This window comes from Megascapheus bottae, chromosome 6 (assembly GCF_031878675.1).
Source record: "Megascapheus bottae isolate mThoBot1 chromosome 6, mThoBot2.hap1, whole genome shotgun sequence".
NCBI classification, from domain to species: Eukaryota; Metazoa; Chordata; class Mammalia; order Rodentia; family Geomyidae; genus Megascapheus; species Megascapheus bottae.
Window position 1 is genome coordinate 78,646,292 of NC_143514.1, and position 66,917 is coordinate 78,713,208.

Below are 66,917 nucleotides of genomic sequence, written 5' to 3' on the forward strand. Positions count from 1 at the left end.
ATTTGAACTCAAGGCTTCATATTTGCTTTATCAGTGTTCTACCACTTGAGACATATCTCTAGCTTGGCTTTTGGATGGTTATTTTGGAGAAAATCTCAGCCTTTTCTAGGTGGGCTGGTTTTGAACTTTGATCTGGGTAAATATATATATATATATATAATATATATTTTTACTCTTTATTTTGAATACCAAATGTCATGTTCCATTTAAATTGATTGGTTTAACGTTAATATTTACACAAAAACAAATTGAATGTGTTCTTACAGTAGAGTGACCCCTGGGAACTTGAAGGATACATTTGTACACTGTATTGGTAAATATATGCTGAACCCTTTGCTATAAGTAGTATTGTCTTCTGGATGTTGTTGGAAATACAGTCCTGACATTTCTGGCCTTTAAGGATTTATAATTTCATGACGTTTGATTCATCTAAAATAGTCAATTGTCACTAAAATGAAGTTGTCAATCAACAGTGAAGAGTAATATGGACATTTCAGAAAATGAGGTATTTGTCTCTTTTTTTTTTGTCAGCATGGGCCTGAGCACTGTCCTTGTGTTTTCTCAAGGCTAGAGCTCTACCACTTGAGCCACAGCACCACTTCTGGCTTTTTTGCTATGTATGTGGTACCGAGGAATCGAACCCCGGCCTTCGTGCATGCTAGGCAAGCACTCTACCACTAGGCCAAACTCCCGGCCCCTTGTCTATTTTTTAAAGTAGGTTTATCTGGCCCAGTGGCTTCCTCCTGAAATCCTAGCAACTCTGGATTCTCAGATGTGGAGAATCCCAATTTGATGCCAGCCTGGGCAAAAAAACGTTCTCATTGATTTTTTTTAAATTTTTTTTCTTTTTTATTGTAATTAGTAAAAGGGTTACATGATACTTGCCAGATAGAAGGTGCGTTAATTCACATACATTGATACCCTTTCACATGTCTTGGTACCCGTTTCCCTCCCCCCCCACACCCCCCACCCTCTCATTGATTTTTGTCTCCAAAATAACCAGCAAAATATTCAGCTAGAAAAAAAAAAGGTTATTGTATTCTTGCAAATGATAGGAAAAGAGATGCAGGTGTGGGTGAAAGCAGATGGGACAGGTAAAAAAAAGTTTGTTGAAACAGGTCAGGAGAGCCTCCCAACTGGGGGTATCACTTCGGAGCTGGTAAGTTAAAATGTTGACAGTGAGACCACACTTAGAGACAGGCCTAGAGTTCAAGCCCCACGACCACCCCCCTAAAAAAACAACAAAAAACTGGCAAATATTAGAAAGCATTTCTTTGCATTTAGCCTAACAAGAGCCGTTTTCTCCCTGGACTTTGCAGACAGTGCCAGACTTCCCCCAGAAGACTTCCAATCACAGACCCCGACCTCGCCCCTGAACTCAATCTCTCTTACCACGGGATACAATGGTCTAGTGCAGCCGACGGATCGAGGCCCACTCCCGGCCTATCAGGGTTCCATCCTTCCCAGGCTAGGCCCCAAATACGAGAATGGGCCCGTTTCTGGGGCAGCCGCGTTCCCAGCTTAGCGGGAAGGCCACGCCCCTAAGTGCTGCAAAACCTCTTCCATTTCAGATTTTTCCGGGGTCTGGGTAGCCTGGCCTCACCGGATCTCGCCTTGTCTGCAGTATGGAAAGGTGACCATTATTTTGCCGGATTACTGTGCTCGGGTCAGGGACTGACACCGCGGCTTAACCGCAGCGCCCGCTCTCTCCTCGTCCCGCCTCCTCCTCCACGCTCCGGGCAGTTTCCCCAGCCCACCCGGCCCACTCCGCTCCGCTCCTTCCCCTTTACTCGCAACTCGGACTTTGCCTCTAACCCACGGCCTGGTTCTACCCGCCCATCACTTGCACCCGCCCTTGAAACCTTAGTCCCGCCTCTCTGCCCGAGGAGCCCAATAAGCAAACCCGAGCTCCGGTCAGGCCCAGCCCAGAACCATAAGCCCCGCCCTACGTACTGAGTTAACCAATGTAAGGCCCGGGCCTGCCCTCAGGGCACGCCCTCAGCCCCGCCCTCCGTTGCCTGTCTTCCTCAGGGGCGTGGCCACCGCCGAGACTCCGCTGCCCGCGCGGAGTCAGATGCCGCCCCTCCGCGGTCCCTCCCCCGGCGGCCTGGCGCCTCCCCCTCTCCTCCCCGGCGCGGTGACTCACCGAGGGGGAGGCGGAGGCTGAGGCGGCCGCTCCCGCTGCTGCCGCTGCTGCCGCCGCCGCTGCCGCGGCTGCTCCGGCTCGGCGCGTCCCGGAACAGGCCGTCGCGCGCCGCGCTCCGGACCCGCAGCCCCCGCCCGCGCGGCCGGGTCGGGCGGCCCAGGTAAGCGCGAGGCGGGTCGGCGCCCGCAGCTCGGGGCTAGCGCCGCGCCGGAACCCGGGGAAGCCGCCGGCCCTTTGTCTCCCGGGGAGGGGCCGCGGAGGGCACCCCGACCCCCCCCGGACCCCCGGCCCGGCCCCGGTGGCCTGGCGCCCTGGGCCTGCGCCAGGCCTCCGCGCCCCTCCCGCGCCTCCGCGTCGCGCCGCAGACCCCCCTCGTGCCTCCCTCGCCATCGCCCAGGGGTCCTCTCCACAGGTGTCCCGGCCACCCACCCTGCTGCCGAGCCCTCCGCGCCCGCGAGGTTGTCAGCGCCGGTCCAGCCTCGCGGGCCGTGGCTCCCTGTCTTCCCTCACCTGCGTCCCGCTCCCAGCATCCCGACTCTCCATGTTTTCCCAGAGAAATGCTTCCAAGGTCTCTGCCACCCCCTGCCCTTCCGATGTCTCTGGTTTGATTGCTTCCACTTCTCCGTGGTGAGTGTGCCTGGTTGGTGGTACACATGGGAGGCGCGTGGCTCTCCTTCCTCGAGGACTTGTCAGATTAACCACTGGGAACCCCAAACTGCACTTTTCCCCACCTTTTCATCACACTCACCCAAACCGTCGTCCTTAACCCAAGACCTGAGATCTACACATCCAACACGGTGTTTTGGTGCCAGTATTGAGACTCCGTCTCAGAGCCTGGGCACTTTCCCGTAGCTTTCTCACTCAAGGCTGGCACTTGCCCACTTTAGTCACAGTTCGTTGGTGGTTACTTGGAAGTAAGAGCCTCATGGATTTTCCTGCCTGGGCTAGTATCTTACCTCAATCCTCAGATCTCAGTAGCTAGGATTACACACGTGAGCCATAGATGCCCAGCTGACACCCAACTTCTTTAGGTCCTATAGCCTCCCTCTCCCCTGTGCCAAACTCGTCTGTGCAGTACCTCTGTGAGGCCAGGGGGATGGTGTTGGCCACAACACAAGAGTTTTATGAAAAATGAGACATGTGGTTTACAGTACCTCCTATCTGAGACTCTTAACTATGGCCTAGCTGTTCATTATTTTGTCTTCTGTCACTCACAGATCTTAGGGAAGTGTGCCCGACCTGCCACTGGGTAAATTGAGGCACTGGGCTGTGTGGGTAAGGAACCTGGAGGCGAGTCAGAGTTTTTCTGGGGATTCTGTTCCAAGGCTCTTAACTCCCTGCTACAACCTCTGGCTCTTGTTCCTGGCTCCGGAGGCTAAGTGATAACTGATCTCTTCTGCCATCGAAGTGCCAGTGCTTCCTCAGATTTAAAACAGGACTTTGAATCATAAATAAAAGTGCTGGCTGTTAAGGGCCAGTGTGTCATTCGTGGCTTCCTGGTGGAGTTAGAGGTCCTTATAGGCACAGTCACTTCTGCTGGATGAAGATTTCATTCATTCAGTAGTGCCCAGACATTCCATTCTCCAGGGCACTCCTGGAGATGAGGGATGAAAAAAATGAATGAATGAGCTGGTAAGCAGACAAAATCTTCTCATTAGTGCTGCTGGATATTAAGGTGGTTAAGGGCCAGAATGTTAAGCATCTGTGTGTTAAAACAAAAGAAAACAAAAAAGATTTTGTAGGCTATTTAGATTTCCTTCTAAGTACCATTAAGAGTGCAGTGGAGTATTTTAACTAGAGAGATTTAAGAGCTGATCCGTTTTCTTTTATGAATTTATTTGTGTTGGTACTGAGGTTTGAACAACTCAGGATTTAACACTTTATAGTTAAGTGCTTTACCACTTGAGCCAGTCCCCTAGTCCTTTTTTCTTTTCCTTTCCTTTCCTTTTTCTTTTCTCTTCTCCCCTCCTCTTCCTTTTTTTTTAATTTTTATTTTTTCCTGAGGTAGCCTTTCTTTGAACCCCAGGTTGGCTTTGAACTTGTGATCCTCCTCAGAGCCTCTCTGGGTGTCAGGATTATACATGTGCCACCACCACATTCAGCCTAACCCCATTTTTACAAAATTGTTTTGATTGCTTTGTGGAGGTAGGATTGTGGGAAGCAAAGGTGGAGTCAGAGATGCCAATTTATGCCCATTGACTGGCAATTGTAGCTGCCCAGCAAGAGCTGATGGCAACCTGAGATACCTAGCTGGTGGCTATATAAGAGAGGAAATAGAACCAATCTGCCCTCCCTGAGAGACCTTGGAAGTTGGAAAACAACTGAATGCTATCTAGTAGAAAATCTATAGATTTGGCGATGTTTTGGTTTTGTCTAGCAAACATTGTTCTGAATCTGTTATGAATTAGGTACTATGTTAGATACTAGAAATAGGACACCAGTAGGTGGACCTCATGATTTAACTTGGAGTAGTCTCTATCTTAAAACAATATGCTCATAGAAACCGTCGTTTTCCCCTTGTTAGAAGAGAGTGCGTGAGCCAGATGCTGGTGGCTCGCTCCTGTAATTCTAGCTACTCAGGAGGCTGAGATCTGGGGATCACGGTTCAAATCCAGCCCAGGTAGGAAAGCCTGTGAGACTGTTCTCTTCAATTATCCATCAGAAGTAGAGCTGTGGCTCAAAGTGGTAGAGTGCTAGCCTTGAGCAAAAGAGCTAAAGGACAGTTTCCAGGCCCTGAGTTTAGGCCCCATAACCACCACCACCACCACCACCACCAACAACAACAACAAAAAGAAGAGGGCATGTAGGTTTAAAACCTAATTATAATGGAGAACACACTGGACTTTTCCCCTGCATCTAGCTGTATTATTTAAGTGGGAGCCCGTCCTCTAAGATATTTCACAAAGAATGATAGAACTTAGCAAGTAAGAGGCCCAGGATTCAATCCTCAGCCCACCAAAAATAATTGAGACTTTTTATTTTAAGGGGAGATTTGAATGGCTGTGAGCTTGAGCTGGTAATTTGAATTAAACTTGATCTCTGTGTACTTCAAATCTGGGCTGTCAGAATGAGAGGACCTTGCAGGCTACATAGTGCAGACTTCTTTTGTGGTTGGACAGTGGTAGCCCCTAGAGGCCCCTTTGACGTGGTAGTGTCACTTTCTGCCTCTTCCAGCTCCATTTGTATATCCTTGACTAATACCTGAAGCTAGATCTTCCTTGGATTCATGTTGCACACCTCAGAGTCTAGACGGGTGCTTTGTACAAAGTGTAAACCAATCAAATAATAGTTGACTGTCCTGGGTTTCTTGTAGTACCTAAAACTAGAACTCAGGTCTCCTGACCCTAACCTTGTCTTTACATTAGACTGTCCTAACTTGCTGACATCTCTCCAGGTGTACTTGGGAGTACAGCCATGTGTGGTTTGCATGCTCACGGGCGAGGGAAGCCCTTCCTTGACGGGGCAGCCCTGCCCCCAGGGAACAGCTGTTGAGGGTGCTGAGTAAGTCGTTATTTGACACTTAGCAAATATGAAGTGTAGCTCTTAATTAGAGCATGGACTTTGTGCCAAGACTATCTGGGTTTGGATCTCGGTTCTGCCATCATGGGCAGTGTAATCTTTAGTAATTTAGCCTTTCCATGTCAGAGTTTCCCATGTGTAAGATGATAATACTTCCCTCAGAGAGTTGTTGGGAGGATTAAATTAAGTATTACCTATTAGATGCTCAGAAGAGCACGTAGCACTTAGTATGTAATTGGACTATTTTTTATTAATGATATTTTAATTACATTATTATTGATCTGTTTTTACCTCCCATCAAAACTGAAGTTCTTTGAGAACAGTTTTGTCTTTTTTTTTTTGTATTTTTATAGTTAAGCTTAATAGGCACTGAGTAAATAGTTAAATTGACTAATCTATTGAGTACCAGTCAGGTACTAGCCACTTTTGTAGGTCTTGAGAATACAGACAAGAACAAGATGGCCAAGATTCATGGTCTAAAGTTGATCTTTTGTGGGGGGAGGGGGATGGGAGGTACAGAGCTATACACCCCCAGCTTAAATCTTCTAATAGGGGCTTGGTGACTCTTTAGCAACCTTGGAGTTTTGGCACTGTTCATATGTGCATCAGGGATAGGCTTGCACATAAATATGGATGTTTCTAACATATTAAGTAGCTTTCCTGTCTCCCCTCTTCTTCCAGTCTTCTGTCAAGTATCACCAGCCCCCTTGTGAAGTGTCAGTCCACTCTATCACTGCTGAGTTCTTCCCCTGGTCCCTTGCTAGGAACACTGTGGTACCTAGAAAGCATAGACCCTCAGGGGTCTGAGATGAATGGAATTTGCAGCTCAGAGCAAAGGTGTTTCAGATCCAGGGAACAACTTGCAGGAACCTAGAGCTGGCCTCTCAGGCCTGGTACAGTGGCTAACTTTGGATCCTCCCTCAGAGATGCCATTGTCCATTATTGTCCAAGATGCCATGTGCCCCACCAGCTTCCAGAGGCCAATAGAAGCTAGTAGGACTCTAATAGAACTTCTGTTTTACAAGACATGTTCAGGGGCCCGGGCATTTCATTGGCAGGTTCAAAATGCCTCTTAGTCATAATGACGTTTGTGGTCTTATAAAATCTATACACAGAGTGGCTAGCTAGCCTTTTTCTCATACAACTGGTTTTCTTATGAGAATGATATGTGCTCATTTAGACAATAAGAAAATGAATGGCAGTGGTACTTACAAAAATTGTCTCATTTGATTCTGAAATATACAGTTGTTACCATTTTACATATCCAGAAGCTGGGACCTGGAAACTGTTATCAGGGTCAGCCAGGTTCACCAGGAGCTGGTGGCTCACACTTGTAATGAGGCTGAGATCTGAGGATTATAGTTTAAAGCCAGCACAGGTAGGAAAGTCTGAGCGACTCTTGTCTCCAATGTACTTCCAAGAAGTCAGAAATGGAGCTGTGGTTCAAGTGGTAGAGCACCAGCCTTCAGCAAAAAAGCTAAGGTGCAGCACCCAGACCCTGAGTTCAAGTCTCAGTGTACTTGGATGCATGCACACATGTGCCTGTGCACACATACACACACACACACATATATATATACACGGACTCAAACCTAGGAAGTATTCCCAGCAAAGTTCTGAGCACCACATTATATATTGTTTCTTAGCAGAAACTTCAGAGAAAAGAAAAAAAAATTCCCCTCTTAAGCCCAGCATAGGTGACATTCTTATGTTGCCAGGGTTGGTTGTTAGCAGCCATAAAAGATTTGAATCCTTTTTTTTCCCCCTTTGTCTTTTCTGGCCTTGGGCAAACCAATAAACCTCGCTTTGCCTCACTTTCCCTGGGTGTAAATGGGGATGATGATACTTGTGTCTTCATAGTTCCCAAGGGCATTATGATGTTGGAGCCAAAGTGCTTTTGAACTTCTTTTATGAAAGAGAACTGGGCACCAACTGCTATTATACTTAGTTATTAAAGACATGTTTATGCCCTGGTCCACAAAGCTTTGCTGAAAAGGTGAAGTCAGTGGTCCCCCAAAGGGAAAGGTATCCTTTCGTGGCAGGCCAGAACACATTGTTTTCCACCTTTTGAAGTTTCTGCAGGATTGAGGGTCACGAGCACATCTGTGTTTTTCATGGATGTGTTGTGTTGTGTGTAAGCTGCTGTAAGTGCATGTGTGGTGTGTATCATAACATGATGAGCGCCACTGATGGCTGGGTCATGAAGCAAAGGGACTGAGTTAGGGCCAAGCACAGAGATACCAAAAAATGGTAGTTGTCCTCCATTCATCCTTCCTTCTTTCTCTCCTCTCTTCTAATGAGTCGTTGCTTTAGTTAATAAATATTCAGGGGCTGATTGGTAGAGCACTAAGCTACTATGTGGTAGGTACTGAGTTTTTACCCAGTCACCTCAGCCCTGACAAAATGTAGTGAGATCTTATTATAACAAGGTCATCATTGTAGGTACTAGACTTAGGTAAGTGGGTAAAAGTAATTCTCTTTATACCTAACCAGGTGCTTCTGGCTCACACCTATAATTCTAGTTACTCAGGAGGCTGAGATTTAAGGATCAACAGTTTAAAGCCAGCTTGGGCAGAAAAGTCTGTGAGACTCTTCTCTCCAATAAGCCACCCCCAAAAAGCTGGAAGTGGAGTTCTGGCTCAAGTGGTAGAGTGCTAGCCTTGAGCAAAGAAGCTCAGAGATAGTGGCTAGGCTTAGAGTTCAAGGCCTAGGGCCAGCACACATACACAAAAGTCTCCAAACTACAGTTTAGTGCCACAAGGCTTTTCTTCTAGCAGGGCATATGGATGAAAAATGTGTTGTCTAGGATTTTGTTTTGTGATGGTACTAGGGCTTGAATGCAGGGCCTAGGTACTGTCCCTTAGCTTTCTCACTCAAGGCAAGCACTCTACCAATTTGAGCCACAGCTTCCACTTCTGGCTCTTTTGGTGGATAACTGAAGAGTCTCATAGACTTCCTGGGCAAGGTATTTGATGGTTTCCAGATGTATGCATTGGCCCCAGGGGTTACCTGCCGTAGGTGGAGGAGGACTGTGTTGGCTTCCCAAAAGAGTAGGGAAAGAAGTAACAGATTAGGGCCCTTCTGTCACAGGCGACGGAGTCCACCCTTGTAATGATCATCTTCAGTGCCATGAGCTCAAGCCATTAGTAAGAATTTCACTCTCACTCAAGCCTTAGCCCTTCAAGTGTTACTTTAAGAATGACCACATGAGTCTTTTTCCAAAGGTTTTGATTGGGGGACTAGATGTTGAAGTTGTTATCAACCTGGTGCCTTTCTTATGTAATAGTCTGACCTTGTCTCTTCCTGTCTGTCAGATTGCCCTCTGTCTACATGGGAAACAAGAATATGTTGGCAGGCAACAGTCTGGTGCGCCCCGAGTTCATGAATGAACCCAGTGTAGACACCGAGTTCTCACATCCCTATTCTGGGTCTGTATATGCAGAGCAGGGTAGGAGCCAGTTATTCTTCCCAGGGTTTGCTGGAAGCAGATCACCAGTTTTCTTCAAGACCAAGGTCAGGGTCACCCATCATTTCATATGGAAGTGTATGGTGTTTTTCTCCTTCAGCCAGGGCTGGGGTGGAGAGAGCAAAGGATTAACAGAGAGACTGCTCACATTTGGAGGGAGAAGATGCTACCAAGAGAGTGTGGCAAGGCTCTGGATGATTTTATTTTCACTCAGCTCCTGACCTGTGCAGTGTTGCTGGTGCTTCAGTCTGGGGCAGAATCCTGGCTGTCCTGTTGAGGAGACCAGGTCACTCAGTGCACCCCAGCTCCTTCAAGTGTGCTTAGAGCTGAAGTGATGCCATTGCAGCCAGGGAATGTGACCCATTTCCATCTCCTCCCCCACGAGGAGGGAGGCTTTCAGACCAGTTCCAATTAAGCTTTTTTCAGGCCTACATATCACCCAAGTGTCCAACCCACATGTTTCCTGCTGCTGGAATCCTGTGGTTCACATCCTTGAACTGAATAACAAACTCTGGGCCAACGAAGTTACTGCCTGTCATTTGGCCACCTTGGATCTGCCACTCTGGCTTCCTGCACAGTTCATGGTTCCTGTGGATTAAACACCTCTTGTTATGTGGGCCCCCATGCCAGTTCTTCCTGCTAAATCTCCAGGCAAATTATGGACCAGTTTCCAGGGAGATGGAAAACTAAGGTCCCACAGCCTCCTGCCCCAAACAACCCTGTTTCCCAGAAACTCATCTTGCTCTACCCCTGGCTGAAGATTTTGCTGCTGTAGGACTGTGCAGTAAAATTTGTTTGGACTTCCTAGGTTTTTTCTAGGCAGAGAATATTTTAATAATTTTACACTTGTAGTGTCACGTTTTTCTTTTGCATGGGATTGTGGGGTACTGATGTATAAACAGGACCGTAAGAGTACTGTAAGGACAGTTTAGGGATTTTAAACTGGTAAGGTGGTAGGCAGTTCTGAGCCCTGAATGATGCCATTTTGTTTGTAAAACAAGGGGGCAAAAAGCCAGGCACCAATGGCTTACACCTATAATTCTAGCTACTCACGAGGCTGAGAACTGAAAATCACGATTCAAAGCTAAACTGGGCAGCAAAGTCCGTGAGTCTATTATTTCCAATAAACTACTCAGAAAAAGCCAGAAGTAGCAATGTGGCTCAAGTGGTTGAGAACATTAATCTTGAGCACAGAGAGGTTCAGGGACAGTTCCCAGGCCTGGCAGAAAAAAAAAAGGGAGGCAGGGGAGGAACAAAAGATGGCTACTGCTGCTGGGGGCTGATGGCTCACACCTGTAATCCTAGCTATTCAGGAGGCTGAGATCTGAGGATCTGAGTTCAAAGCCAGCTCAGGCAGAAAAGTCTGTAAGACTAATCTCCACTCAACCATCAGAGAACTGGAAGTGGGGCTCAATGAGGTAGAATGCTAGGCTTGAGCAAAAAAAAAAAAAAAAAAAAGGGACAGCACCCAGGCCCCAGCTACTGCCAAGGTCACCTTTGGCTTGTCCATATAAGCCTATTTCTGACAGTTTGTTCTGCACTGGAATTTCAACCTGAAGAGGGGCCCTATCTGACAGTATTGTTAACATTACCTGCAGCCTCAGGAATATGTCCTTCCTCTGGGGCTGCAGGAAGATGAGGGTCTGGTGATTTTTAGGAGAGCCTGATGCAGGGCTTTCAGGTATGGCAGTAGGGTATTCCTCCAGTTCCCTCTTTCCATTCTGCTTCTTTCCAAAAGAAGCCTTTGGATATTGTGGCAGAATTCAGTGAGGGACAGATACAGCTGGAACCAGCACAAAGCTCAGATTCTTCCTCCTTTCCAGGGAGGGGCTGCTACTGCCTCCTGAAAGGTCTCAGGCACCTGTCTTCCTTTCCTCTATTATGGGTGGTGATTGCCTGCTCAAACCTCTTCAGAGAAGACGCTTCTTAAAGCCCTTAAGCTAAGAGGGTGAATACTGAAGTGTTCACATCAGACAGTGCCCTGGGCCCTCAGGACCACCCAGATGAAGAGTTCTTTTATTCTGATCTTCTGACCCCATGCCATTCCTTTAAAGAAATCCCTCCCCTCTTTTTTTGAGTAGTTAATAGTACAGAATTCAAAAGACGATATATGGTGAAAACAAAATCTGTCTCTCTCCTTGCATTCACAGGCACTCAGTAAGTCTTTCCCCAAAATGACAAATGTTAACCAAGGGCATATATGTTTTGGAGTTTTTTTCTGGGCTAGGAATCAACTCTAAGAACACATCCCCTAGTCTTATGTAATCTCAAGGACTGCATGATATTCTACTGATTGCTTATGTTTCATTTATTCATTCATTTATTTTGTTATTCTCCTAATTAATATTTATATTTTCTATATTTTATTACTATTATAGGACCAAATGTACAAATATGTACAATTATCTTCCATAAAATGGTGACATTTCATGTGCCTAATAACATAGTGTGAGAATACCTATTTCCTATGTCTTGGCCAAAAGTTGTCAAATATTTTTGGTTGTTGCTAATCTGGTAATTTTACTTATTTATTTGTCATAGGGCTTAAACTCAGGGCCTGGGTGCTTCCCTGAGCCTTTTCTTGCTCAAGGCTAGCACTCTACCCCTTGAGCCATAGCTCCACTTTAGGTTTTCTAGTGATTGGATATAAGAATCTCATGGACTTTGTTGCCCAGGGTGGCTTCCAACCATGATCCTGAGATCTCAGCCTGCTGAGTAGCTGGCATTACTGGTGTGAGCCACCAGAGCCTTGCTTTAGGCTCTCACTTTTTCCCAGGCCATCCTGGACTGCTTTGTTTCTACTCACTCCTGTCCAATAGCTGGGGTGTCAGGTGGGAGCTACTGAATTTGGCTTGGTTTTCTGTAGACAAGATCTCATTACATAGCCCATGCTGGCCTCAAACTCATTATTCTGTGACTCAACCTTCTTTTTTTGCGGGGGGTGGGGGTGGTAATGGGGCTTAAACTCTGGGCCAGGACGCTGTCCCTGAGCTCTTCAGCTCAAGGCTACTGCCCTAGCCCTGAGCCACAGCCCTACTTTCCCTTTTCTAGTGATGAATTGGAGATAAGAGTCTCACAGTCTTTAGTGCCTGAGCTGGCTTTGAACCCAAAGATTCTTAGATTCTCAGCCTCCTGAGTAGATAGGATTGCAAGTGTGAGCCAGAGAGCCTGGCTGACTCAACCCTTCAAATGCTAGGATTGCAGGTGTATCATCACCATATTGGGCTCATGCCTTTTTTTGGGGGGAGGTGGTAGTACTTGGGGATTTGAACTCAAGGCATGTTAGGCTGGCATGAAACTGCTAAGCCACGCCTCCAGTTTTTTGTTGTTGTTGTTGTTGTTAGTAGTCATGGGGCTTGAACTCTGGGCTTGGGCCCTGTTCCTGAGCTTTCCTGCTCAAGGCTAGTGCTATACCACTTTGAGCCATAGCGTTACTTCTGGTTTTCTGGTGGTTAATTGGAGATAAGAGTCTCATAAACTTTCCTGCCTGGTCTGGCTTCAAATTACAGCCCTCAGATCTCAGCCTCTGGAGTAGATAGAATTACAGGTGTGAATCACCAGCACCTGGAATTCAGCACAACTTTTTACTAGTTGTTCTTAGGATAATAAGATCCTGCTTCATACTCAGGTACGTAAGTAAGCTGCAATCCACCTAGGTTTAGGTTTCTCATCCTTGCTGAGATCATAGGAGTGGACCACTGTGCCCAGCCTTTGTGGAGATAGAGTCTCACAGACTTTTCTGCCTGGTGTGGCTTGGCATCCTGACCTTCCCAGTTTCAGCCCCCCACATAGATTGGGATGACAGGTACTTACCACTGCCCCCAGCTATGGATTGAGAAGAGCTTTCACAAACTTCAGACCTCCCATTCTCAGCTTCCTAAGTAGCTAGGATTAAATGTATGAGCCACTGGCACCTGGTTTCATTTTTAGTTTCTTTAAGAACTATTTATGAACAATTTGTTACATTCTTTTCCCATTTCTTCCTTGGATTGACTCCTTTCTTTCTCTCTTTCTTTCTTTCTTTCTTTCTTTCTTTCTTTCTTTCTTTCTTTCTTTCTTTCCTTCCTTCCTTCCTTCCTTCCTTCCTTCCTTCCTTCCTTCCTTCCTTCTTTCTTTCTTTCTTTCTTTCTTTCTTTCTTTCTTTCTTTCTTTCTTTCTTTCTTTCTTTCCTGGTCCTGGGGCTTGAACTCAGGGCCTGAGCGCTATCCTTGGGATTTCTCAAGGCTACCACTTGAGCACCATTTCTGGCTTTTTCTCTGTATGTGGTACTGAGAAATTGAACCTGGGTCTTCTTGCATGCTAAGCAAGCACGCTACCATTAGGCCAAACTCTCAGCCCGACAGTCTTTTTCTTATTGATCTACAATGGTCTTTCATATATTAAGGAAGTTTGTTCATTGGCTATGGTATATTTATTATATGTTTTTCCCAATTTGTGATTAGGGCTCTTTTGATTATATTATTTTTCCATTGTAGACTTTTGAATTTTATATGCTTTTTATATTTTTTATTTTTTTCATTGTTTTTCTTTCCTGTATTCTAATGCATTTAAAACTTTTTGTGGCAGGTGCAGTAGCTCACACCTGTAATCCTTCCTAGCTACTCTGGAGGCTAAGACCTAAGGATCGAGGTTCAGAGCCAGCACAGGCACTAAAGTCCATGAGACTCTTATCTCCAATTAACCTGTGGCTCAAAAGATAGGGTGGTAACTTCTAGCTGGAGAGCTCAGGGTCAGCACCCAAGCCCAGGGATAGGGCAGTAGCCTTGAGATGCAGAGCTTAGGGACAGCACCCAGGCCCAGAGTTCAAACACCATGACTGACAAAAAAAAAAAAAAAAATGGCCGGAGTTTGGCCTCGTGGTAGAGTGCTTGCCTAGCATGCACGAAGACCCGGTTTCCATTCCTCGGTACCACATAAATAGAAAAGCCGGAAGTGGTGTTGTGGCTCAAGTGGTAGAGTGCTAGCCTTGAGGAAAAAGCCCAAGGACAGTGCTCAGACCCTGAGTTCAAGCCCCAGGACTGGCAAAAAAAAAACAAAAAAACCCCAAAAAACAACAACAACAAAAACCCTTTCTGTGTATATGCTAATACAAAGCATTTAAAACATTGATTCACAATTAAAATATTAAACCCAGTATGTTAGCTTTCTGTCACTAAGACATAACATCTGAGATAATCAACTTAAAGGATAGGACGGTTCACTGGGTGCCAGAGGCTCATGCCTGCAATGAGGCTGAGATCTGAGGATTGTGATTTGAAGTCAGCTTGGGCAGGAAAGACTGTGTGACTTCTTATCTCCAGTTAACCAGCAAAAAGCTGAAATTGGAGCTGTGGCTCAAGTGTAGACCGCTAGTTTTTAGCAAAAAAGTTCAAGGACTGTGCCCATGACCAGCACCCAAAACAAACAAAAAACCGAAGGATTGGGGAGGTACTGCTTGGATAACAGTGCTGGAGGTTTCTGTCCATTGCTGCTTTGGGTTTGTGGTGAGGCACACTTTATAATGGAGGGTGCTGTGGTGAAGCTGCTCACACCATGGAAGCACCGGTACTGGTGCTTGAATCCAGGGCCTGGGTTCTGTCTCTGAGCTTTTTTTTTTTTTTTTTTTTTTTTTTGCCAGTCCTGGGCTTGAGCTCAGGGCCTGAGCACTGTCCTTGGACTTTCTCAAGGCTAGAGCTCTACCACTTGAGCCTCAGCACCACTTCCGGCTTTTTGCTATGTATGTGGTACTGAGGAATCGAACCCGGGTCTTCATGCATGCAAGGCAAGCACTTTAACCACTAGGCCAAACTCCCGGCCCTGTCTCTGAGCTTTTTATGCTCATGGCCAACATTGTGCCACTTGAAACAACAAGCTCCTCTTCTGGCTTTTGGGTAGTTATTTGGAGGTAAAAATCCTACAGACTTTCCTGCCTGGGCTGGCTTGGAACCCCTGATCCTTAGATCTCAGCTTCCTAAATAGTCAAGGATCCCAGGCTTGAGCTGCCAGTGCCTGGCCCCAGTATTCCTTTCGAGAACGTGCCCAACCTCTTGAAGTTTCTGCTGCTTCCCCAGAGCACCCCAAGCCTTTAGTGCATGAGTCTTTGGGGTTGTTTAAGATCTAAGTCATAGCACAAAAAATGGAATGTTAGGGGCCAAGAGTTTGGCCTAGTGGTGGAGTGCTTGCCTAGCATGCACAAAGACGTAGGTTCAATTCCTCAGTACCATGTACATAGAAAAAAGCTGGAAGTGGTGCTATGGCTCAAGTGGTAGAGTGCTTGCCTTGAGGAAAGCCCAAGGACAGTGCTCAGGCCCTGAGTTCAAGACCCACGACTGGCAAAAAAAAAAAAACTGGAATGTTAGCTCTGATAGTTTTTTAAAAAAGAATTCCAATCTTGTTTTAAATTAATCTGATTATAAGTAGCAGTTGGACAAGTCTAGATTGTGAAAAATTCTAAAGACAATGATTCTTTACTCTTAAAAAATGTTATGTTGTGATAAGTAAAGAAAAAACTGGGAAACCATTCCAGGCTGAGGAGGTTAAAGAGCATGGGAACCCAGTGCAAATTTTGAAATCCTTGATTGGATCTTGTGTTAACAAGTAGTGCAGGCCAAACTGAGGGGGAGGGGAATTAGGGAGAATTGGGTATGAGCTGTATAGCAACAATACTTCTGGGTCAGTCTGAAATTCCTTGTGTTGATAATGGGATTGTGGTTTTATGGGAGAAGGACCTTAGATGTGATGAGACATTTAGCAAATGTCTGCAACATACTTTCAGATGGATGAGGAAAAGAAGAAGGGTATGTGTGAGGGGTAACTCTAAGGAGGAGTGTGTGCTTTAGATGTGCAAAGCTCTGGATTTGTTCTGGGTTCACTCTCCAGCACCACAAACAAAGAAGCAACACCCCCACCCCCCACCCCTGCCCAACACAGTTCAGGCATAAGGCAAATGCAACATGTTAAATGTAGCAACTCTAGGTGCTGGGTATTGGATGCTCATTATATTTATTCTTGTACCTTTTCTATAATTTGAGGATATTTTAAGATACAAAGGTGGGCTGGACCATTGGCTCTGTAATAGAGCCAGGCCCAGTGATAGTGGTGGTGCTTCTGTCTGTCAGACAGGAAACACTGAAGTTCAAACCTCAATATTACTAAAAAGAAAATAAATGGGAAGATAGGTGTCAGTGGCTTGCTCTTCTAATCCTAGCTACTCAGGAGGCTGAAACCTGGAGGATCAGGGTTTGAGATTAGCCCCCAGCAGAAAAGTTGTTGAGACTCCATCTTCAAAATAACCAGCAATGGACCAAGAGTGTGGCCTAGTGGTACATACAGTGCTTGCTTAGTATGCATGAAGCCCAGGATTTAATTACTCTATCACATCTACAGAAAAGGATGAAGTAGTGTTATGGCTCAAGTGGCAGAGTGCAAGCCTTGAGCAAAAGTGCTCAAGGACAGTGCCCAGGCCATGAGTTAAAGTTCTAGGACTGGCAATAAGTAAGTAAGTAACCCGCAAAAAGTTGTGCTGAAGGTGAGACTCAAGTAGTAAGATACCAGCTGAGAAAGCAAGCTAAGTAAGTGTGATGCCCAGAGTTCAAATTTCAATACCAGTAAAACAAACAAAACACAACAACAAAAGATTTGTTCTATGTGGAACAAGGCTAGGCCTTGATGACTGTGTGGATTTCTGTTTATTGCAGCATGTACACTCATCTGTTTTCCTTTTTCTAGAACTTCTGTTATTTTTTTTTGTGGGTTTTTTTTTTTGGACTATGGAAGTTTTTGTGATAAGTAACTTCATAACTTCATAGACTTTAATGATTTGAATGCTTTGAGAACAATGCTTTATTTTTTTTTAAATCATTATTGGGCTAGGAGCATGGCCTAGTGATAGAGTGCTTGCCTAGCATGCATGAAGCCTTGGGTTCCATTCCCTGGAAAAAGTCTTTTTTCTTTTCTTTTTTTTTTTTTTTTTTTGCCAGTCCTCAGCTTGAGCTAGGGCCTGAGCACTGTTCTTGGACTTTCTCAAGGCTAGAGCTCTTCTACCACTTGAGCCTCAGCACCATTTCCGGCTTTTTTCTATATATGTGGTAGAAAGGAATCAACCCCGGTCTTCATGCATACTAGGCAGGCACTCTACCACTAGGCCAAACTCCCGGCCCCAGGAGAAAGTCTTTTTTGAAGATTGTCTACAAAAACCATTTTGCCAACGGTTTAAAAAAAAAATTACAACCAGGCACTGGTGGCATATGCCTATAATCCATCCTACCTACTCAGGAGGCTGAGATCTAATGATCACAGTTTGAAGCCAGCTCAGGCAGGAAAGCCTATGAGACTCTTCAATTAATCACCAAAAAAGGCCAGAAGTAGAGATGTGGCTCAGGTGGTCTATAGTGCTAGGCTTGAGCAAAAAAAAACAACTGAGAGTCAGAGCTCAGGTCCTGAGTTCAAGCCCTAGGACTGACACAACGAAACAATAATAAAGCATTACATTCTGTGTTGTATGTTTAGAAGTTTAGTTCCCTTGGAATTTAGAAATGCTATCAAAGTAATGTATAACCTCTCCCTGAACCTTGGGGTAAGCCTCTTCCTCTCAGCTGAAACTGTTTTGCAGTAGGGCAGGTCCTGCCGGCATTCTGTGGATGCAGGCTCCTAAGGACTTCTGGCGTTCATTTGTGAATTGTGACTATCTTGGCAAGTTATTGGTTTAAAACCAGGAGTCTTTGCCAGGGGCGTATTTCACAGGCCAGCCTTGCAGAGAGTTCTGATCCCTTTTGTGGTTTGGTGGCTTTGCGAATGAAGGATGTCATTATACATGGGTGGTAGGGATTTGGCTCATGGGTTGGATTTGGCTTCTGGGCTGGATGACTGGTGTGTGTCCAGTTCTGGGTGTTTATGTCTGCACTGACTGGCAAAGAAGATAATGCTTTAAAGCCCTCACATTGGCTCTAAGATCTATCTAGCTAGATTGCTTGCTTGCTTGCTTGCTTGCTTGCTTGCTTGCTTCCTCCCTCCCTTCCTCCCTCCCTCCCTCCCTCCCTCCCTTCCTCCTTCCCTCCCTCCCTTCCTCCCTCCCTCCCTCCCTTCCTCCCTTCCTTCTTTTCTGCAGTGGTACTAGGACTTGAATTTATACTTGCTATCCTTTTCCTTCAGACTTCTTTGCTTTTTGTTTACAGTTTCAGATAGAATTTTGTACTTTTGTCTAGGACTGGCCTTGGACTAAGATTTTCCCATTTCTGCTCTCAAAGTGTCTGGCATTATTGGTTTATACTACCATACTGATTACAAGCTCATCTCTCATCTCCTGAGCTTTTCCTTGGTGGGCCTGACTTGGAGATTTTTTCCCTGGGGGCTATGTGTGGCTCTTACTTATCATATGCTGTTTTCAAATCTCCATAGAATTTGTGCTTTCTGCTTGTCCATCATCTCAGCCATAGCTTGATTTCTGTGCCTTCGGGCTAGAGTAGGCCATCTGGGGTGTTTTCTTGATACCATTTCCCTAGCAAGTTAATGGGATAAACAAATGGGAGATCCTGAAGGTGGCTTTGTTTAGAACATTTTGTATTTCTATTATTAGCTTGTTAAACATTGAGGGAGGAAGGAAACTGAGTCCCCAGCAGCTTGCTAGGGGGAGGTTTCCTCATTCTTTGGATTCTGTGAAGTGATGCAGGAGCATGTACCCAGACACTAAGTGCTGTCATAAATCTTGTAGTCTGTAGCACACATAGGGGTGGCTGTGGCATAAATATGTGTTTGTTTGTTTGTTTGTTTTTCCAATCCATGTTTGCCAAGAGCCTGTTGAAAAAAGGCAGTGATTCTCCACCTTTCTTCAGGTTCATTACAAGAAGGCTGCCCCTGGAGCTAAGGGAGATGGCTCTCAGGCCATGCCTGCCACCTCTGAAGGCACAACCCAAAGGACTAGCCTACCCATTTGATTTAATTGCCTAATGCTTTAGGATTCTGTAGGGTTCTCAGGACCATGGGACTCAGAGGGGTGTGTCAGCTAGTTTCAGTCAGCTAGTGTATTTCAACTAGTTGTAGGATTGAAGTTAATGAGGGGTAGTGATGCTACAGAGAGGGTGGAGGCCAAGGGAGGAGAGCTAAGAAGGGTAGTAGTTCTTAAGTAGGCCAGCCTGTCCTGGGATGGTCTGGGGCAACCCTGAGGCCCTGGGAGGGCAGGATTGGTTGTGTCCAGGCCTGCCTCTGAAATGAGACAAGACTTGCTGAGCACTGCTGCACTCAGCTATGGCTGAGGGAAGGGGCTGTATACAAGTCATGGAGAAATGGCTTTCTGATAAATATATAGCACTGTGGCTTTTCCTCTTCCCCTTTACAAAACTCATCAACTCCCCAAATTAATTAGAATTTTAAATTGAGGCCCTGCAAGAGTTGACATAGTTGTGGCCAGTGAGTTTGATGGAACTCCCATGGGCTGAAATTTCCATTTTGTTTTCCTTTTCTGGAAGCATCCCAAACTGTAGAATTTCCTGGCCAGGCTTTTTCCCTGTGATTACTGGGCCTGGAATGGATCCTTCCAGCCTAAAGTTGATGACCAAATGCAATCAAATTTCCCTGTGAGAAAGATAAAGGAGGTAAGGATGATACTAAGACAAAAATGGAGAGAGAGAGAGAGAGAGAGAGAGAGAGAGAGAGAGAGAGAGAGAGAGAGAGAGAGAGAGAGAGAGAGAGAGAGAGAGAGAAACAGAAACAGAAACAGATTTCCCTTGAGGGCTTAGTGCTGATACAGACCATAGGAGAGAAAAGGTGTCCTTTTGCCTACAGCTCTCATGGAAACTTCCTGCCAAGACAGCCCCTTCCTTGCCAAGACAAGAATGGTGAACATTCATCTGATTTGTGGGGCCTTTTCCCAGGAGTGAGGGGTGTTAGTAGCCCCCTCAGAACTTGAGGTTTCACTTATAAATAGATCTGGCTGTGGACTCTATTCCTGACCCTTCTGGAACCTTCTACAGGCTGATAGTCCTGAGTCAGACTGAATTAGAGGAAGATCCTAGCCGGATTCTGTAGGCGTGCTGGTTCCTGACTTCAGGTCTCAGACCCTGACTTGGCTAGGATTCAGGGCTCCAGCTGTTCTGAGAAGAAAGCAGAATCTCTTTAAAATTAAGCCCTGATGCTTTCCCTTCTTTCCTTCCATCCCTTTCCCCTCCTGTGCAGAGATGAATCCGCCATAGCTCTCTGTCTGGACTGTGGAGGCTGAGGGTGCTACTCAGGATCCACAGTGACTGTACAGCCAAGGAGACTTCCCTTCCGGCCTGCATTGTTCTCCCATCCACAGAGAGCAGCCTGCTGGGTGCTCCTGCTTAGCTAGGAAAAGGGGGTTTTCACTCAAGGCAGGACTAGAAGAGACAGTGAAGTCTGCAAAACTTTTTTTTTTTGTGCCAGTTCTTGGGCTGGAATTCAGGGCCTGTGCACTGTCCTTGGACTTTCTCAAAGCTAGAGCTCCGCCACTTGAGCCACAGTACCACTTCCAGCTTTTTCTTTGTATGTGGTACTGAGGAATTGAGCCCGGGTCTTTGTGCATGCTAGGCAAGCTCTTCAGCTCAAGGCTACAGCCCTACCCTTGGGCCTAGGCATTGTCTAGGCATTGTCCCTGAGCTCATCAGCTCAAGGCTACTGCCCTACTCATGAACCACAGCCCCACTTCCACTTTTTTCTAGTGATTCATTGGAGATAAGAGTCTTCTAGACTTTAGTGCTTGGGCTGGCTTTGAACCGTGATCCTCAGATCTCAGCTAGGAATACAGGTAGCTAGGAGTAGAATACAGGTGTGAGCCATCGACTGCACTTGGCTCGCACAACTTTTTTTATTATTTATTTATTTATTGCCAGTCCTGGGCTTGAGCTCAGGGCCTGAACACTGTCCTTGGACTTTCTCAAGGCTAGAGCTCTACCACTTGAGCCTCAGCACCACTTCTGGCTTTTGTCTATGTGGTACCGAGGAATCGAACCCGGGTCTTCATGCATGCTAGGCAAGCACTTTAACCACTAGGCCAAACTCCTGGCCCCACTTCTGGCCTTTTCTAAGTATGTGGTACCAAGAAATCAAACCCAGGTCTGAATGCCTGCTAGGCAAGTACTCTACCACTAGGCCAAACTTCCGGCCCCTATTCTTTATTTTTTTTTTTATTTTTATTTTTTTGCTAGTCCTGGGCTTGAGCCTCAGGGCCTGAGCACTGTCCTTGGACTTTCTCAAGGCTAGAGCTCTACCACTTGAGCCTCAGCACCACTTCCGGCTTTTTTCTATGTATGTGGGACAGAGGAATCGAACCCCGGTCTTTGTGCATGCTAGGCAAGCACTCTACCACTAGGCCAAACTCCCAGCCCCCCTATTCTTTATTTTTAAATTTAATTAATTAATTTATTTTTTGCCAGTCTGGGGCTGGAACTCAGGACCTGAGCACTATCTTTAGGCTTTCTTAAGGCTAGAGCTCTACCACTTGAGACATAGCCCCACTTCCAGCTTTTTTTTTTCTATGTATGTGGTACGGAGGAATTGAACCCAGGTCTTCATGCATGCTAGGCAAGCACTCTACCACTAGGCCAAACTCCAGGCCCTTGCAGAACTTTTTTTTTAAAGATAGATTTAAGCTTGGCATGGTAGCTCACACCTGTAATCCTAGCTACTCTGGAGGATTGAGGTTCAAAGGCAGCCCAAAGCCAGCCTGGGCACAAAAGACTGTGAGACTCTTATCTCCAATTAATCACTAGAAAATAGGAAGTGGGGCTGTGACTCCAGGGGTAGGTTGGTAGCGTTGAGCTGAAGAGTTCAGGGACAGTGCCCAGGCCCAGAATTCAAGCTCCATGACCCACAAAAATAAATAAATAAATAAACAAAGATTTAATTTATACTTAACTAATAGATAAGAACAAAGTTATGCATATTAATAGATCACCATATGCTGTCCTGATATGTGCACATAATCAGAACATGAGATTTTTGTGGTTTTTCTTGTCAGTGTTTCGTTTTTATTTGCTTGAATATCTCTTCTTTAAAGAACTCAATTTAAGAAAACAAAAGTATGAGCTAAGTGCCAGTGGCTCATGCCTGTAATCCTAGCTACTCAGGAGGCTGAGATCTGAGGATCACAGTTCAAAGCCTGAGACTCTTATCTGCAATTAACCTCTAGAAAACAGGAAGTGGGGCTTGGCTCAAGGGTAGGGCAGTAGCCTTGAGCTGAAGAGCTCAGGGACAGCACCCAGGCCAAGTTCAAGCTCCATGACCCACCAAAAAAAAAGAAAAGAAAGAAAAGAAAACCTTGAGAATTCACTTCCAAAATAACCAGTAAGGCTGGGAGTTTGGCCTAGTGGTAGAGTGCTTGCCTAGTATGCACAAAAACCCAGGTTTGACTCCTTGGTATCACATACATAGAAAAAAAGCCAGAACTCGTTCTGTGGCTCAAGTGGTAGAGCTCTAGACTTGAGAAAGCCCAAGGACAATGCTCAAGCCCTGAGTTCAAGCCAGGACTGGCAAAATAAATAAATAAATAAAAATAAAAAACAGTTATATCAGGCATTGGTGGCTTATACCTATAATCGTAGCTACTCAGGAGGCTGAGAGCTGAGGATAGTAGTTGGAAGTCAGCCCAGGCAGAAAAATCCATAGGATTCTTCTCTTCAGTTAACTAGTAAAAATCCAGACCTGGAGGTGTGGGTCAAGGGGGAGATAGAGCATCAGCCTTGAGCACAAAAGCCATGTGAGAGCACAAGTCCCCAAGTTCAAGCCCCAGTAGTAACAACAAAGCAGAAAAATACAGTGTGGGAAGCATGGCTTAAGTAATAGCTTTAGCCTAAGTTCAAATCCTATTACTGGGGATAAAAAGCAGATTTTGAGCCAGGAGCAGAAAGTCACATCTGTCACAGGAAGCTGACCTTGCTGAGCTTTTGTGCCCAAAGCTAGTGCTCTACCACTAGAATCACAGTGTCACTTCTGGTCTTTTGGTAGTTAATTGGAATCTAATGGAGTATCCTGCCTGGGCTGTCTTTGAACTGTGATCCTCAGCTCTCAACCTCCTGAGTAACTAGGTTTACAGATATGAGCTCTCAGTACCTAGCTAAAAATAAACACTGTAATTAAAATTAAATAAACATTTACAGCAGGCCCATTGTTTTCAGCTTGGCTTTTGTACTAGACCTTAATGGGCCAAACTAGGAATCAAAATGGTACTATTCATGTTGAAGTTCCACTGCACCAAAGTAAAACTAAGCTGTTGATCTAAACTTCCAAAAAATCAGAATGACAGTAAAAAACAGCCACATTGCTGAAACAAGCCACTTTGAATTGCATGATCATGTGCCTCAACCCAAAGTAACCTTATATTAGCAATCAATTATTTTTCTATTGTTCTGTCTCCCTGCCTTACAAGGAAAGGCACTTTGAGATGACTTTGTCATTCTTTGTTTGTATCTTATGTAATGAATTGTTGCCCAATTATAGATTTGAAAATAAACCCTATTATGATCTCCACTACAGTGTCATTTCATCCTTTCACAGATGAGGGTGTCCTTAGTTAGGGAGAAGGATTGTGAATTTGAGGCCAGCTGGGGCTACATAATGAAACCTGTCTCAAAGAAAACAAACAGCGGGGTGCCATGTCCCAAGCCTGTAATCCTAGCTACTCAGGAGACTGAGGATCCTGGTTCAAAGCCAGCCCAGGCACAAAAGACTATGAAACTCTTATCTCCAGTTAATCACTAGAAAACAGGAAGTGGGGCTGTGGCTCTAGGGGTAGGGTGGTAGCCTGGAGCTGAAGAACTTAGAGACAGTGCCCAGGCCCAGAGTTCAAGCCCCATGATTCACACAAAAAAAAAAAAAAGAGAGAGAGAAAGAAAAAGAAGAGAAAGAAGAAACAAACACAAAACTGGTGACCTGAAAAAATCCAGCTCCCTCCCTTCTTTTGAGTTATACAGGAATTATATTTAATGAGGCCTGTGAAGGCTTCTGTCTGCCTGCAGCAGTGTCCAGTCCAGTCTGATGATGGAAAGAAATTCTCAGTCCAGGTATACTATAGTGACCTGAGCCAAAACAGTTCAAACAGGTGTGGAGACCCAGGCTGTGGCATGGATCTGAGAACTGTTGGTAGTAAAGTATTTCATGACTCAGGCAGAGAAGAATGTTCCAAACCACAGGGCATAGTAGCTCATGCTTGTAATCCTAGCTATGCAGGGGGCTGAGATCTGAAGATTGATGTATAAAGCCAGCCTGTGCATTAAAGACCAGAAGACTTTTTTTTTTTTTTTTGCCAGTCCTGGTCTTGAGCTCAGGGCCTGAGCAATGTCCTTGGACTTTCTCAAGGCTAGAGCTCTACCACTTGAGTCTCAGCACCACTTCTGGCTTTTTTCTATGTATGTGGTACCAAGGAATCGAACCCGAGTCTTCATGTATGCTAGGCAAGCACTTTAACCACTAGGCCAAACTCCCGGCCCCGACCAGAAGACTTTTATCTCCAGTTAATCAAGGGGTAGGGTGGTAGCCTTGAGCTGAAGAGAACTCAGGGACAGCACCCAAGCTCAGAGTTCAAGTCCTATGACTGACCAAAAAAAAAGAATGTTCCAAACAAAGGGAATAGTAGATACAAAGGACCAGAGGTGTAGAGAGACTCTGATGTGACCACCAAACACATTTTCTCACCCTTGTCACTCTGGACATGAGTGATGGATGATTCTTTTCTGTGGGTGCTGACTCCTGGCTTCTGTCATCTTCCGATATTCCCTGGCTCTGGGATCATTTGTGGATGCTGAAATCTGCTGCTACTCATATTCCTCATTTAAAAAAAAAAATGGTATATTGCCAGGCGTGGTAATCACTCCTGTAATCCTCACTACTCAGGAGACTGAGATCTGAGGATCAAGGTTCAAAGCCAGCCAGGGCACAAAAGGACCTGAGATTCTTATCTCCCATTAACCTCTAGAAAATGTGAAGTGGGACTTGGCTTGAGGGTAGGTCAATAGCCTAGAGCTGAAGAGCTCAGGGACATTGTCTGAGCCCAGAGGTAGGACAGTAGCCTTGAACTAAAGAGCTCAGGGACAATACCCAGGCCTTGTTGAAGCCCCTCAACCCACAAAAACAAAAAGCAAAAAAACCCACAAAAAACAAAAAACTGAGACCTAGCTGGAGCTGGTTGCTGACTTCTGTAATCCTTGCCAGTAAGGGAACTGAGATCTGGGGTTCATGATTCAAAGTCAGCCTGGGCACAAAAGGACCTGAGACTCTTATCTCCAATTAACCTCTAGAAAATGGGAAGTGGGGCTGGGCTCAAGGGTAGGGTGATAGCCTTGAGCTGAAGAGCTCAGGAACAGTAGCCAGACCTAGTTCAAGCCCCATTACCCACCTAAAAAAAAGTGGTATTGGATTTGTATGCAGTTTAGGTACATCCTCTAGTATGCTTTACATTGCCGCCACACACATAATACAGTATAAATTTTGGATAAGCTGGGCAAGGTGGCTCAGGATTGTAATCCTAGATACTCAATTGGCTGAGATCTGAAGATTGAGGTTCAAAGCCAGCCTGGGCACAAGTCTGTGAGACTTATCTCCAGTTAGCCATCAGAAAACTGAAAGTGGCGCTGTGACCCAAGTAGTAGAGTGGTAGCGTTGAGCTGAAGAGTTCAGGGACAATGCCCAGGCCCAGAGTCCAAACTCCATGATTGACGAGGAAAAAAAAAAAAAAAAAAAGAATCTCATGGACTTTCTTGCCCTGGGCTTTCTTAATATGGCAATCCTCAAATCTTAGCTTCCTGAGTAGCTAGGATTACAGATGTAAGTCACTGATTCATGGCCCTTCCTAGATCTTAATTTTGTTTGAAACCAGTGGAAAAGCTATAATGATATGTAGGACACTCATAGATCTTTTTACTAGATTTACTAGATAATTCTTTGCCATACTGCCTGCTGTCTCTGTCTCTGTCTCTGTCTCTGTCTCTGTCTCTCTCTCTCTCTCTCTCTCTCTGTCTCTCTTTCTCTCTGTCTCTCTCTCATACACATACACACATGCACACACACATGTGAGCACACAAAGAAAAATATGTGCACTTTTTCCTCAATCTTTTAAGTTGTAAGTATGGAGATAATTCACTCCTAAATAACTGAGCTTGTGTCTCCTAAGAACCAGTACATTTCCCAGCATAACCATATAATCATACATTTAGCATATACAGCATTGATAGAATATGCTCATCCCAGGTTTTTCCCTATAACATTTTCCCCAACCACCCAGTAATGCCTTTTGGCTCCCCTCCACCACCCTGGACCCCATCCAGGACCTTTTATTGTATCTACTTACTTTACTGTGTACCTAATTTTCTGATATCTGATTAGAAGTCATTGGACTCTGACTTCCTCTCCTCTTTTCTTATAAGGTGGATTTTCAGACTAATTTTGGTTCATATGGATGTCATTTCTATCAATTTCTAAGCCAGAAGAGACTGATAGGATGCAGGCAAAGTACAGACTCATATCCAGTTTCTGTGCCTATAGTTCCACAGCCTTGGGCTTCTCTGAGCCTCAGTTGTCTCATCAATAATATGGGAATCATTCCTACTAGTCAGGCTTGTGAGGACTAACATTAAACAAGACAATCTCCTGAACTCCACTGACTCTATAGCATTTAGCCACAGCCACAATAATAATTATCAATGTTCTGCAACATCACCAAGGCTTCACATAGCAGGAAGGAGCTGGTATAGGGTTTGAATCTGGGATGACATCCTCAGGACAAGTTCTAATCCCAGGCTTATGCTCTAAGAATGGCACTGCGCCCTGCAAACTGCCTGAGTTGCTGGTACTGTCGTCAGGAGGTCTGTATGGCACATACTACCATCCAGAATGCCAAGTGCCACTCTGGATTGAGAAAGCTACGGTGTTAGTTAAGGCAGCTGCTCTGCGGCTGAGAATCCAGGGCATTGTTGCAGCTTAATTACTCAGAATGGAGTGGGTGGAAATTCTCTCTGGTACCCTCATTTTGTATGTCACTAGAAGATTTGAGGTGTCACCTGATGTGGGACTCTGACAGGAGCTGCATTTCAGGCGGCAGCCCTTCCTCCTCCTCCTTGGCTCTGACTATAATTTTATTGATTAATTTATGTCCTGGAAAGCGAGATGCAGAATTGTTATGAGGTCTCAGTAATCTGAGTTCAAATTCATGTTAGCATAGCGGGGTGAGCCCATGAAAGTCACAGAGCCTCTTTGCACCTTGTGTCCCCATTATGAAGACTGAAGAGTTTATTGCAGGATTAGGCAAGCCAGAGTACATATCAGTTCTGTAAAATAGTATTTTCAACCAGAATTGATTTGTCTTCAAGGGGACATGTGGCAGTGTGAGAAGAGTTGTTTTTTTTTTTTTTTTTCCCAATCCTGGGGCTTGAACTCAGTGCCTGGACATTGTCTTTGGGTGTTCTAAAGGCTAGAACTCTATCACTTGAGCCACAGCACCATTTCTGGCTTTTTTCTATGTATGTGGTACTGAAGAACCAAATCTAGGTCTTTCTGCATGCTAGGCAAGCACTCTACTACTAGGCCAAACTCTTGGCCCCAGGATTTCTTTTTTTTGGGGGGGGGGGGCTCAGTTATGGGCTTGAACTCTGGGCTGAGCACTGTCCCTGAGCTCTTCAGCTCAAGGCTAGCACTCTACCACTTGAACCACAGCACCACCAGTTTTCTGGTGATTAATTGGGAGTCCCACAGACTTTTTTTTTTTTTTTTTTTTGCCAGTCCTGGGCTTGAGCTCAGGGCCTGAGCACTGTCCTTGGACTTTCTCAAGGCTAGAGCTCTACCACTTGAGCCTCAGCACCACTTCCGGCTTTTTTCTATATGTGGTACCGAGGAATCGAACCCGGGTCTTCATGCATGCTAGGCAAGCACTTTCACCACTAGGCCAAACTCCCGGCCCCTCCCACAGACTTTTATGTCCAGGCTGGCTTTGGCTTTGAACTGTGATCCTCATATCTCAGTTCCTGAGAGCTAGGATTACAGGCATGAGCCGCTGCACCTGAGTATTGTTTTTATGTTATCTCATCTATTTTTCACAGCTTCCCTTTTGAAGCAAGTACTAAGCTTATAGATGGAAAAGGCTCTCATCAGTTTTAAACCAATTTCTGGGGCTAGAAGTAAAGCTCAGTAGTAGAGTACTTGCCTAGCATGCTCCAGGCCCTGGATTCCTAGATCCCAAGCATCAGGAAAGGGGAAAAACAAACAAACAAACAAACCCATTATTTCCCTAAATTGCCCCATTTGCATCTTCCCCATGTTAGCTGATCAAAACATAGATTTTCAGTTGTTTAGCCAGACAATCTGGGGGGCACGACCATATACCTCCTCCCTCAGCAAGGCAGCAAGCCTGCATGTACCCTGTGTCTCAGCTGACTGTCACACACCCTGACCAGCCGTTTTACCTGGATTCCCAACCATTACTTGTGCTTTCTCCCTGTGAGCAGTCAGGGTGGTCCTGCTGGTCCAAGTAACACCAAGCATGCCAGAGGGCCTAGCTCCTCAGTGGCTGCCTTGTGCATGAAGGTCACAAAGAGGTCACAGAGGCCTCCATGGCCTTAATGATCTCCCCCTGTTCCTCTCTTCCTCCATGTTCTCCTACCATGTTCTAGAACCTCTGCCCAGCTTTGCTTCCCAGCTTATCTCCTCACTGTCTTCGCTCTCCAACCCTCCTGGTCCCCACACCTTGCTGGTTTTATCATAGTTCCTGCCCTTTCCCTCACTATCTGTTATTTACCCATTGCTTGTTTTTCCTTTTTTGTCTTCTTTTTTGTTGTTGTTGGTCGTGGTGGTTGGTCATAGGGCTTGAACTCTAGGCTATCCCTGAGTTCACACTAGCACTCTACCACTTGAGCCACAGCACTATTTCTTGCTTCTTTTTTCTTTATATAGAATGAATTTTAACTGTTTATTCACTGATAAGCAGCTCATAGTAAGTATTCTGCAAGTTTGTTGATGGGATAAAGGGACACATATCCCCAAAGCCACATCTGGTGTCCAGTAGAATGGTGTCTGTCTTAAGACAGCACACTCTAGTTTCCCCTCCCCTGGTGTCCATTATTCAGTTACAGGGCCCTGCACCACCTAGTATGAAGTATTCTAATTTTGTAGAATTCCAGCCTCTGTTCATGTGACTGATATGTGTTGGTTTCAGTATTATTTTGTGGGTGTTTTTTGTTTTTGTTTTTGTTTTTTTTTTGTCGGTCATGGGTCTTTGAACTCTGGGTCCGGGCACTGTGTCTGAGCTCTTCTGGGCCTGGGCATTGTCCCTGAGCTTTTCAGCTCAAGGCTACTGCCCTATCCCTTGAGCTACAGCACTACTGCTGGTTTTCTAGTGGGATAATTGGAGATAAGAGTCTCATGGACTTTAGTGCCCAGGCTGGCTTTGAACCGCAATTCTCAGATCTCAGCCTCCTGAGTAGCTGGGATTACAGGCGTGAGCCACCATGCCCAGTTTCTTTTTTTGACTTACCATTGATCTGTACCATATTTCTATCGCATAGTGAAATGTGAAATAGAAGAAAATTATGGGCTCACTTTGGTACCACTTGGCTGTGGCCAGTCATGGGGACAGGCACAGAAACATGCAAGATGAGAGCAGTGGTTGGCTCTCTCTGTGTCTCTCACTCTTGCTCTCTGCTCCCTCCCCATCTTCCTCAGGGTTCTCTGGATCCTGGTTTATATACCCTTGGAGGTTATAGGCTAGAGGCAGTTCCTGTCTTGTGGTTGTAGGAGAGGACTGCTCATGTTACCCGTAGCTGGGGTATCATTCACTGAGCAGGCTCTGCAAGAGTGCTTTCTTCCTTCCCCCAAGGCTGCCCACTGCCCCCGAGAAAGGCCTGAGCAGGACTCAGTGACGCCTTTCTTAGATCCTCAAAGGCTGAGGAAATTGTCTGATAGAATTCTCCAGGTGATCCTGTCTTGAAATCTAGTTACCATGGTCACTGCTCCAGCAGTGAGAGGGAGCGACAGACAGAAAGAGTGAATGATCAGAACTGAACCTGTGGAGGCCTAGCCTAAGTCAGCGATGCCTTTCCTAGCCCTCCCTGCGCCGTGGGGGCCTTGTCTATTCCTACCCTTCTCTTCTGTGATGTGATCCCCCAACATCTTCATCCCTCTTTTTTCCTTAGTGTCTTTGTGAGACCACCCACAATGTCTATCTCACAGAGACCCTCCATCAATGTCAGCTGATCCCATGGGGAAAAGGCAAAATAATAGGGGTCAGGGAGATTAGGCACAAGGTGCAAGCCAGTCATAGGAGACCACCAGGCAGTACAGGAGCCAGTCAGGCTCAGGGACCAATAAGACTGTGCCTCAGTCCCACCCTTTGAGGTGATAGACAGTTTACTGAGTTCCTGGAAAGCACTGACAATGGAGGGAGAAGAGAAGATGAGGAGGAGGAGACTGGGATGCCAGACCTATTTGTTGAAGCCAAGGGTTATGCTACTTAAGCATCCCTGACTGTTAGGGCTGGACGTGGGGAGGTGGTGCCTTAGAAATCGCTAGGTTAATGATGAGAACAGGGCCTGAGAACACTGGGGCCTGGTGGAATTTGGGGGGATGCACAGCCAAACATGGCAGGCCTCCCTTGTCTTTCATGTTCCCTTCTTGGAAACCAGTCCTCTCACTTATCTAGGAGTGGCTCTCAACTGGAGTCCTTTTGCCTCATTTTCTCTTTCACTTGCACACAAATGTCATACAGAGCCAACTAGATCCCCCTTCACTCTGCTCATTCACCCCCTGATCAGGGCTTAATGCCTTATGGCAGGCTGGACCTTCCACAGTTGAAGTTGGGCTGACCCCAGACCAACCCTTGCCCATTTGCATACTTACTGCAGCCAAGTCCTTTGTATGTGCTCACTCCTTGTGTATGTCTTTTTTTTTTTTTTTTGTGGGTCCTAGGACTTGGACTCTGGGCCTGGGTGTGGTCCCTGAGCTCTTCAGCTCAAGGCTACCACCCTACCCCTTGAGTCACAGTAATACTTCCAGTTTTTTACTAGATAATTGGAGATAAGAGTCTCATGCTTTTGGTGTTTTGTTTCTGTTTGTGTTTGTGTGTGTGTGTGTGTGTGTGTGTGTGTGTGTGTGTGTGTGTGTGTGTGTCTGGGCTGGCTTTGAACTACAATTCTCAGATCTCAGCCTCCTGAGTAGCTAGGATTATATGTGTGAACCACCACGCTTGTCTTGTAAGAGATGCCTACTACTCCCCAGCCCCTCACCCCTTCTACCAACAGCTCTGTTCCATCCCACACCACTCAGGAGACCTGATATGTTTCCTAATTGGATTGTGGCTTCAGAATGCTTTGCGATGCTCACTGTAGCATGTGCTTGCTCCCATCACCCTTCTGCTTCTGAGCTTATGCGGGCTTCTCAGTCCTGGCTGCCTGCTTGTTTCTCACCATCACTGTGGGCCTGGCAGCCTCTCCCACAGCCATGGCTGTAGTCCTAACTCTCAGCAGCGCACCCCCTAAGGCTCCCTGCACATCCATCCAGTTTACTAACGTATCGGAGATGCATTGAGCTGGGGATGATTGGTATGGAACACCCTCATCACAAGAGGATCCAGTGTATTCTCACTGCCTATTATACAACAAGTGCTTGGTAATTGTGAATGTCTGTGCCCTGTCCCTTGCTCTTCCTCTCTTCAAGCCAACTCCTATTCGTCCTTTAAGGCCCAGCTCAAGGATTGCACCCCTCTCCCCCCGCCCTCATCATAAGTAACGTAGTGCTTTACCCTATATTCTTTTTTTTTTTTTTGTCAGTCCTGGGCTTGAGCTCAGGGCCTGAGCACTGTCCTTGGACTTTCTCAAGGTTAGAGCTCTACCACTTGAGCCTAGCACCACTTCTGGCTTTTTTCTATGTATGTGGTACCGAGGAATCGAACCCGGGTCTTCGTGCATGCTAGGCAAGCACTTTAACCACTAGGCCAAACTCCCGGCTTACCCTATATTCTTTTTGTTTTGTTTTGTTTTGTTTTTTTGCCGGTCCTGGGCTTGAGCTCAGGGCCTGAGCACTATCCTTGGACTTCTCAAGGCTAGAGCTCTACCACTTGAGCCTCAGCACCACTTCCGGCTTTTTTCTATGTATGTGGTACCAAGGAATCGACCCGGGTCTTTGTGCATGCTAGGCAAGCACTTTAATCACTAGGCCAAACTCCCAGCCCTTACCCTATATTCTTAAAGAGTTTTGTCACCCTCTTGCTCCTTCTCCTGCCTCTGAACTCAGGGATAGCACATGACATGGTGTGTGGGCATATGGTTGACACTCAGAATGTTTATGTCTTAACTTGACATACCTTATTTGTGCTGCCTTCTCTGGTTTTGTAATGTGGCTTCCTTAGTCATTTGGTCATCTCTGGAGGCAAGCTCTGAGTCATAGCCCCCTTCTGTATTCTACTCCCCAATCCTGGTGCAAGGCTATGTATACCCAGAATCATTTGACGAATCTTGAGTTCAGATAGTGTGCACCTCAGCCATGGGGCCCGTGGCAGTCACTTTGACCTCTGTTTTGTCTTCTAGATCAGCTATATATTTGTAGGATCCAGTGTAGGGCTTCTTGCTCAAAAATCATTAAGAATTTCAGGGGCCGGGAGTTTGGCCTAGTGGTAGAGTGCTTGCCTAGCATGCACGAGGATCCAGGTTCAACTCCTTGGTACCACATACATGGAAAAAGGCCAGAAATGGTGTTGAGGCTCAAGTGGTAGAGCTCTAGCCTTGAGAAAGTCCAAGGACAGTGCTCAGGCCCTGAGTTCAAGTCCAGGACTGGCAAAAAAAGAAAAAAAAATCATTAAGAATTTCAGAGTTGGGGATATAACCAGGTGGTAGCACTTGCCAAGCATACGTGAGGCCCCTGGGTTTGATCCCCAATATTAAAAAATTTTTAAAAAGGGAGGAAGGAAGGTAGAAAGGGAGGGAGGAAGAAGAGAACAGAAAGAAGGAAGCTCACAGTCAAGAAATCCACAAATATCTTGTAAGTGGTAACAGCAAAGCAGAAAAACAATTATGGGGTCCTGTGCCATTGCCCAGCCTTCAGACCATGAGACCTCATCTCACGTCCCCCAGGAAGACTGGCCAAGAACAGGAGTTTCTTATCCAAATGGTGAAAGGAAGTGCAGAGAAGGGTGATTGGACTCTGACTGGCCTTGGGCTGCACAGTGGGTCAGTGATAGCTGACTGGAGACATTGCCAGCTCCTGGAGCACATGCACTGTCTGACCTGTGGCAGGCCCAGGCACCTTGAGCCTCAATTTGCTTTCTGACCTAATTATAAAATGACAGCTGGGACAGTTAGCCCCTGGTTAGTCTGTTCTGACCCTTTCCCTTAATGTCCTGCATGCACAGCTCTTCTCCTTGGAAGAGCCTGACCCTATAGACTGGAAAGATAATTAGCTGTCCTGGTAGCTGAAGAAATTAAAGACCTTCAGAAGTATGCAGAGTGTCTTTTCATCTCTTTTTGAAGGAATGTGGAGATTTGGGTTGAAGTTCCTGGGGTTCCTTGGTATTTTGATGCTTTGATACCTGCAGGAATAACAGAGCAATTAATTGCTATAAATAGTTGGTTCCTGTGGGGTTTGTCTGATGGGGAGGGGGGTGGCCATGTAAATGGTGGCTCTTCCTTCCCAGAGCCATGCTCTGGATAGAGGGACACGCACAGCAGAGGATCAGAGGCTTGGAGCGATGCTGGATTTTAGAAGAGGCCTTTGAAGTCTCATTTCCTCTGGAAAACACATCTTTCTCAGTCCTTGGATACACACAGCTTTCTGCGCAAGAGTCATTTGTGTCAGTGGCTTTCCTAACCACTCATTCCTAACCACTCAGGAGGCTCAAATCTGAGCATCTCAGTTCAGTTAGCTTGGACAGGAAATTCTGTGAGACTTTTTTTTTTTGGGGGGGGGGCAGTCCTGGGGCTTGAACTCAGGGCCTGAGCACTGTCCGTGGTCTTTTTCCTCAAGTCTAGTGCTCTGCCACTTGAGACACAGCACAACTACCGGCTTTTCTATGTATGTAGTATTGAGGAATCAAACCGGGGTCTTCGTGAATGCTAGGCAAGCACTCTACCACTAAGCCAAACTCCCAGCCTTCTGTGAGACTCTTTATCTCCAATTAACTACCAAAAAGGCTGGAAGTAGAGCTGTGGCTCAAGTGGTAAAATGCTAACCTTGAACACAAAAGCTCAGACAGCATCCAGGCCCATGTTCAAGCCCCAGGATCAGCATCAAAAAACACTAAGTTATTGAGGACAATGGAGGAGAGTTTCACAAGCTGTCCTTGCTCTTGTGGTGTCCTCAGAAGCTGCTTCATGGTATTGTCCTCAAGCCTCTTATGGTAAGCCTACATGCTGAGAGACTGCCCTTAAGTCAGGTGCTCTGAGAGGCAGGTTCAGAGGTGGTCTCAGGAGGTCTGTGTACCTTGGAGCAGCCAGCAGGCCTCCCACCCTCAGAGGTTTGTACTTCACTATATTAGTCTGAAGGGTGAGGGAATTGTGGGGAGGGCATTAATAGAGAAAGCAGTGTTCTTCCATTCCTGGAAGAAGGGTTCTGAGGTGTAGACCTTCAGCTACTTGTGAGTAAGGGCCACTGTACTTCTGGGTATGTGGAATGTGTGTATGCTAGTTGATGCACCGTTGGCACACGTGCGTGGTTGGTAGGTGGGGTGTTATCTCATGCAGATGTAGGACTCATCCCTCAGCTGTTACACTGACTCATTCTGGTCCATGATGTCTCTAGACTGGTGACTAACCCAGGCCAGAGATGTGTGGTATCGAGCAGGCTGACCTGCTTCAACCAGAAACGACAGGTCTGTATGCTGCAGTCAGCACTCTGTCCTAGGTGTTGTAGCAGGTCCCCTGGGCTTGCCTGACACACAGGTATTTCTGGACTCTGGCAGAGTCCAGAGCCATGAGCTTCCCGCCAGGAGTCCACTTCCTTCAGCATGAGGCGTGTACACGGGTCCCAGGACAGTGGCCTCAGGCCCTCTCTGCTCCTCCCATAACCCATGTTCTGTTTCCACAGGGCGCCACCTTCCTATTTCTTCCTGACTGCAGCCCTGCTCTCACCGTTCAGCACTTGTTTGTCTGAAGTTAATTTCCAGAAGCAGGTAAGGACTCCAGGGAAGGTGCCTGCTCTGTAGCCGTGGGTCAGTGTTGGGTAGAGGCTGGGCTGCCCATCAGCTTAACTCCCCACGTTCCCTTCCCTGTTTCCCTTACCATGCTCCCTTCCTCAAATGTGGTACTGGGGACTGAACCCAGGGCCCTATGAATAGTCAGCACAGGCTGCTTCACTGAGCTGCTCCTCCCTAATGTATGAGTTCTTAAGGTAAATGTGGAGCTGCCAGTTTCTTCAGGCTAAGATTTGTACAGATTTCTGGGTTATATTTTATATAAACTCTAATAGTCACACAATTAGATGATGTATTTTTTATCTGATATAAACTTGGTGAAAATGTGTATATATTTTTAAGTATAAGTATTTAAAGTCTAGTAAGATGTATTTTATTATTGTTGTTGTTTATAGTACTAAGGATGGAACTCAGGATCTATGCTAGATAAATGCTCCAGTGCTAACATAGATGTACTCCCAGTCCTCATGATGTACAGTGTGTGTGTGGGGGGGGTATGCCAGTTCTGGAGCTTGAACTCAGACCTGGCACTGTCCCTGAGCTTTTGTGCTCAAGGTTAGCACTCTGTCACTTGAATCATAGCTCCACTTCCAGCTTTTTTTGATACTTAATTGGAGAAAAGACTCTCATAGACTTTCCTGCTCAGGCTTGTTTCAAACTGCAATCCTCAGATCTCAGCCTCATGAGTAGCCAGGATTTTAAAGGTGTATTTTTCAAGTCGTGGGGCTTGAATTCAGGGCCTGGGCACTGTCCCTGAGCTTCTTTTGCTCAAAGCTAGTGCTCTACTACTAGAGCCACAGCACTGCTTCTGTTTTTTTCTGTTTATGAGGTACTGAGGAATCGAACCCAAGGCTTCATGATGCTAGGCAAACATTCTGCCACTAAGCCATATTCCCAGCCCTTCTTGTGGTGTACTTTTAAATAGACAAAAGACAAATGTTATGACCCAGAATTCAGTCCTGTGCACCTGAAGGATTCATCCTGTGGTCTGTCCTGGCCTGAGGTTATATGATATTTTCCTAGCAGGTGCAAGACCCCTATGTGTATAAATAGATATTCTACTTTATATAATTGCATGTGTCCAAACAGCATCAGCTCCTTGTTTATAAGTAAAAAATAAATGCAGGTGGCTGTGATTATATTCAGAGCCACTCGAGCCCATCAAAGGGGAAGCTAGCTTCTCAAGCTTTGACCAGAATCAGTTGTACTTCCAAGATGGGAGATCCAAAGGGCAGTCAAGCTACCCAGCCTCCAATGGCTGCATGTCACGTTCTTGTCTTGTTCTCTCCATGCCTTCTGTCCAACTTCTTCATTCTTCTATAGTGAGATCAGTGTCTCAAACGCTGAAGGTCATATGGTAGTCAACATTAGGTTCATGTAGAGGGAGGGTGGCATCCATGCAGACATCTAGCATGTCTCCCAGGGTGTGCAGGGGCCTCTCAGATTATGAATCCCACAGCTGTTCCCTCTGTGGATCTTTCACAGTCTAGAGGATGGGGGTGGAGGGAGGGAAGAAACTATGAATTCATGTCTGTGTTTGGGGGATCTCTGAATCTGAAGGAAATATGTAGCACCTTGGTACTACTACTGCCCTAGCAGTTGTAATTTTCTGGCATGGCACCCAAGTTTTGAAGATTTTGTCGTTTGCCGTCATACTAGGCAATTGCACACATTCATGCCTGTTTCTTAGGATTTGGAAGGAAGGTGCTGCCCTATTTTAGGTAATGAGCATAGCCAAGGCCATAATTGGGAGGCATCATTATTTTCTGTGCTTACACTTGGCTAAATAAATAGCATCTAAAGTAGTTGCAGAGCTTATATAATTTATGCCTGTTTTAATGGAGACCAGCTCTCATTTGCTACAGGGAGAAATAAGAATTCTCAATTTGAAGTTAATGTGATGCTTGTCACAATTGTGATGAAAATTTAATAGCACATTTGCTTGGCTCGGCACCAAACCTAAACATACCGTGTTGTTCTTGTCGTCTACCCCCGTCTGCGACACCTGTGTTGTTGGAGTTGATTGTGATTTATTCTCTTCAATTATTAATTCCCGTCACATTGACATCCTTATTGCAGATAAGGAAAGAATCATGTCAGCGCATCATGGCATTTCTAGAGCATTTAAGTTGGTGTATGAGTGGTGAAAATGTGCTCGTGGCCATGCTTTGCCCCAGATCCAGCTCTAGGCAGGAAGAATCAGCTCAAAGCAAGGGCATGAAAATGCTAGGTGACCAGAATGTCTAGAGATGTCAAATCAAGAATTTCCTGAAGGAAAAACTAACAGCTCTGCCAGGGAAGTATATTGAAGTGGAAAGGAATAGCTCCAGAGACCCAGTCAAGTCTGGCTGACAAGGCAAGCTTACAGCTGGACAGCCATCAACCCACCTTCAAAATCAGAGTGAGATGTCCCGGGAATAAGGCTGCCACAGCTAATGGGCTGGGATGTCAGTCCATTCCCAGTGGGAAGGGTATGACTGTTTTATGATGTGGGCCCCATGTGAAGTGATTCTATACTGTTGATATTCCATGATAGAGAAGAGATGATCCTCTAGTCAGTCCCTCCTGTGCTTCCAGCAACAGGGACAGGCAGCACAAACCAGACCACTCCTTGCCTGGGCAGGGCTGGCTTCTGGAATGAATGGGGCCAGGCTGACTGGAGTGTAGTTTGTTAAGAGTGATTTAGAATAAAGGCACTCCTTTCCCTTACTTGATAGGGGGTCATAAGGATGCCCTGCAACTCAAGTGGTCTTGTGTGGGGTGACCCCTAGTGGCCAATCTCTTGTCTCCTTTCATGTCTTTCACAGGTGTAAACTAGCCCTTGGGCACAGGACTGAATTGGGAGTTTACTTTTTGGCCAATCCTCCTGCTTGAACTCAGGGCCTAGGCACTGTCCTTGGGCTTTCTCAAGGCTGGAGCTCTACCACTTGAGCCACAGTACTACATCTGGCTTTTCCTATGTACTTGGTACCAAGGAATCGAACCTGGGTCTTCAGCCAAAAGCTCAAGCACTCTGCCACCAGGCCAAACCCTTGGCCTCTAGAATTGGAAGCTGTTTGTTCCTGGGATCTTAGATTCCCATTTTGAAGGCTTGGAGGAACATGTCTGATGTCCTTAACTCAGGGCAACCAAGTATGTTGGAAGGAAGAGTTCTGTGGAAAGCTAGATTTGTTCATGAGAGAATACCTACTCTTCTAACTCTCCTGTATAAGGTTCTGGTCACCTCTGGATCCTAACTGCAGGTCAGCCCTGTGGCATCAGGACACAGCTGCTCTCCTTCAAAGCTGTCTGCAGAAGCTCCCCTCCAACAATGCATTTCCTTCAAAGTTGTAGATATCATAGAGAAGAGGAAGCTTAGCTAGTGTAAGCTGTTGCCCTGTGCCATTCAGCTAACATGTCAGTGTCCATTACATTTCCTGCCAGGTGCCAGGTTCCAGAATGACAGGGGTGAGGAAAGTGGATACAACCCTGGTCTTCTAGCATTGTACAGGAGAGATGATAAGAAGGTACTCAGAAAACTAGGACACTGAGACAGGCCTAGAGATCAGGAAAGACTGGGGTGGGGCACAGAACCAGCTTCTGTTTTGCTGTCCGAAGCTTCTCTAGAGAGGAAAGCTCAAGTAGAATTTGATCAGGAGCCAATTCCAGGCTCAGGGGATTCCCTGTGCAGCGACACCCAAGAGGAGTGGGGAGAGGTGGACTAGAGCAGCAGCATGCTGTGATGGGCCTCGCTGGGTCCTGGGCCACACTGTGAAATGTATCTTTTGGTAGGATTAGGCAGGGAGTGATGTCATCTCTTCAGATATTTATTCAGTAGCTTAAACTCTAGGCTGTTCTTGCTGTACTCTTGCTGGCCTTTTTCCACCCACTCCTTGAACCACACTTCTGGCCTAGTATTTAAGGACTTTTCTGCATGTGTTGGCTTTGATTTGAGATCTTCAGATCTTAACCTCCAGAATAGCTAACGCATGCAGCACCAGTGTCCAGCCCGCCCTCTTAGATGTTTCTGGTTACTAATTAGGGGAAAGGAGAGAGGGAAAGTGGAGGTGATGAGGAGTTGGCCATGGGCATCAGGGAACATGGCCCATGTTCAAGCTTTGTCTCTCTGTGTGTTTGTGTGGGATTTACCTCAGATCAGCAGCGTTATCTGGGCATGGAAGAGAATGGGGTGACAGGAAAAGTATCACCATAGAATCACATTTTACTGCTCAGCCTTTTAGGAAATGAGGGCTGTCTGAAGGCCGCCCTGTTTCCCCAAGACCATGTTTGAGGCAGCTGCCCCTTTTTCCCAGTTTTTCAGCTTGTTACTTACAGATTATAGATGAAGAGTTTCTGGAATCTGGGCACTTTAAGATGTAAAGGAAGAGGCTAGGTGCCCGGGCTCATGCCTATAATCCTAGCTACTAAGGAGGCTGAGATCAGAGGATTGCAGTTCAAAGCCACCCAGGCACAAAAGTCTGTGAGACTCTTATCTCCAATTAATCACCAGAAAACCAGGAGTAGGGCAGTACCCTTGAGCTAAAAAGCTCAAGGACAATGCCCTGGCCCAGAGTTCAAGTCCAGGACTGATTAAAAAAAAAAAAAGGGCGGGGGGTGTAAAGGACGTATCTGGAATGAGCTACAGGAGCCTCATGTGCACAGCCATGATATATGATAAAGCCCTACCTGGCCCATTTTTTTAGGGCAAGTAAGGAATTAGCTTTTGGGGGATGAGCACTAACAACTCCCCGCAGGGAGACTCCTGCCCAGGCCCAGGCTCCAGTACATGCCCATCTGTGCCTTTGGCAGAGTGCCATCCTGCCTGGGTGAAACCTTGGCCTAGGACTTGCAGGCCCTTGAGGGTGGCCCACATCAGGAGTGAAGAGTGTTGGCCTGTCAGCCCTGCTCCCTCCCAGCTCCCTGTGCAGCTCCTTGGCTCCAGGGCTGATGAGGTTCCACCCCCACCCTCCACCAGCTGCTGCGTTATTTCTGACTCATCCAGGAGTTACAAGTGTGTAACCCAAGCCCCTCCACACTCGCCTCTCTCCTTTACCTCCTCCTGGAGGAGACTCTGGGCTTCTCTCCCAGTGCCTAGCTGCAGGTCAGGCTTGAGACACCTGGACACAACTGCTGGCCTTCACAGCTGCATGCAGGAGCTGCCCTCTGACAGGTGGGTTTGTGAGCATGGGCAGCCAGCTCTGTCAGTGCCTCTGCCTCTCTACCCTGAGGCCACCTCTCCCCCTTCAAGGACTTCTTGGAGTCCAGCCCAGGAGCTGGACTCTTGAACTCAGCAGGGGCTTCTGCACAGGGAGCTGTCTTTCTGGGCTTGGGGGCTGGGCACTGATCTCAGCCAAATGCCCAAGCCAGTCACCTCAGGATCATACCATTTCTGCAGATGTTCCAGTTGCTTGCTTGAAAACTGCAGACCCTTTTGTTCTCATGCACTCTGCATTTCTTGCAGCTCTGATATGAGTCTTGCTGGAGGGTAGAGCTTGCCTGAAATCTAGTCTGATCTCTCCCCAACTGAACAGCCTTATGCACAGAAGTGGCAGTCTTGCCCACCAACCCCTTCCAGCCCCTGCTCTGGAATAAGCTGCTTAATGAAGCTGGCCCACTGGAGTGGGCCAGGGTGGGATTGGACAGCTTACCATCTCCTCCTCGCTTTCAGAAAAGAGATGTCAGGTGGAAAGGGGCTCCTCAGGAAAGATGAGCGTAGCCTGCAGGTGTACGTGTGTAAGCATCTCACTCTGACCACCTTTCTCCTGTTGGTGCTCCACCCTCTGCAGGAGTTCCTAGAGCTGGGCTAGGGGGATGAACCGCGAGGGAGCACCCGGGAAGAGTCCGGAGGAGATGTACATTCAGCAGAAGGTCCGCGTGCTGCTCATGCTGAGGAAGATGGGGTCAAACGTGAGTGTGTGTGATGGTGAACAGGCTTCCGGGAGGGTACTTGCTGCCCTCAATTGGAAGGGAGCTGCAGCCACCTATGAGGTGGCTACACTGTAATCTGGGCAAGAGTTGTGGGCTTGTGGCTTAGCTTTGAGTCCAGTTCAGCTCCCCCAGGAACAGAGCACAGCCCGTCCAATTCTGGGACACCACTGAGGGTAGTCTTCCCACCCCCATGTCCCTGCTTCCTTCCCCTCTACCAGCCCCTGATAGAGTTTTTCTCCCAGGGGGCATATGCGAGGCAGATGGGCAAGGCAGGCACTGAGGAGAACAGCAGAGAGGCAGGTGTGACCATCTTTAGAAAAGAGAAGGGATTGGGAATTTCCCATTGGCCCTCAGCTCTCTGAGCAGGGCCCATATCTTCCCACGGGCCCAGTGCCAAGACTAGACGCTGATCTCAGATGCTATCCAAGTGGCAAGGCCTGTGGGCCCCAGGGATCAGGTTTTTAGGGAGGAGAGAGTACTCGCTCTGGAACTGAAGGGCCCAGGTCTCAGGCATAGAGGCCCACAGAGCAAAAGGAAAATCACTTAGTGGGGTTAGGCAGGCCTGGGTCAGGACCTTTCAGGGAAGAGGTGCATGCTGCCCTTACCATAGTGCTCTCGTCCTGCAGCTAACGGCCAGTGAGGAGGAGTTCCTGCGTACCTATGCGGGGGTGGTCAGCAGCCAGCTCAGCCAGCTGCCTCAGCACTCCATCGACCAGGGTGAGTTCAGGGCCATGGTCCAGAGAACCCAGTGGTTCTATGGAACACGAGATGGTGATCCAGGGAGTTGGGGCACACAAGGAAGGGCTCACCCCCAAACAGAGGCTCCTACCTGGTGCCATCTCCTTCCGCAGGCATTGGGAACCAACAAGTCAGAAGATGGATCAAGACATAGAGCTGTCTTAGGAGCCTTGTAGCTTCAGAAGGTCTAGTTGGTACATTTCCTTAACCTCTCGCCTAACTCCTGCCTCCTAGCACCTTGTTCAGGGAAACTACCCTGTGTACCAGCATAGCACTGTCATTGCCATCTGGGCGCAGGCCATGCTGTGACTGGTATAGCCCTGGCTGTGGCCAGAAGGGTTGCCCTAGAGATCCTAGATGTCTCTATGCCCAAGGGGGTTCTGTCATGGTCGTAGATATCATTTGAGTGTGTGTGCGATGACAGGCACTGTGTCAAGTGACTGATGCCTATTACTTCATTTAACTGTAGCTAGAGACACTGGATTACTTCCAGTTAGCAGCAAGGAAACAGTGTGGAAGCAATCTGTCTTTGCCCATGGTCATGCAGCCAGTCGCTGGGGACCTGGGTTGCAAGTGTACAGTGCTGTTCCAGAGCAGCTCTTCATGGCCTGTCCTTGTCATCCCAGAAGAGGCTCGTGAGCAGCTCTGCACCCCACAGTCACTTAACGAGGCTTTCTGTCTAGAAGGCTTAGTCTACACTGTGCTTGACATTCTGACCTGCATCTCCACCTAGTTCTTTCCTGCTTTGTGTTTTGCTGAGATGATTGATCACAATAATGGATGTCCACGACCTGTCTAGACAGATTCTGGTCCCACAGCAGAGTGCTGACACATGTGTCGTGCCGCACTGCTGCTAGGAAGGACAGAAGATCTGGCACCCCAGGATGCTGCCCTGGTTGTCCTGGATGTTTTATATTCTACCTGGCTGGCACAGAGGCTGGTTCCCAAGCATGGATGTTGGGTGTGACCCATCCTGCACACCCAGTTCAGCAGAAACCCTCTAGGCCGTTCCAGTGGCTCACGTGGCAGCCTGGGACAATGCTCACTGTGCATAGCCTGCCCAGACATGCCTACTCAGGCATGTTATATGCCAGCCAATAGTACAGCCAAGTTGGGTGAAGTCAGCTCCATCCTATCAGGTCTCTTGGGCCAGGCACTTTCTTCTCCAGGGCTGCTCTGGGTTTTCTAACATAGGGCTCTCTTCAGGTCTACCCGAAAACCTAAGTCTTTCAAGGCCCTAGAGACTCATCTTTCTTCCCTGCTGCTCATGATACCCTGAAGTTACTGTTTGAGCTGGTGTGGTAAGAATGCCTGTAGCAGCCAGGAGTTTGGCCTAGTGGTAGAGTGCTTGCCTAGCATGCATGAAGACCCAGGTTTAATTCCTTAGCACCACATACACAGAAAAAAGCTGGAAGTGGTGCTATGGCTTCAAGTGGTAGAGCTCTGCCTTGAGAAAGCACAAGGATAGTGCTCAAGCCCCAAGTTCAAGCCCCAGGACTGGCAAAAAAAAAAAAAGGAATGTCCCTAGCAGGATGCTCTTAATGGAAAATAAAAAAAATCAAACTAAGTGGTAGGACTAGATGTCATTGTGGAGAATCCACTAGATATGCTTGCTACATATACTCACTCGTATGCTTGTATAGAAACAAAAAGCTGCAATGGCATCCTAGATACTTGGGAGGCTGAGATCAGGAGTATCACAATTCAAGGCTAGATTGGGGGGGGGGGGGAATCTCCATCTCAAAATAATAAAAATCCAGGAATGGAATGCATGTCTTGTCATCCAGTTTAAGAAAGCATAAAGAGAGGATCAGTCAAAAATAAATGAAACATTTCAGTAGCTGGGCACCAGTGGCCCATGCCTGTCATCCTAGCTACTCACCCTAGCAGAGGATGAGGTTCAAGGCCAATCTAGGCAAAAATGTGAGACCACCCACCTCACCTAACTGATGGGTGGTGTGGTGGTCTTTGTCTGTCATCCTAACTAAGTAAGAAGTTTAACCAGGCCAAGGCATACATATGAGATGCTCCCTGAAAAATAATGAAAGCCGCAAAGGGCTAGGGGGTGTGGCTCAAGTGGTAGAGTTCCTGCCTAGCAAGTGAAAGCCCTGAGTGCAAGCTCCAGTACTGCCAAAAAGAACAGCCAACAGAGAGCCAGCATGATGCTTCACTCCTGTGACCCTAGCCATGTGAGAGGTAAAGATGGGAGGATCATAGTTTGAGGCCAGCTTGGGTAAAAAAAAAAAATCAAGACCCTTTCTCAAAAAATAAGCTGGGTATGGTGGTTCACATCTGTAACCCCAGCTAAACAGGAGGTGGAGTGGGGTCAAGCAAGAAAGCCTATTTGAAAAATACCTAAACCAAAAAAAAAGTTAAGGTATGACTTCAGTGGTAGAGCACCTAGTTACCTAGTTAGTAAGTGTAGGGCCCTGAGTTCAAACACCACATATGAGAGGGAGGAGGGAGCGTAAGAGGGAGGAGAGAGTGGGAAAAAGAGAAAGGGAGGGAAGGAGAGAGAATAAAGAAAGAAAAGCTGATGGAGTACCTACCAGATGGTTAATAAAGAAAAGGGTTTGAACTCAAAGCCTTATATTTGTTAGGCAGGTGCTTTACCACCTGAGCCACATCCCCAGCTTTTTGTTTTAGTTAAAAGTCTGGGTGGGACTGTTTACAAAAAAGAAGAAGCTGGGTAAGGTGGCTCTTGCCTGTAATGCTAACTACTCAGGAGGCTGAGATCTGAGGATCAAGGTTCAAAGCCAGCCCAGGCACAAAAAGACCTGAGACTGTTATCTTTAATTAACATCTAGAAAATGGGAAATGGGGCTTGGCTCAAGGGTAGCCTTGAGCTGTAGAGCTCAGGGATAGCACCCAGGCCCCTTGACCCACAGAAAAGGAAAAAGAAAAAGGAGGAGGAGGAGGAAAGAAAAGAAGCAGCAGCAGCCAGGCACTGTTGGCTCATGCCTATAATCATAGCTACTCAGGAGGCTGAGAGATCTAAGGATGGCAGTTTAAAGCCAGCTCAGACAGGAAAGTCTATGAGAATCTTAACTTCCAATAAACTACCAAAAAGCCAGAAATGTAACTATTGCTCAGTTGGTAAACTGCTAGCCATAAACACAGAAGCTTAGGTATAGTGCCCAGGCCCTAAGTTCAAGCCCCAGGACTGGCACCAAAACAACCCTAACATTACATTGTTGGTTTTTTGTTGCTGTTGTTGTTGTTTTTCCCAGTCATAGGGCTTGAGCTCAGGGGCTGGGTAATATCCCTGAGCTAGACTTCTACTACTTTGAGCCATAGCACCACTTCCATTTTTTTTCTAGCTGTTAATTGGAGATTAGAATCTCACAGACTTTCTTGTCTGCAACCTCAGAGCTCAACCTCCTGAGTAGCTAGGATTACAGGCATGAGCAACTGGTGCCCAGCTTGTACATTACTTTGATAGTAATTTTTCTAGCATTGGAGGATCAGACTCAGAGCCTTGTATATACAAAACAAGCATTATACTCTTGAGCTGCACCCCACTATTTTAGGAGAACACTTGAAAGTAAAAATGATCTCTGCTGAGTTATTTAAGATCATAGTGATTTTTTTGGGGGGGGTGGGGGTCATGGGGCTTGAACTCTGGGCCTGGGTGCCATCCCTGAGCTCTTCAGCTCAAGGCCAGTGCCCTACCCCTTGAGCCAGATGCCACTTCCGGTTTTCTAGAGGTTAGTTGGAGATGAGAGTCTCTCGAGCTTTAGTGCCCCGGCTGGCTTTGATCCATGATCCTCAGATCTCAGCCTCTTGAGTAACTAGGATTATAGGTGTGAGCCACTGTGCCCAGCTCATAGTGATCTTTAACTCACTTTTCACCTGGCCCTAAAACTGCTGGGCAGCTGGGGGCAGCTGGGAACAGCCGTGGTGAGTGGGTATGGCCACCCTTGGGAGCAGGAGAATCTGGGTCCTCATGGGACACTTCTGTCTCCGGGACATGGGGTTCCTGCATCACAGAATCTAGGGAGGGGACTGGAGAGATTCTCTATACCCTGTGAGTTGCTTCCTCCTTCAAAAAGGTTAACTATGATTTGCAGGAGCCTCTAAGAATCCTCGGGTCTGTGAGTTGGAGGAGAGGGAAGAGTCCTATGCCTAGAAAAGCTTACCTGTCTTCTGTTACTTTGTGTGATGAAGATTCCACAAACAAACACAACTACAAATTCAGTTAGTAAATCTAAGGTAGGAGCTTCTCTTTAGGCCTATGCCTTGAAACTCAATGGCTCTACTAGAATTCTAACCTGCCACCTCTCCATTGACAGAGCAATTCCTGCTGGCAGAGGCACAGGCTATGCCCAGGCAGTTCAAGCTTGAGTTGGTACCTTCAATACAGAGACAGGGGAAAGGGACCAAACAAGCTCTGATCAGTCTTGCCAATGATGACCTGGAGCAGAGTGGTGCGGTAAGGAGGCCCGGCAGAAGCGCCTCTTGTCCACTAGGTGGTGCTATCCCTCAACAGATGACAGTTGTGCTCTAGGCTTCCAGGAGCTGAAGTAGGTTTTGAAATTCCCCTTGGGCTCCTCTAGGGTGAGGGCAGTCCCACCCTTGGGCAGCACTCAGCATTGTTCTTTGGCTTCTAGCCATATTTAAGTGTGTGTACACACAAACATGTACCAAGGCTAGAAGAATGTATATTTGAGCAGCAGCCAGGCCACGTCTGCTAGGTACAAGTTAGGTGTTGGATATACCTAGGGCATCAGCTGTACCTTAGGGGTGATTCTAGCAGGTGAGCCCCCAATCCTGAATGGTAGGCCCTCCTACTTCTTGGTCTGGCCTGGCTTCAGCTTTGGACTGAGACCAGTATGACACCCATTTCTTCCCCTCCCTGTCCTCCTTTTTTTAAAAAAAAATTTTTGATTGGTCGTGAGGCTTGAACTCTGGGCCTACACGTTGTCCCTGAACTCTTCAGCTCAAGGTCAGTGCTCTACCACTTTGAGCACCACTTCCGGTTTTCTGGTAGTTAGTTGGTGATAAGAGTCTCACAGACTTTTGTGCGCAGGTTGGCTTTGAACTGCAATCCTCTTATCTCAGCCTCCTGAGTAGCTAGGATTACAGGTCACCAGACCCCCACGTCTTACAACTTCCATCAGGCCTTCCTGTCACACACGTATGCCTTGGCTGGTAACTCCTGTGCTCCTTGGTTTCTCCATTGAGCTTGGGATGTGGCTTCTTTCTACCCTTATATTGGTGGGGCTAGGTAGACTCTGCTAGGCACCATGCATGGGTGGATGAAAGCTAGTGGTATAGAAAAGCAGTGAGTTCTGTCCCCAGAGTGGCCAAGCATATTTGACAGCCAGGCAGGACTTAGCTTTGAACCAAAGGAAATCAATAGTTGTGTGCGAAGGCTGCCTTTCTGAGAAGGGCAGGCTGCAGGGGGTGGGGGTGGGGGACTGCAGCTTTGAGAGGCAGAGTGTTGAGCCTGTTGCTTTCTCACTGGTGCTGTTCCTCCTGAGTATGTATCGATTGTCCCTCCTGGCTATTGAAGTGATGCATGGTCATTGCAGAAAAAAGGGGGAGAGGGAGAAACCATAGGATTAAATCCTATTGTCTAGCTATAGCTGTTATTTATTACTTTTTCTTTCATTTCCAAATATATACCTGTGGCCCAGACCGCTTATAAAATTATGCTTACATTTGTGTCACAAAATTGGGACTGTACAGGATTCATTTTAGCATCTATTTCTTATTTAGGACAATTTTAATGTGTTCTTAAACAATTAAAAATCTTTTAGTGATTGCATAATATGTAGTCAACTGATCATGCCATATCGTATTCTGGTCAGCCCTCTCCTGGAAGACCTTTGTTTCTCATCTCTGCTAGTAATCTCAAAAATGAAAGCGTTCATCAAGTTGCTCTTTTGTGCCAGGTTTCTTTTCTTCTTTTTCTTCCTCCCTTCCTCCCCCTCTCCCCCTCTTTCTCTTGTCCACGCTGACGTCTAGTCCTACCACTTAGTTTGATTTTTTTTTTTTTCCATTAAGAGCATCCTGCTAGGGACATTCCTTTTTTTTTTTTTTTTTTTTGCCAGTTCTGGGGCTTGAACTCAGGGCCTGAGCACTGTCCTTGCGCTTTCTCAAGGCTAGAGCTCTACCACTTGAGCCACAGCACCACTTCTAGCTTTTTCTGTGTTTGTGGTACCAAGGACTCGAACCCAGGGCTTCATGCATGCTAGGCAAGCACTCAATCACTAGGCCACACTCCCGGCCTGTGCCAGGTTTCTTGCCTAGTAACACAGGAAGGTTATCCTGATAAGTCTTCACAATAGCTCTATGAAGTGCTGTCTTGGGCCCCACTGTCAGAAAAATGGGTCCAAAGAACCTGTAACATAGCTATGAAGCTGGTCGGCTTCAAGACGTCCCACTGTTGTGTATGAATCCTCGTTGTTTAAGTTTAAGATAGATTTAGGAATGACTTATGGGAATCTTTTTAGGGGGAGGGGGGATGCCATATGGGGCTTAAACTCAGGACCTGGGCACTGTACCTGAGCTTTTTCTGTTCAAGGCTAGTACTTTACCACTTGTGCTAAAACACCACTTCTAGCTATTTCATAGTTTTTTGGCGATAAGAGTTTCATGGAATTTAGACTGGCTTTTAGCCACAGTCTTCAGATCTCAGCCTCATGAGTATCTAGGATTACAGATGTGAGCTGCCAGTACCCAGCTCCACTGTCCCTTTTTTATTCTTTTCTGTTTCTTATCCAGTCGTGGCCGTGGCTTGAACCTAGGGCCTAGGTACTGTCCTGAGCTTTTGTGCTCAAAGCTAGCACTCTACTACTTGAGCCACAGCTCGACTTGCCAGCTTTTTGGTGATGAATTGGAAATAAGTGTTGCACAGTCTTTCCTGCCTGGGCTGGCTCTAAGTTTTGATCTTAGCCTGAGAAGTTAGGATTCCAGGTGTGAGCCACCAACACTCCACTAGACATTTAAATGTTTTTATTAATTTGCTTTATTAATATTATAGAAGTGATGTACAGAGGAATTATAGTTACATGGGTATTTTTTTTTTTTTTTGCCAATCCTAGCTTGAGATTAGGGCCTGAGCACTGTCCTTGGGCTTTCTCAAGGCTAGAGCTCTACCACTTGAACCGCAGCACCACTTCTGGCTTTTTCTATTTATGTCGTACCGAAGAATCGAACCCGGGTCTTTGTGTGTCTCAGGCAAGCACTCTTCTACTAGGCCACACTCCTGGACCGTACATTTCCTTTTGTAGTGTCTTCTGTTTCCTAACTCTCTCGCAGCCCCTCCCTCCTGTATGGTTCATGTTCATTAATGTCTTCCACTATGCTTTTTTTTTTTTCTTTTGTGGGTCATGAGGCTTGAACTCTGGGCCTCGGTTCTGTCCTTGAGCTCTTCAGCTCAAAGCTCCTGCCGTACCTCTGGAGCCACAGCCCCACTTCCCGTTTTCTAGTGATTAATTGGAGATGAGAGTCTCTTGGTCTTTTGTGCCTGGGCTGACTTTGAACCATGATCCTCAGAGCTCAGCCTCCTGAGTAGCTAGGATACAGGCATGAGCCACTTCGCCCGGATCCACTATGCATTTTTTTTTTTTTTTGCCAGTCCTGAGCCTTGAGCTCAGGGTCTGAGCACTGTCCTTGGGTTTTCTCAAGGCTAGAGCTCTACCACTTGAGCCACAGCACCACTTCTGGCTTTTTTCTATGTATGTGGTACTGAGGAATCAAACCTGGGTCTTTGTACGTGCTAGGCAAGCACTCTACCACTAGGACAAACTCTGGCCCCCTCCACTATGCACTTTTAAGCAGCATAGTATGCCATGTGAGAAATAGGTACATAGGTGTGACTTAATTATGTGGTATCATAGAAAGGCAAAACAAATTGGGGAACACTTCCCCTCCCCTAATTCTAGGCCTTGTTTTATTGGTTCTAGGGCTTGAACTCAAGGCCTTATACTTGTTTGACTGGGTTGATTGCTCACAGCTCTTGTTCTGCCATTTGAGCCATAATTCCAGCCCTGTGTTTTACTGGCTAATTGGAAATTGAGTCTCTCACTTCTCAGCCCAAACTCACCTTAAACCACAGTCTACCAGGTCTTAGTCTCCAGAGTAGCTAGGATTATAAGCCATTGGAGCTCACCACTCTGCTGTCCTTTTGTTCTGGGGTTGCAAAGGCCACCCAGTAGCCAGCTAGTTGCCTACAGAATCACTTTCCAATTTGTTTCTGAGACTGTCCTGCTGTTTCCCAGGCTGGCTTCCAGCTTTGTGTAGCCAGCTTGCCATTGGACTCCTAATTTTCTTGCGTCCCAAGTGCTGGGATTTCTAGGTGTATGTTATCATGCCCAGGGCCTGCAGAATTATCCAAGTGCATGGTGCTTCAAATGAGCCCTTGTCCCATGTCCCAGAGCTATAAGGCACTCTCCTAGACATGGGTTGCTTTTTCAAGGATGCTTCTTGTTGTTTTCCTGCCTGGGAACCTTTGTCCTGGCCTGCCTCTGCCCATCTTTGCCCCTGAATGCTGCATACTGGAAAACTGCTCCCCAGGTCTGTCAAAGCCTTCATCTGATCACATGCTCTTGAAGGGACTTCCAGGGAAAATTTCCCCACCGAGGACACTGGACTGTCTTGGTCTCCCTGGCTTTGCTCTGTGGAAGCCAACACTGCTGGGTATGCCCAAAGAGAGTCCAAAATAGGGCCCTGGGTCTCAGGAACCTTGTAGCTGTGGTATGAGCAAGCCAGTAGGAACCAACTGTTCTGGGAAGTACCCCCTCACCCCGCCTTGCTCTACACTTTCTGGTAGACCCAGCTCTGTTCATTACCCTGCTTGAACTTTGTAATGCCCTGTGGGTGGAGGTGGTGAACTTTCTCTGGAATTCTCCTATGCTGCTTTCCAGACTATTCTTTTACTATGTGCGACCTCTGTCACCCTCTTCAGGTCATCCACTCTCCTAGAGCTCCTTCCTGGAAAAAAAACCTATCCCAACAGAGTGTCGGGAGTTCTGCTGTCTGTTCTGTGCTCAGCTTTGCACAGTTCAGTCAGCTTCTAGCCCAGAGTGGTACTTGTTCGTTTAAGTGCAGAGGGAGCCTCATGGAGGCCAAGTTGCTTAGAGCAGCTCCTCTGTGGTCAGTGGGCTGGCTGCGCTCCCCCCTCCCTGGCCTTGGTTCCAGCCCCTGCACTACACAGAGCGTTCACCACCACTTCTGGATCTGCTCTCCCCAGTGTGGCTTGGAGGCTTCTCCCACAGGCTCTAAGCAGCAACAGACTATGAGCTGAAATTACAGTCAGACCCAGGGAGAATTGCAGATATGGGATGGGAAGCTAATCTTTTTCTAACTTTAATCAACACTCAGATGAGAATTACCTGTAACCTAATAACAAAAGTGAGGCAAAGATGCCTATACATTGAAACAAGTGAAAATCAACCTGGATTTGGTGTATAATTTAGGTCTAAAAGAAGGAAAAGAATCTCAAGAAAGAGTGAAGTGTGTGCAAGGCCAGCTGCTCTGCTCCATTGGCGTATTATGCTCGGGGCCCCATGGAGGCTGCTTTGCCCCTTCATCACTCATTGTCATCATTGTCATGGTTCTGTGGTTTAGAACTGAGAACAAATGCCCGAGAAGCCTCCTAGCCTTCTAGGACTGTAACCTCCTGACACCATGACTGGGATGACCCCTCTCTTGACGAGGGGTGTGATGGGGCTGCCAGCCCAGTGGTTGGCCAGGTCACTCACATCCACTCATCCACTCAGTCATATGATGGCCTTGTCCCCAAGCTGCTGGTCCAGCAGGGCAGTCAGGTCCAGCAACAAATGCAGGAGAGCTTTCAGTGCACAGATTGAAGTGTAATATGCATTTGGAGGATTGGGAAACCCACCTGGAAACCACAAGTAAAGATGGTATTTGCTCTGAGCCTTATAGATGTATGGAAAACTATACACACTGGGGAGAAGGCATCACATGCCATCCTGCCCCTTGAGGGAGGCTGAGGCCAGCCTGGAACTGTCTCTTTTAAAAATGATGGAGCTGGCCTGGTGGTGGCTCACACCTGTAATCCTAGCTACTCAGGAGGCTGAGACCTGAGGATCAAAGCCAGCCCAGGAACAAAAGGACCTGAGACTCTTACCTCCAATTAACCTCTAGAAAACAGGAAGTGGGGCTTGGCTCAAAGGTTGGTAGCCTTGAGCTGAAGAGCTCAGGGACAACGCCCAGGCCAAGTTCAAGCCCCTTGACCCACAAAAAAAAAAAAAGATGGAGTTGGGGGCTGGGAGTTTGGCCTAGTGGTAGAGTGTTTGCCTAGCATGCACAAAGACCTGATTTCCATTCCTCAGTACCATATACAGAGAAAAGCCAGAAGTGGTGCTGTGGCTCAAGTGGTAAAGCACTCGCCTTGAGGAAAAAGCCCAAGGACAGTGTTCAGGCCCTGAATTCAAGCCCCAGGACTGGCAAAAAAAAAGATGGAGCTGGGCACCAGTGGTTCATACCTGTAATCCTGAGGTACCCCAGGCTTGGAAAAGGCCTTCTGCTGCTCTCTGAGCTAGACCTGGTCAGTCCATGAGGCCTAAAGGCCACTGCTGGGAGCCCATGTGTAGCAGCTTTGCTGGGCTGCCTCAACCTCCCTTCTGAAGGTGGATGTCCGCCTTGGAGCCCAGTGGGTGCCACTAAGCTTGGTGCTACTCTGGCTACCAAGACCCTGGTGAATCCGTAGCTACTGTTCCCATAGCAACTAGAGTATCATGCCGCCTCTGGGTGAAAACTATCCCCTGGGAAGTTTGGGGCATCCACTGAGATGTACAGAACACCCAGCTTGTAGCCCGGGGTTGCTAAAAACAGTGCATGCTACCCAGTGGGAGTTGGTGTGCCTGGGAGGAGTCCCCATCCAGAGTTCTGCTTCATTCCCCTTGGAAGGTCCCCCTTCGAGAACCATCTGGAACCTGTTTTTCCAGGCAGCATTTCCCCAGAGCTCTTGGGTAGCCCGATACTAGTTGGCATTCAAACAAGATAATGAGCTTATGAGAGAGGAGATACTGCAACCGAGCTGAAGTGCTAAGAGAAGGGGTGAGAGCACCGGGGGTAGGCGCTGTCCTGGACATTTGGCTCCAGCTCGGCCTAGCCAGAATGTGCTCTAGGTGATGTGGAAGCCCGCAGCCAGCTTACTCGCTGTGCTGATGCTACTCCAGAGGGCCCTTCTCTCTTAGCCCTGGAAATTTGGAGTCTGCAGGTGTGTATTTTTGAGCTTTCCAAATCATAACTGTATGCTGGCCGGGTATAAGACCCCTGAAGCATGCAGGAGGCCCACAGCCCCAAGCATTGCACACTGGAACAGTTCTGTGAAGCCCTGGACCACAAGAGGCACGTATGGGGAATGTTCAGTGTCCTTCAGGATGGCGGAGCAGGGCTCTCTGTCCTTAGGACACAGGGTTATCATATGGCGTGGGCTTGGGAGAACTCCTGGCTCCAGATCGTCTGTAAATACCCACAGTGGCTGATGTCACTCCTGCAAGTCCCCTTTCTCCAGTGGCTTGAGGGCTTTCTGGTGCTGCAGCCTTCAGAGGAACTATACCCCCTCCCTCCCTTTGTCGTGTGTGTATGTGTGTGTGTGTTAGTACTGGGAATTGAACTCAGGGCCTACACACTGTCCTTGGGCTTTTTCCTCAAGGCTAGCGCTCTGCCACTTGAGGCACAGCACCACTTCAGGCTTTTCTATGTATGTGGCACCAAGGAGTGGAACCCAGGTCTTTGTGAATGCTAAGCAAGCACTCTACCACTAGGCCAAACTCCCGGAACCCTCCACACTCTATTTTGTTCTCCTTTGCATCCCTCACACTAAATTCAACTGTAACCTGTATGGCCAGTAAGAGCATATTTTACCATGCAGGAAGCACGTGGAACTACCTGGTATAGTTATGAAAAGACTTTTGAAAGACTTCAGCTTAGAGCCTCAAATAGCAAAAGCAAAGCCAGGCATGGCGGTACATACCTGTAATCACAGCACTCTGGAGGCTGAGACAGGAGGATAATGAATCTCAGGTTACCTAGGTTAAACAGCAAAATTATTTTTTCTCTGAAAAAAAAATTAAAAAACAAGAAGAAGGGTATGGAAGAAGGAAAGCAGAAAAGGAAAGGAAGGAAAGGAAAAAAAAATGATTTCCACAAACTGGGAGACTCTCTAAACCACACTACCACTGCCCTGAGTTGGTTCTGGCCAAGGGTGAATGCTAGCCTAAGTCAGACCTTGGTTCTAACACTGCTGGTGTGAATTCATCCCCAGCTCACCAACAGACCAGTGACCCCATTGTCTGGTTCCCGCCTCCAGCTAGGGGCCAGCTTCCCTTTTTCTATGCTTCTGCATATTTGTCATTTTTCTCTCCCCAGTCATTTGCCTTGGTTCATTAAAGGAGCAAGCTGGCACTGGGCGTGGGACAGGAGGGCAGCTTGCAGAGCCCTCCCTTGTTTCAGAGAGCTGGGTCCTCCCCAGCTCTTCAGCTCTGCTTTCCAAGTGTGTGACAGGGCTGAAGGGAAAGCAGGATGAGTGCAGAGAGTAAGGCTGGCATTCTGGTTTCATGCTGAATTCCTCTGAAGTGTGCCTGGGCTGGTGGGGTAATTTTTTTTTTGGTGGGGGGGGTGTCTTGGTTCAGTTAAGATAGTGACAGATTGATTCCATTTCTTCCAGGAGGCCTGGTAAGCCTTACTGTTGTAGAGAAAAGGCCAAGTACCTCATAAAAGTGAAAATATGGGTTCTGCAGCCTGGGTCTCATTCTCTCTCTGCCTCTGATTTACTGAGCTGCTTTGTTCTTCCGAGCTTCGAGTTATTCAAGTTGTCTCCATGCCATTGGTTCAGCTGTTTATCACCAAATTGTCCTGACACTCTTGTCAAAAATTAATTGAAGGGCCAGGAGCCTGGCCCTTTAAGCCTAGCATGAAGCCTAGCATGCATGAAGCCCTGGGTTCGATTCCTCAGAAGCATATACACAGAAAAGGCTGGAAGTGGTGCTGTGGCTCAAGTGGTAGAATGCTAGCCTTGAAAAAGCTCAAGGATAGTGCTCAAGGCCTGAGTTCCAGCCCCAGAACCGGCAATAAATAAATAACTGACTGTGAGGCATCAGTAGCTCATGCCTGTAATCCTAGCTAGCTGAAATCCTAATCCAAGCTGAAATCTGAGAATTGAGATTCAGAGCCACAGTGTGCTGGAAAGTATGAGTTTTTTTTTTAATAAAGAATTTATTAGCATTGATTTTTACATCATCTTTCAAATGTCATGTTTAACAAACAAATATTTAAAAAGGGAATCTGTATACAATCATTGGCAGAAAGTTTGAGATTTTTATCTCCAATTAAAAGTTTGTTTGAAGCTGGGTGTGGTGGCTCACCCCTGTAACCCTAGCTACTAAGGAGGCTGAGATCTGATGATTGAGGTTCAAACCCAGCCCAGGCACAAAGGGACCTGAGACTCTTATCTTGAATTAACCTCTAGAAAATGGAGAGTGGGGCTTGGCTCAAGCCCCATGACCCACAACAACAACAACAAAAAGTTTGTGTGACTTGGGGCCAGGAGTTTGGCCTAGTGGTTAAAGTGCTTGCCTAGCATGCATGAAGACCCGGGTTCGATTCCTTGGTACCACATACATAGAAAAAAGCCGGAAGTGGTGCTGAGGCTCAAGTGGTAGAGCTCTAGCCTTGAGAAAGTCCAAGGACAGTGCTCAGGCCCTGAGCTCAAGCCCAGGACTGGCAAAAAAAAAAAAAAAGTTTGTGTGACTCTTCTCTAATGATCTCCACTTTCAGCTTTTTGGGGGGGGCTGGGGGGATGGGGGAATGAGGGAATAGTTTGGTAGAGATAAGAGTCTTTGCAGACTTTCCTGCTCTGGCTAGCTTCTCAGCCTCCTGAGTGAGTAGCCAGGATTACAAGAATGAACTACTAGTACCCACCTAGATTTTTTTTTTTTGTGGGTCATGGGGCTTGAACTCAGCCTTGGCTCTGTCCCTGAACTCTTCAGTTCAAGGCTACCACCCTACCCCTGGGTCTGGGTAGTGTCTCTGAGCTCTTCAGCTCAAGGCTATTGCCCTACCCTTGAGCTAAGCCCCACTTTTCATTTTCTAGAGGTTAATTGGAGATAAGAGTCTCAGGTCCTGGGCCGGGAGTTTGGCCTAGTGGTAGCATGCTTGCCTAGCATGCGCGAAGACCCGGGTTTGATTCCTCGGTACCACATACACAGAAAAAAGCCAGAAATAGTGCTGAGGCTCAAGTGATAGAGCTCTAGCCTTGAGAAAGTGCAAGGACAGTGCTCAGGCCCTGAGCTCAAGCCCAGGACTGGCAAAAAAAAAAAAAAAGAGTCTCAGGTCTTTTTGTGCCTGGGCTGGCTTTGAACCCTCCTCAGATCTCAGCCTCCTGAGTAGCTAGGATTACAGGTGTGAGCCACTATGCCCGCACTAGATTTTTTTCTTAATCATAAAGGAATGTCAGATTTTGTTAGATGGTTTTTCTGTGTCTATTAAGGTAATTATATGATTGTTTTTATCCTTTTTTCTAATGATAGATTATATTAATTTACTTTAAGATATTAAACCAACTTTGCATTTCTAAGATAAATCTCAACTTGATCATAGTATAGAACTCCTTTTTTTAATATATATATTGCTATATTTAGTTTGATAGGTTGAGCATTTTTTGCCTCTATCTTTAAGAGAGATTCTGGTCTTACATTTCTCCTTTTTTTTTTTTCTGAGTCTTATCTTTTTTTTTTTCTTATTCTTTTTTTTTTATTGTAATTAGTAAAAGGGTTACATGATATTTGCCAGATAGAAGGTGCATTAATTCACATACATTGATACCCTTTCACATGTCTTGGTACCCGTTTCCCTCCCCCCCCCACACCCCCCATCTGAGTCTTTATCTTTGGGTTTTTTTTTTTTTTTTTTTTTTTTTGCCAGTCCTGGGCTTGAGCTCAGGGTCTGAGCACTGGCCTTGGGCTTTCCTCAAGGCTAGAGCTCTACCACTTGAGCCTCAGCACCACTTCCGGCTTTTTTCTATGTATGTGGTACCAAGGAATCGAACCCGGGTCTTCATGCATGCTAGGCAAGCACTTTAACCACTAGGCCAAACTCCCGGCCCTTTTGGTTTTGTTTTTGTCAGTCTTAGGGCTTAAACTCCTTATCTGCTGTCCCTGAGCTCCTTTTGCTCAAGGCTAGCGCTCTACTACTTTGAGCCACAGTGCCACTTGTGGTTTTCTGGTGAATCATTGGACGTAAGAGTCTCACAGATTTTCCTTCCTGGGCTGGCTTTGAACTTCAATCCTCAGATCCTCTGAGCCTCCTGAGTGTTAGTGAATGTGAACAGGAAGGACTGATAGGCTCTTACCTTCTTGTGCTTCTGCTGGGAAGGGACATGTATGAGTTCTGAACACAGTTTAGATGGTTGGCAGATAATTGAGGGAGAGAACAGAACCTTATCTTGGAATATGCTGTTGGCCTGGAGGCAGAAGACAGGCCTGCAGTGCTTCTGGGACAACCAAGAGAAACCCAAGGGCTCTGCCATCTGTTGGCCTTCAGAGGAGGCCAACTCCAAGGCTAGAGTTGTAATAACTAACTCGGTAACTTACTCTCTCTTTTGGAAATGGGCCCAAATTCATAGAGATGAGAAGGGGAAAAATCAGCATCCTCAGCTTGACTTACCAAGTTCATGGCCAGGCTGATGGTAAGGTTGGATCAAAGAATGCTCTGGAGCCAGGTACGGCTCACGCCTGTAATCCTAGTTACTCAGGAGGCTGAGATCTGAGAATCATGTTCAAAGCCAGCCTGGACCCTAAAGTCCTAGAGACTCTTATCTCCAATTAATCTCTAGAAAACGGAAGGTGGGGCTGTGGTCCCCAGGGGTAGGACGTGAAGAGCTCAGGTCCAGGGGTAGTGCAGTAGCCTTGAGCTGAAGAGCTCAGGGACAGCGCCCAGGCCTAGAGTTCAAGACCCATAACTCACAAAAAAAAAAAAAAAAATGCTCTGGAGAGCTGCCTCTTCTTTGGCCTCAAAGGAAGGAATGTCCTTGTGGTAAGTCCTGGAAAACAACAAGTCCCTCAGGAAAGGACAGGGCACAGGATAGGCCACAGCTCTGCCAACCCTTTGTGCAGCCAAGCAGTACATTGAGAGACCAGCTTCCCAGCGTGAGGAGACAGGCAGATAGCTTGTGGGAAGGTAACATTTGCAAAGCTTTTGCTTTAGTTTGTCTTATTTTCCGTGTCCTTTGAGCACCTGGCAGGCTCTAGAGCCCAGAGCTTAGCTTCTGGGTGTGGGCCAGGGGCTATTCCTCCTGCAGACTCCCCAGTCCCTTCTGGGGAGCCAGTGCTATTTCTGTGCCTGCAGAAGCCCGAGGTCCCTGCAAGAAAGCTCACGAGGCAGGCGAGGAAGGAAGCGAGTAGGCTGCTGCCATTCGTTGCCTCAGAGCATCTTCTGCTGCTACCTCTCCAGCAGTCTCACTGCAACTCCTTCTCTGTCCTCCTGCCAAGACCCAGCATTCAGAGAGTCGGCATCTGTTAGGTAACCAGCTCAGCTGCCATGTGGAGTATGATGTAATCTGGAGTCTATGGTTGCTAGGACAATTCTGCTTGCAGTGATGTTGTGTGGTCCCCAGACTAGGGTGAGGACAGAATGTTTCCAAGAAGATGGGAAGGATTCATAGGGCTTCTCAACCAAGGAGCCTAATCCTAAGAAGCAAGATGGTTTAAGCTCTTCTCTAGAACCGTATTTTTTTCAGGAACAGAGGTGGTGCTTAAAGAATGAAGGTGAAGGCAGAGAGCAGGGTGGGTGGACAAGTTGGTTCTCTTAGCAGCACCTTGGGGTTGCAGCACCCAATGAAGACGCATCTTTGTGATGTCACATTCTGCCATTGAACCCTCTGCTGCAGAACCAGTGTAGATGCTCCATTGCCTCTGTGTGGCATGGGCAATCCAGAGAGGAGACTCTTCGGAGGTGGACAAGGGGAGATTCACATGCCAGAGACCAGCACACACTCCTCACAGGAGTCTACCTTTGAGTTTCCTGTCACTGCTGTTCCAATCCACCCCTCCAGGGAGAATTCCTCCAGTAACACAGAGAAGTATCAGAAAGGACACTAGCAGCCCATTATTGTTTGGAGGAGAGTTCTGAACCACTGTTTAGAGAAGGAGGAGGGAGCAGCAGGACAGGGGACAAGGGAGCAGCTGGATTTGCAGGTCACCTCAGCTTGTTGTAGCTGACTCCTTCCTTCTGGGTCAGGTTAGCATTTCCAGCTTCCTTTCCTCCTCCCTCCTTTGCTGGCTGTTTGTCAGAGCCTGTCTTATGAAAAACAAGACAAAGGAAGTGATTTCATGAGTGCTTGGACAAGAGTCTCCCATTCAGGATTAAGAAAAATAATGATTGTGATATCTTCTGTCTCTCTTGAGCCAGGCGGACGGCAGGCTGGAAATGGACCTAGCCAATCTCCTTTGAACAAGTGTTGAGTTTGGGCAAAGGATAAGCTGTTGCAAAGATGAGAGGTTATTAAAAATCACAATGAATCCAGGTGTTAGTGGCTCAGGCCTGTAATCCTAGCTACTCAGGGGGCTGAAATTTGAGGAATGTAGTTTGAAGTCAGCCCAGGCAGTAAAGTTCATGAGACTCTTACCTCCAGTTAGTGGAGCCATGGTTCAAAAGGGAGAGCACTAAGGCTGGGAGTGTGGCCTAGTTGGTGGACTGCTTGCCTAACATGCAGGAAGCCCTGGGTTCAATTCCCCACTACCACATACACAGAAAAGGCTGGAAGTGATGCTGTGTCTCAAGTGACATAGCACTTGAGCAAAAAGTATCTAAGGATAGTGCTTAGGCTCTGAGTCAAGCCCAGGACTGGCAGAGGCAGAGGCAGAGGGAGAGGGGGAGGGAGAGGGAGAGAGCGAGAGAGCGAGAGAGCGAACGAGAGAGCGAGAGAGCGAGAGCGAGAGCGAGAGAGAGAGAGAGAGAGAGAGAGAGAGAGAGAGAGAGAGGTATAGAGCACTAGCCCTGAGCAAAAAAAGTTCAGGGACCGCTCACAGGCCTTGAGTTCAATTCCCAGGACCAGCATATCTACACACACACTGCAGTGATCAAGATCCTGTAAAAAGCATCAAGACTCCTACCGCTACCCCAATCTCTCTCTCCCCCCCACTCCCTCCCTCCCTCCCCACTCTCTCTCCCCTCACTACTTCTCTCCCTCTCTCCTCCTCCCTCCCTTTTTCCCTCCCTCCCCCCCCTCACACACACACACATACACACATTCTTCTCTGGTCTACTCTAGGACTAAAGACCCTTGTTTTGCTGACCTCTTAACTGGGTAGTCTTGGATAGGCTTCATCTGCTTCCCTACAGCCCTGCATCTCTGCTCTGGTGTTGATGGCCATATCTCATGGCCAGGCTGCAGGAAAAACCAGAGGGGAGGCAATGGGATTCTTTGCAAGCAAAGCCTGATACTTAGAAAACAATCTGATACTAGGGCCAGGAGCTGGGGGGATGGTGGGGGAGGACTGGTGCTCCAACACCACCAAAACCCTTGCCTGGCCCACTCGTAGCAAACACCACAAGCCTGCCAGTAATTCTTGTCCCGTGGTTTGCAGGTGCAGAGGATGTGGTGATGGCGTTTTCCAGATCGGAAACAGAGGACCGGAGGCAGTAGCTTCAAGCCTGTTGGAACACCCTGGAAGCTGTCAAGGGCCAAAAGATCTGTGTGGCTCCTTGGCTGACTGAGTGGCAACAGACCACCTTCCCCTTCCTGTGTTCCCCACCCCAAATTCCCTGCCCCACCGTCACTCAGTGGGGCTGGCATCAAGGGAGATGCGTTTACGATTGGCTTAAAGGGATGGACTCATGATTGGCTGCAGGAAGAAACCTTTTTATTTTTAAATCTTGACCAACGGAAACCTTTTATTTTTATTTCTGACTCTTTATTTAAAAAAAAAAAAATGCGCCTCGGTATCTGGCTTCCCAGGAAGTGTTCCGAGCTCTGGTGCTTTATTTAGGTCATTTTTTAGGAATATGAAGAGGCCCAATTGGCTGCTTAAACTGGAAAAGGAATATGATTGGCTGGCTAGTGGAACATGATCTTTTCTTTGATTGGCTGCAGGTATTCTGCTGATATCAACAGCTTCTCAGTCTGAATGCAGAAAACAGGGTTTGGGACTTGGTGGTTATATTTGACTTGAAAGAAAAAAAAAAAAAGAAAGAAACCAAATGAGCTTTGCAATATTTATTACACAAAGAGCCTGCTGCTGCCTTCTCGTGTTGGGTTTGTGTTTGAACTTGATAGGCATTCAATATGTGTGTCTGGTTTCCTACTGGCTCACCCCTGACTCCCGTTGCCATGGAATCATCTCATTCTGCTGCTTATTTAGGGCCTGGGGATGCACCTGGAGATTGTATGTGCTTTAGTGACCTTACCTGCCTCCACCAACCAAGGGACCCGAGGGATGCGGTGCAGGGTCCACAGCTGGAAAGGAGCTTTGTGTTGTCCTGAACCAGCAGCCCTGAGCTTAGAGGTGATCAGGAGGCAGGATTTATGTGCATCAGCTCCATGAGTTGGCAGCCAGCCAATCTTCCCTCAGTAAGAATGGAATTGCTTCGACACTAGGGGCTCCACAGCCAGTGCAAGCTGAGCACTGTGCCAACCAGGCAGGTCTGTCCTTTGCCACCCCTGTGTCACACGCACCGGCCTCTGCCTAGAAAGAAGAGTTGCTGCCCTGAGTTGTAAAATCCCACAAGACTCTAGAGGTCATAGCAGGGGTCTCCCTGGGAGCCTGGAGCCACCACAAAAGCCCAGCTTGTCTCCTCAAAAAACCCAGGAGACCTTCTTTCCAAATATCAACACAACCTAGTCAGAGAGGCTCCCCAAAAATCTGCTGTGAGGACAGTGAGGCCTGGGCAGTCGATGAGTTCCGGCTTCTGGTCCCAGCATAATTTATTCATGCAGTGCCCACCAGGATGCCTGTCATGGCCTCTTGAGTAGGCCCACCAGGCAGAGCAACTCCAGGGGGCGGGGCCTAGCTTCCTGGCACTAGTGCAGGAGCCACCAACCCCTCACTACTTTTTTGGGAATTCAAGGAAAAGTAGGAGGTGGCTGCAGTCCCTTTGCCCTGGCTGCCTGGTGGTGGGAGATGCTTGGGGCATCATTTCTCAGGACTGGGGCTCCCCGATTTCATGGATGAGTAGGAGTTCAGTGTCACCCCATTATCAGTGGGTTTATACCGTGCTCAGCCTTGTTCCTGACGGAGGATTTGAGCATTGCAGTTGAGATCTAAGTCTTCCATACACATGGACCCCTGGTTATGTTTGCTGACATTAACCTGCCAGGGTCCTTGATCCCCAGGGAACAAGGCCAGCGGGTAGGGCAGCTGTAAGGACTTGGGAACTCTGCTCAGGAGGAACGCACGTGTCATGTTCACTCACTGCCAGCTCAGTGACCTGAACCTACAGGGATTTCAGACGCGTCTTCCCCCAGGTTGGGACATGAGGAATCAGGTGTTTCTGGCTGTCCTTCTCCATACCTGCAGCTCCTTTTAGGAGACTAAGCTCTGGACAAAGGTGTGTGCACTTCCCCAGCTTGTTGGTGTGACTGCAGTCTCACTCTTGCAACAGTCACAGCCCTGGCCTGGCTCAGGCCACGGAGTGTTGCTGTGTCTTTATATTCCAACAAAAATATCTATATATTGGGGAGGGGGAGACAACAATAAATATTTTTCATAGCTTGGCTAGTAAGCCAAACTGGTTTCTCCCTTGGAGTTGGTGCTGTGGGGCAGTCACACTGGGGCCTTCCCCAGGAGGGTACCAGGAGGAGGGGACAACAAATGCAAGCTGATATTTGTGCCAGAGTCAGACTCAGCACTTACAGGGACTTCCAGGTCTGTTTTGCCCAACTCATAGTCTTGAGGGGCAAACCATCTCCTTATGGTGTTAGAACATTCTGACTATTATCCCTGTTGACCGAGATCTCCACAAGCCCTTTCCTATTTCCTAGGCCCTCCCCATCTGTGCCCCACATCCGTATAGCTGGTTATAGTGGCCCAAACAATATCCCTCTTTCCAGTCATCCCAGCAGTAGAAAGTGTGTCAATGTTGAGCTGTGCATTCATTCAGCTTTGGAAGCAACAATCACATTGGGTCAGAACATTTTTCTTTGGAAGCATTTTCTGCAAGTTTTCATTTCTACCCTTTATGATACCATATTGGTTCTTCTTTGTTGTTCTTGTTTACATGAACTCTGCTTTTATTCTCTTCAAAAAATATTTCTCTGGGTCCTAGATGCTGCAAAGTTTTGGGCATATGGGGTTAGATGGCACAATAACATCATTAAATCTTGGTAACCTGGATGTAGTCCAAGCCACTTAAGAAGGAGGGACAGAAGAATTACTTGAGCCCAAGAGTTCAAGGACAGGCCAGGAGTTTGGCCTAGTGGTAGAGTGCTTGCCTAGCATACACAAAGACCCGGGTTCAATTCCTTGGTACCACATACATAGAAAAAAACTGGAAGTGGTGCTGAGGCTCATGTGGTAGAGCTCTAGCCTTGAGAAAGTCCAAGGACAGTGCTCAGGCCCTGAGCTCAAGCCCAGAACTAGCTAAGTAAATAAAGTTAAGAGTTCAAGGACAAACTAAGCAACATGAGAGGCCTGTCTCAAAAAACCGTGGTGTTGGAAGACATGTTAGGTGTTGCAGTAATCCACATAGCAGTCAGAAACATGGATCCCTTCTGAAATGTCTCTGAAAAGAGATGCCCAACCTTCGCTTGAATACCTGCTCGGCTGGGCACTCACTGCCCCCCAGGTGAGCCCATTCTCTCTTCAGGTAGCAGGTTCATCCCTCTATGGAAAGGTAGGTATAGGCAGATGTGTTAGCCAGAAACTTACGTAGATAGAGGTATTCTGTGTCTGGGAAGACCACACAGACACACACACCACACTGGTGTCCAGGGCCACCTGTCAACCTTGCAGTTAATCAGCTCAGAGCGAGGGGCTAACTGGCTGTAGTCCCATCTGCTCAATCCCTCCTGGACAGCGGAGCTGGGGGAAGAGGTCTAACCCATTGTGACTGGAGCAGGACTTAGGGATCCTGGCAGGTAAAGCAAAAACCACTAGGGGCAGCACTGGCTCTGCAGCGCTGCTCAGCCCAGACAGCAGGCGCTCTCTGGGACTTCCTTCCTGAGTACAGGTACATGTGGTTGACAGTGACCCTGATGAGACACATGAGAGGTGCGGGCTGAGTCCAAGGGAGGCCTGGGCTGGGCTGGGTGGAAAGGCAGAGAATCCTGTCTTTTGTTGGTGGCGGGTAGGGGGCAGGGAAAGTGATTCAGAATGAATGAAGTGCTTCTTTGCACAGGTGAGTTGCACCTGTGCGCATCCAAGCTGCTCCCAGCCTCTCAAGAGAGCCTTTGTCTAGAGAAATTGATCCTGTCCCCTGCACCTGGTCCAGCTGGTGGGAACAGGAGCCAACTTCTCGAATGGGCAGCTTGCCGGTGGGGGGGGGGAGGGAGACACGCAGGGGACTTCAGCACCATCCTCAACCCCTCTTCTGGGGACAAATCCTTTTTATGGGTTGCTTGTGGCTGCCACCTTCCCTACCCCCTTTCCGGGAGGATAATCTAGGTCCAATCTCCCCTGGGACCCATTCAGAAAATGATCTGATCGCACCCCTTTGCACTGGCCTCTGAGAGAATGGTTTTCATGGAGACAGCTGAGTGTTTCAGGAGGGTGGCAGGATGGGGAAGAGGGGGTATCAGTAGTTCATCCTGATTCTAAGAAAGGCCGCCAGACAGAGCAGTGGAGTCAAGCCAGAGTCTTGCCCTCGCTTATATGTACTTCCCATCATGCTGGGCAGGGAAGTCAGGAGAGCAGACTTCCTGCCTGCCCCATCTGGCCTGCCTCTCCTGCCCAGGCTAACTCCTGAGGCTCCCATGAAAAGTGTGCATAACTGATGGCCACTCCTATGGACACACCGATGGGAGCCCTGTCTTACCCTGCACAGCCCCAGAAGATAACTTCAGACCTAGAGTTTCTAAGAACTTCCACTTCCTGGCCTTGTGCACACTGCTTTGGTGGAAGAATTTCCACAAACACCATTCGTGCAGGTGGTAATGCTTTCCATGCATCTGCTAGATTTCCTGTGTTGGAAACTTAATCCCCCTCATTCTTAGGTTGGTGGTATTTAGAGGGGAAGCTTGAGGAGTTTGTTAGTGTGAGATGAGGTCAAGAAGACAGGGCCCTATGGTGGCATTACACAGAGCATGACACAAGTGGTAGAGTATTTGCCTGGCAAGTCTGAAACTGAGTCCAGATTCCAGTGCCACCAAAAACAGGCTTGCTCTGTCTCCCCATACGATGTCTTCTGCTTTGTTTTAATGCAGCAAGGCCCTCACCAGACGCCAGTGGCATGTTCTTGAGCTTCACATTTCCAAATAAATGTCTCTCCATTATGAATTACTCAGTCTCAAGTCATTTGTTATGGCAGCATAAAGGGAAATAAGACAATAGGCCCCAGGTTTGGTTTGGTTTGGTTTTATGCCTGTACTGGGCTTGAACTCAGGATTTAGGGCTTTCGCTTAGCTACCCCCGCTCCTCCAAGGTTAGTGCTTTAACATTTGAGCCATAGGACTGGGAATATGGCTTAGTGGTAGAGTGCTTGCCTAGCATGCATGATTCCATTCCTCAGGGGCACATACACAGAAAAGATAGGAAGTGGTGCTATGGCTCAAGAGGTAGAGTGCTAGCCTTGAGCAAAAAGAAGCTTAAGGACAGTGCCCAGGCCCTGAGTACAAACCCCAGGACAGACCGAAAAAAAAAAAAAAAGCCACAGCTCTATTTCCAGGTTTGGATGGTTAACTGGAGGTAAGAATCTCACAGACTTTCCTGCTGGGGCTAGATTTGAATCATGAACCCCAGATCTCAGTTCCTTACTCGCAAGGATTAGAGGTGTGAGCAACCAGCTCCAGCTAGGTCTCAGTTTTTTTGTTTTTTGCTTTTGTTTTTGTGGGTTGTGGGGCTTCAACTAGGCCTGGGCGCTGTCCCTGAGCTCTTCAGCTCAAGGCTACTGCCCTACCCTTGAACCAAGCCCCACTTCTCATTTTCTTGAGGCTAATTGGAGATAAGAGTCTCAGGTCCTTTTGTGCCTGGGCTGGCTTTGAACCTTGATCCTCAGATCTCACCTCCTGAGTAGCTAGGATTACAGGGGTGAGCCACCGTGCCCGGTTTCAGTTTTTGTAACACAGCTGGTAGATGTTACCTGTGCACAGGTGTGTAGCATTTTGTACACCCAGCTTCACTAAAATGAGTGTAGCCCTCAGCTACACTCATCAGCAATGCGAGCTGGTTTTTCTAGAAGTTCCTCTTGCTGTAAATCTATATACTGTTTGCTCCCACAGTATAAATCTTCAGGTACACAGACAGCTGGGGGCTGGGGAGACATTATGGTAAAGTGAGAACTCCAGAGGCCAACCAGCAGGTTAAAACCTGGATCAGGCAGGATTTGGGATGGATGATCTAACTTACTTAAAGAAAAAGAAGAAGAAAAAGAGCATCTGCCCCATATGGCAGTTATTGTGAATAAAAAGATAATAATATGACAAGCCTGGCAGAGTGACCAGTGCGCAGTGGGTACACAGAGTGATGGGGGCACAGGATGTATGGTCAGCATTATGGTGGGTATCTCTCCACGCCAACCCTCTCTGCTCTAAGTCACTTAGAGCAAGGGCTTGTCTGCAACACTTGGGGAGGAGCCTAGCCCCAGGTCCAATTAGGTACGTAGTCGACACTTTTTGATGAGGATGAAAGAGCTAAGACAATCCCTTGGTAGGAGCCAAGGCCACTCTGCCTCTGCTTCCAATCCCCGTGGAGCCTCTGCCTCCTAAGAGGCTTCAGCTTTGCGTGGGAGAAGGGTGTTAATTGGAGTAGTGTTCCTTAGCCTTCTCAAAGCCTGAAGAGCTGGATGGGGACCCCGGATGGACTTTGTCATGGCCAGACAAGCAAAGAGAGCCTGGAAATGGGAGCCTTGACTTCCAGGGACCCTAATGCTTGCTTTGTGCTTTAACTATAAAACAGAATCACAGTCAAGCAGGGAAAAGA

The 66,917-nt window shown here is 47.2% G+C and overlaps 1 protein-coding gene across 2 annotated transcripts; it reads left to right on the top strand.

The window, feature by feature from the left end:
- Nucleotides 1–2,168: 2,168 nt before the first annotated feature.
- Ctnnbip1 (catenin beta interacting protein 1) lies at nt 2,169–60,734 on the top strand. 2 transcript variants are annotated; one of them, XM_090335882.1, is made up of 5 exons: nt 2,169–2,306; nt 35,115–35,199; nt 40,986–41,106; nt 41,754–41,844; nt 60,432–60,734. In XM_090335882.1, exons 3-5 carry the CDS (start codon nt 41,011–41,013, stop codon nt 60,488–60,490), a joined length of 246 nt encoding a protein of 81 aa, XP_090192008.1. In that variant the 5' UTR covers nt 2,169–2,306; nt 35,115–35,199; nt 40,986–41,010; the 3' UTR covers nt 60,491–60,734. The 2 variants fall into 2 exon arrangements, with proteins under 2 accessions (XP_090192008.1, XP_090192009.1); XM_090335883.1 differs by lacking the exons at nt 2,169–2,306; nt 35,115–35,199 and adding an exon at nt 40,349–40,369.
- The last annotated feature ends 6,183 nt before the right edge of the window (nt 60,735–66,917 follow it).

Coding starts and splice junctions, on each gene's coding strand:
- Ctnnbip1 (XM_090335882.1), top strand. CDS start 41,011: ATGAACCGCGAGGGAGCACCCGGGAAGAGTCCGGAGGAGATGTACATT. Junction 41,107..41,753: donor TGAGGAAGATGGGGTCAAAC/GTGAGTGTGTGT, acceptor CTCGTCCTGCAG/CTAACGGCCAGTGAGGAGGA. Junction 41,845..60,431: donor TCAGCACTCCATCGACCAGG/GTGAGTTCAGGG, acceptor CGTGGTTTGCAG/GTGCAGAGGATGTGGTGATG.